We start from the raw sequence: 72,089 nt of genomic DNA, 5'->3' as shown, positions 1-72,089 counted from the left end.
TATGTCAACCTTATTCTAGTATTAGTGTTTTGTTCCTTAGTCACTTGTGTGTGTGTATGTGTGTTTATGTGTGTCTGATATAAAGAGCAATATGCTTCCCAGAGGACTAAAAGTCTATTCACATGCCAGCCTCCAATTTTCATCATAGATTTTTGAATATGGTTATATAAACTAAAAGAAATTTGGTCCCTTAAAAACACTATTTACTTCCTAGTACAATAAGACCAAAAAGAATGAAACAGCATTCACATGATTATTTCTATCACAATGAAAAGCCATAGCACCATAGCAAATTTTTCTGATCTAAAGAATGTGTTTAGCTATAAATAGATCCAAGTTCTACTGATGGTGCCAATGACTTTTATAAGAAAGGTTTCCCTGAATTTCTGCCAATAATATAAAAGCTAAGCATTTTTTAGCAAGTTTTTAATCAATCCAATTGAAATCTGAAATTTTCATAGTGATGAAAGAGTTAGGCACTAAAACTACCCCAATTTTCTCTTAAGTAAAAGAAACAATAATTTAGTTCTTAGTATGTACCAGACACAGAATATATTACATAATCCTTTCAAACCCCGGGCCTCCTTGACCCATGTGGAGTTGGCCCATGCGCAGTGCTGACACATTCAGGGAGTGCCCTGCCACGCAGGGGTGTCCCCTGAGTAAGGGAGCCCCACGCACAAGGAATGCACCCCAGAAGGAGAGCCACCCAGCATGAAAGAAAGTGCAGCCTGCCCAGGAATGGCGCTGCACACACAGAGAGCTGACACAGCAAGATGAAGCAACAAAAAGAAACACAGATTCCTGATACCGCTGATAAGGATAGAAGAACACACAGTGAATGGACAAAGAGCAGACAACGGGGGGGAGGGGAGGGGGTTGGGGAAGTTGGGGGAGACCGGGGAGAGAAATAAATAAATCTTTAAATAAATAAATAAATAAAAGGTAGGTACTATGATTGTCTCCATCTGAGGAATACTAAGCAGTACACAAGTGGAGGAAACAACTTATAATAGAGACAGTAGCATAAACAATGGTGGGCCTGGGGGAGCCATCTATCCTCAGTGTATACAGTAAGGGACAGCATTGTATGTAGCAAATTAAGAACAAAAATAAATGCAAATAATAGTCAATCTGCTTTATATAATAAACATGCACTGACTGTGATAAAATAAACTTCCCAGAAAAAATTTGTTCTTAAAAAGGTCTAAACAATTTCTACAATTACAGTTGAGATTTAAATTAGCTCATTTTTATTACTTACTCATTTTAAAATAGAAAACACTAATCATGTTTGGATGTGCAATAAACCCAAGAGTTTCATTATACCATTAAGACAGAACAAATACTACATATTAGTGATGGCCATATCACAGCAGGTGAGTTGGCCTTTATCTGAAAATATTCTTATTCTTCCCCTGGGAAACGAAGATTGTGGTTATCTTTTCCATATTCCTACAGTTTACATTACAAAAAGAAAAAAAGAAGTGGGGTTAGGAATTGGACGGTAGTTTTGAGAGAATTTGGTATTATTTATTAAGGATTTTAGGTTGCCCAGTAATGACTTGCAACACACTCTTTCTTCTGTATGTTCCTGAATTATGTGAAACATAAGAAAAACTGAGGAAAATGTACCACTTCATTATAAACTGAGCCACCGCACAGGTTCCCGCAAATGCAAGAGCTCATGAATCATGGTGGAGGTAGGTGGCTTAGAGTCCTGTCCAGGACAGGATCTCTATCACTCCAAGCTCAATTCCAAATACCTTGGAAAATTATTAGTTGTTGGATAGAGAAACCTACAAATCAGGAAGAGAAAGAGGGAAGGAGATCAAATCCAAGACAGAGAGTCCATAAGCATGCAGAACCTTAAGTGGGGCGCGTTTCCCAAATAGGTGAAGGAAAAGAGAGTGACAGAAGATGTTGCACAATAGTACGCAGCCTCTTAATGCATTAGTGAATGTATCCCCATCTACGTTCTGAAAGCTTTCTACCAGGTAAGTGTCCCTCTTTTTACTTAGAAGTCAAGAAATTTGGACAAAAGAACAGAAGCCTCCCTACTCCTTCTCATGTTATTTCCAAAAAATTATTAGGTAGATATGCTTTTTTCCAACTGTGTTGACTTTTCAAATATTCTGATAATCATCCCCTCTAAATCTTGGTCATGTCTAAGGATTATAGAAATGAGAGGCCTAGGAGGAAACAACTGGCCCCAAGAATAGTCATACAGGCCATGCAAAAGGTAGTACTAAGGCCTCATCTTCCAGGGCCTAACTGGTTGTACCTATTGGTGGTAAAGGCAAGCACCTGCTCGTTTGCTGACTGAAGGACTGAGGTGGGACCTGAGTAACAGCAAAGGACAGGCCTTCTGCTTCCTCCTCCCTCATCATCCCCCAGCACATGGGCCTCCCAATCAATCTCTGATATCCACAATTTGGTAATCACAAACCGTAAAACTGATCAGTCTGTCTGAATCTTGTATGCTCTCCAACATTATATAAAGGTGTCAGTGATTTTACCAGGGGCTTTTTACTTCCTTTTCATAGCTATCATTACTTAGACTTACTCCTGAATTGTCCCCAAATTATCTCTCCTTAATTTCTAAAATCTAAGTGCTAAAGAATTAAAGTGGAACAATTTTTGTGTCTGTCCATACTATTCTGTCTGTTGTCTTCAAAGTTTCTAGATGTCATTGGAGATGAGGAGTTATGTCACTGAGCAGCCCCACGTTGGTCCATCTACAGTCTAATCCCCTCTTATTTTCTTCAGTTTCTATACACACTGTTTGATTCTAAAACTCAGCAGTTCATTCCATGGTGGCTAAGTGTAATCTTTGAGGATGGTCTACACAGCCTTGCTTTTCTGGGCACCTTGCTCTGCTCATGGGAGTGAGCCCAATGATGAGCCCAGAAGTCATGTCATCCCCCGGGACACCATCCCCTAGTATACTGAGAGGGTTAGGGGGTGGCTGACCCAACTTGGTAATCAGCATCTTGTCCTTTAAATCTGCAATAAGAGATTATGGTCTCCATAGGGAATGGCTGCTAATACAGAAGATAAGTAAATTGTGTAGGCTATGTGGGGTCCTTATGTTCTGCACATAAACTGGAAGACACATAAAACTAATACAGAGAAAAGGCTGAGGCAGACATGAAGAGGAGAGTAGAGGGGAGAAAAAGAGACATAAGAACACCAAAATCTGTGAGTTACCAAGAGTGTTTTGACCACTGCTGTATACTCAGAGGTGGGCATAGTCCTGGCACAGAAGTGTTCAATCAAAACCTGTTGAATGAATGGATTAATAAATGTGAGAGAAACTCCAAACAGCTTTGCAGCCCCCGATTCCAGTATCTTCCTAAGACCCACGAGGAGCCCCTTACATTCTTAAAACAATAGACTTTCTATTTAAGCTAAGTTAGGGTTTTTTTTTCACCCAAAAGACTAAAAAAGAAATATAGTTTGTTCCTATATATCAACTAAGGTCAAACTCTGCTAAAGAAATCAATATGGTAACATTTACAAACTGCTTTCAATTTCAAGTCCATAGAACAGGCTATTTACTTCTATGTGACTACAGATTAGCACCAAACATTCCCAAACATGGCTTAAGAACCTTTACTTACAGAGGAATCATCCTGAGAAAATTACACACACACACACACACACACACTCTCTCACATTAAACACTTCTTCCTTTCTTTTTTATTTATCTATTTCTATCTCTTTCAAAAGTAGAATGATAATGTAGTGAGACAATGTGACACTGAGGTTCTCACCAAACTGAAAGTCTATAAAATGGCAGCAAACTTGTTCAATTTTATCTATGATTATGTCTTTGGTTCATTATACAAATTATATCTACCTTCCTGATATTTTTTTCATTATTATATCTAGATCTAGACCTCATTAGCATCACAAGGGAGTCTAAGGAAATTTTGCTCCCCAGCGGACATTGGCAATATCTGGAAATATTTTTGGTTGTCACGGCAGTGATGGGGAAGTGTTTCTGCCATCTAATGGGCAGACACCAGGGATACTGCTAAACATTCCACTGTGCACAGAAAATTTTTCCCACAGCAAAAGGTTATCTGTTCCAAAGTGTCAATTGTGCCTATTGACACACTATTGAGAGACTCTGGCCTAGGACCAACCATTCTGAAGTCTTAGAATAAATATAATTTAACACACAAGTGCCATCTGAGACATGAACTGAAGCTGGATGATTTGGCAGGACCCCATGGAGGGATTGAGGTGAGATCATCTTTAGCCAAGTGCATTAAAGAAACACTTTAAGAACTCAAGGACCATCATAGCTAATAATGTGGTATCCTTGTAGATGACTGGAAAGCCACATGGCAGACAAGACCCAAGTCATGGCAATCACTGGCCCTTTTGACAGAGATTTATTGGGCCATTTCCAGTTGAAGTGAAAAAGGTTCGTGAAGCTTTGACTCTACACATGAATAAAGGTAACTACCACCAGAGGGAAAGGTTGTCTGCCACATCTCTAACTTTTCTGTCACTCAAACACGAACCGACTACAGTCTCCAGCAGCAGCAGCAGCATATTCAACACCCAAGACAAATCTGAGTGTGTTTGGGAATATCCCTACTAATAATCAGGCAGGAAACAATGTCCACAGCAGGGGAAATTTGATTAAATGAGAATTTGTAGACAGAATGTATGCATTCCTAAAGTGTAAACTTTAGAAGAATTTGAATCTAACTACTAAAGTCCTTACCTGAAGAAATGGCCAAAGCCTATAGTATTTGTTCTGAATGTATTCCATAAGGTTTTCTAAAATTTGGGCACCTTATTTAAAATTTTAGCACAGCAACCCATGTTAATGATGACAGGTCCATAGTTCAAACTGACAAATATTTGGAAATAAAAGATAATTTAACAACATTCTAATCAACAAACGAATTATTTTTCCTTAGATACAAGTTGTTATTCAGGAAATTAATATAAACACACCCACAAATACATCCCACACAATGTCATAATATGATTAATGCATTTCTCTTAGGTCAACGAATGTTCATCACCACAATTTAAAAATGACCCTAAACTAAACTGGGCCTTTTTTCATAGATACACCAGCAACTCTTAAACCATAGGCTGCAGGCACACAGTAATGGGTCTTCTGGTCTATGTCTACACAAAGAATAGTCTTTGGAATAATATATCTCCCCTATGCTGTTTTTTCCTCTATATGCGGATGCTGGTGGAAATGATAAAAATTCTTTTACAATTATTAAATGAATGCTATCATCTTAAATCACTAGATTTTCTATCAATAGGTAACAGAATTATAATTATTATCCACTGAGGAAAACACTTTTTTTATTATTTTAAAAATGCATTCTTATTCTCAAATGCTAGGAGAAATGAATTTCTGCTTATGTTCCTTGCATTTATGTAGAAAAATGTCAGTTAACCATGGATGTTTCTTCTGATTCCACATTTGCTCACTGTGGCATTCATAGCACAGCTGTCCAAATCTACCTTGGAATTCATGTTTTCCTCCAAGATCAAAGTTTAGTGTACTTAGCTGTGGGTTTTGTTGAGCCATTCCTCTTGAACTTCGTTTGGGCCCATAATTACATGCCCAATATAGAGAAAAATGTCAAGAAAGAAACAGATTTCAATTTCAAGCTTCAGAGGAGTTCTGATAATAAAAATGTGGTGAAAATGATGAAAACTACCTTGACTGATGTACTCTTGTTTTTAGGGAGAGTGTACTATGTGGTAGCTGTGAGAAAGGATATGTGTCAATTGTGAGATTAGGCTTTTGCCTGGAAGAGTTGTCATTTTAAAAAAGGAAAAATTCCTTTTGAGGTAGGAAAAATGTCCAGCCACACTACTTGCTATGCATAAATAGAGGGATTGCTTTCCGCATGCCAGAAGCAGGGCAAAGGTACAACACACCCACTGCTGGGGCCCATTAGCATCTTTTGTCATAATACATGGCAAATGGACCAGTAACTACCCACTGCCAATTAGAGTGATGATGAGCCAACCGAAAATAGGCAGGTGAGCAGACTAAGTGCCCCTGCGGTTTGCCAATTACCTAAATTATCTGCGGTAGTTTTAGTGCACAGCTACCATGAATACAAATACAAAACACTCTAGTATTCGGGGGAGTTAGGATCTGCTTGGTGTCAAAAAGCAGAGAGAAAATAAGCAGGATTTTCAGAAGTTGAGTTCTGACAATTGTGATACCCTATGTCAACTAGATGAAATACTATCCTACATTTTGTTCGACAATTCTGTCACCTCTAGGAAGGGCTCCGAAACGATAAAGCATCAATTCTGTGCTGGATGTCACCACTCAATTGCACAAATCGTTCCCAGTGATTCTTACTAAATGGACATTGGGGCAAAACTACATCACTGAATCAAGAGTTAGGATCAGAAGACCCCAACTAAATAACACTATCTTTACCAGCAAAAAAAATCCTTTTTAGTAGACATAGGGAAATAAAAAGAAAGAAAAGGTATGAAAGCAAGTTGCAGTTCTTGCCATTCCCTCAAATTATAAAGAAAGGTCATAAAAGAATCGAGTGTACTTTCTTGCAAACACTTAGGAGTAATCATGACATCTGAACAATAGCCTTGTGAAAAGACCTCATCCTAGAACCTCTACTTTGGTAACAGCCCCGCTTACACTATCAGTGGAAGCCACTTTCAATTTTTCATTGCCCTCACATTTACAGTTACTAGGAACAATGATAGCGTTCAACACTGTTTCAAAGACAAGGCAACGTGTCCTAATGAACAACAAAGAACATTCTGTTAACTTACTTGTTTAACATTTCCCCACATTTCAGAAAATTGCACACATACCTGCCTTGGGTGTGAATATATGATCTGATACCATTATATTCATGTTCATATAAATTTCATAATAGGTTAGCATATAGTAAATTATTGCAAAGGAACAATGCCTGCTCAGTGGATAAGTGCAGTGACTATTACTTCATGTTAATAGCAGCAGTCAGGACTTAGAGGTACATTGCTCTAGTACAGATCTAACATGTGATCTTTGATAAGTCACTTAATCTTTCATCTTTCTTAACTGTAAAGATAGTTTATCTAAATTATAATAGCAGATAATAATACCTTGCTTGGAGTAGTGTTGTAAGACTTGATTAATTGTCATGTACAGAGCACTTTAAGGTCTTCCGATAAAACGTATTACTAAAGAGCACAACATTAATATTATTCATCCATTAACAATGTTTTCCCGTGTAATGGTCCAATATACGATCAGTTTAAGGCACATGTGGGGATACTGTTAAGGTGTTCTAATAGAATGATAAGCATTTTACTGCTTCTTCCGTACGCTGGTGTTGTACAAACTAGTTCACTTTATAGAATATTCAATATAGTTACTAAATTCCACACTGACTGTTTTATTATGCTAATTGATAATCTAGGGTGCTCCAAAGATTAGAGAAAAATGAAATTAAACTGAAAAATCAAAGGGTAACAACTTTATAATGCCTCTTTAATTTAGTGAAATACAATTAAAGTCACACAGTGACGGAATTGACTGAATACTAAGATGACTATAATTGACAAAGTAAATGTTACAGAGCCAAGCTGAATAAAAGCAAAGGAAAATGCCAATAAAATTCAGTGCCATGGGATATCTATGTAGGCTCACAAGAATAAACTAAAAGAAGTCCATAGATGTCACTGAAAGGAATGTCTGAGCAATGTTATGTCATTAGAAGTTTTCTTTTTTGGACTCTGATAACAATGCCCACATTTAAAGTAACAGGAAAATTCATTATCAAGTTTTCTAAGAGGAAAAACACGATAATCCAAAAGAATTAGACTTTACTAATTAAGCTTATTTGAATTGCTTGATACTTGTAAAAATACCAGACTCAATAGCAGTTGTTTTAAATAAACACACATACTCAAAACCTGGAGGCCCATGCACACACACACACGCACACACACACACACAAGCAGTCTTTGACTATATGGTTTAATCATCCATCGGATTAGAAACTTCAGTGAGCTTACCTCCTGAAGCCAACAAGACTGTGCCTCTTCTGATATATTTCCACAATTTATGTTCTTTACAAAATTATAGTTTGACTTAAAACATGAGGATACTTATGTACTGCTACAGGGATGGTAAACTGGTGCTAAGTCTAGGCCAGCAACTTTATATGGTCTTAAAATACTTACAGATTCCCCTTCAAGGAATTTGGCACTCCTACGACTGTAGTTTCATATTCTCAGACTTCTTTTTAAAGAAAAACATGGAAGAGTAGAGTAACCTTCATCAAGGGCAAACTACCTCTGAAAACTTTAATGTTTTAACTTTTAAATGTGTGCAAATGAATGTTTTGCTCTATAATAAATGTTTTGTTTTGGATAAAAGTAATCTTTTCCCAAAATCTTTGAGATAAAGTCAGTACTCAAGAACAGTGTGTCATATTGATTTTACATCTTTCTGTAATCCTCAGCTACCACAAGCAAATATTCAAATATATAAATTCAAATTGTGAAAAGCAGTATGAGGAAAATGAGCAGGGACAAAAGCAAATAATTGGGAAATTCTCATTTTAAGAGAATGACATTTCAGAGGAACAGGTTAGAGGTAATGAGGGGCAGAAGTTACTGGAAATAGATCTGAGAATTTTTTATATAAATGTACATATTTATTTTAATTAGCTTACTTATTTTAGTACTATGATGTTTAAGAATGCATATGTTTTGTTTTAGCCAAACTGACTGTATCAACTTTCTCTATGTGATGGGATTATGTAGGATTTTTAATGTAAACTGTCTCTTTTAAATTTTACAATGAGTATGATTAGAAAAAAGAAAAAAGCTAATGCCATTCTTGCCCAAATATAGAATGCTGTGGTTTCCTGAAACATTGAAATTGTTCCAAAAATGCCAATTTTTTCCCATCATTGATAAAATCTTAATATCTAGAATTTATATGATTAAAGTGAGAAAATAATATTCATATTTGTGAGCACTAGATTCCCAGATGCTCCTACCACATTTCATACTATTGAACAATGTATCTATAGCTTTCCTAAGAAATATTTTTAAAGCAACTCTTAGTGTCTCCTGAATGTATCCATTGAAAATTGTTTTACTTCAAAGGGAAATTTCAGGGACGCTGCTCCCCACTAAAGATAATAAAGCATTCTGGATCTAGGACAACATTTTTTAAGTAGCTATACATCTTCTGAGTCTGGGTGCCAGAAATAACATTGAAAGCATTGATAATGCAAAATTCCTCCTCCATAGCTAAACAAATGAATGTTCATCATGCCTGCCAAAGATATCAAAGGGGAAATGAATTCCCACTCTTCTCATAATATTTCTAGAAGGGAATTATCATTAGCGACAGAAATAATGCAAGGAGTAGGACAATGACAGTCAAGATTTATGTGCCAGTCTGTTTATACAGGTCTCTGCTCAGTTGGATTTCTTCAGAGCCTCGCCTCTGCGGTAAAAACTAGTCATATTAGCCACCATGTTTGGACCACCCAACCAAACCTGACCCCCAGCCCCAGTTCTAGAGATATATAAAGTTAGTGGACTACACATCCAATATTTTTTCTAAAAGCTCCAATCTCTTACAATGTATTTTAAATTTGTATTATAAATTTCTGCTAAAGCAAGAAATAATGATTCAGACTCCTTTACATGTATTTGGACATTAGGCATTGAATCAATATTGAGCCTTGGGCAATTTCTTAAAACTTGTTTCCTTATTACATTAGCCAGGATATAACCTGGTTAGTGTTGTTCTCTACTGCATTCAGATTAAATGAGAATGCACATAACTTTCCAGAGTGTATGATAGTTACAGCTGTGCAAAATACGTTAATAGTTGACGCAGCATTCTTTTAAGGTAGGTTATCTTGCCTTCAATCATATCGATGTCTTTATTTTCTTTAACAGAATCATTAAAGGATTTCATATAATTTCTGTTCTTTTGTTATCAGCTGCCAACATTATAAAGATCTTGTACTAGAAACTGATGAATGAACATTCTCACTTTAGTAGTCAGTGGAGTGCATCTTTAAGAGCAAAAGCATTAGAATTACCAACCTGCATTCTATTTCTGGTTTCATCCCTTAGACTATCTATGTCCACAGACAAATTACCTGGACTCTTAAGTTTGCTTGGTAAGATTCTTACAGGAATGCTGTAATAATTAATTGAGATAATTCAACAAATTAGCTAATAGAGTGACTAACCTATACTAAAACTTTACATTGTAGTTGTTATTAGAATTCATCCCAAAAATAGTGATTTTTCAAAAATAAACACTGCCATCTTGCAGACTTCAGGTAAACCACTACCAAAGAGACAAAACAGTTGAATTTTTGTAACTATAATAATATAATTCACATTATTTTAATTGCTATATTGCCATGTATTTAGGGTATCTTTAATTCTAAGCTCAACACAAAACAAGGTAATTTACCCAAATAGAAGTTGTAATGATGAGATTTATAGACTTTTAACAGCACTCTTAAAACAAAATTTTCCCAGTTTACTTAAATCATTCAAATTGCAAATCTGTATTTCAGAAATCAGGGTAAATGTTTATCAAAAGCATTACGTAAATTCAGATTTCTTTTTATCCCCTTATAACTCTGCAGTGGTTTTTATAACCATATATTTATATTGTTTTAAAATACTCATAGTTAATCATTTTAGAACTGATCCTAAATCTGAAAGCTTCTCTTTCCTTTCTAGTTCTTCCACATACTCCAATTTGATAATGCTTCTTCTGTAAGCTGGTTACCACAATGGAACACAAAATTTTGGAAGTTACTGTGCCCTGCAGACTTTTTCAGTCAAACTAGGCCCTCAGGAAAGTGTGTTCCCATTCTTTACTATAGCATCATGTTAAACATCAAGCAGCTGCACCATTTAGTTGGGGTCAATGAAAAACACAAGTCATTTTCATCTTAACTGATGTTTTGTCCAATTTCTCTCATCAGAGACACACAGAATTAATTTTTTTACCAAATGCACCCTTTACATTAATAGATAAGGTCTTACTTTGGTCTATTAGGATTATTTCATATCTTAATTTTATCATTCATTGTTTTTGACACACTTCCCACTTTCAGGTCATCTAAAAATATGAAAAACATACTGTATACTCACTCAATATTTTTATATTAGAGAAATTGTGGGCTTACAGATCAATCATGAGTATAATACTGGATTCCCAAACACCATCCCACCACCATCTTGCATTGGTATGGATCATATGTTACAACTGATGATAGCACTCTTTTGGAATTTTAGTATGTTTAACGGCAGTTACCTTAGTTAACAATTGACAGAAGTTTAAATAAATTAAATTGTTAAAATAGTACTATTAACCGTCATCCATACTTTGCACTAGGTGTATATTTTCCTATATACCACCCTATTATTACCACCTTGTATAAGTGTTATAAATTTATTATAATTCATGAAAGAACATTCTTATCCTTGTACTATTAAATGCAGTTCATCATCTGCAATAGGTTAGATTGTCTTTTATCTTTTAATTTTTAATCTAGTAACATATATGAGCTAAAGTTTCCCCTTTTAACTACATTCACCTATATAATTCAGACCTGTTAATTGCACTCACAACAATGTGCTACCATCACCACCATCCATTTCCAAACTTTATAACCAACCTAAATGGAAATTCTGTACAAATTAAGCATCAACTCTCCATTCTCTAGCACCAATCTATCCCCTGGCACCTATATCTAGATTCTAACTCTATGAGTTTGCTAACTATAGACCATTGTCTACAATAGGGTTCACTGTGTTATACAATCCTATATTTTATCTCTTAGGTTTTATTCAAATAGTGTATGTGACCTAAATTTCCCTTTTAATCAGATTCACCTATATAACTCAATGCTTTTAGTTATACTCAAAATAATGTGCTACTACCACCATCATCCACTTCCAAACCTTTGCAATAAACCTAAATAGAAATTCTATACAAACTAAAGGTCAACTTCCCATTCTCTAACCCCAATCTATCCCCTGGTATCCTATATTCTAGATTCTAACTCTGTATTTGCTTATTTTAACGAATTAATATCAGTAAAAGAGTGCAATATTTGTACTTTGGTGTCTGGCTTATTTCACTCAGGATAATGTCCTCAAGGTTCATCCATGTTGTCACATGCATCAAAACTTTATTCCTTCTTAGAGCTGAATAATATTCCATCATATGTATATATCACATTTTGTTTATCCAGTCTTTGGTTGATGAGCACTTGGGTTGTGTCCATCTTTTGTCAATTGTGTATAAGACTGCTATGAGCTCAGTGAACATATCTGTTCAAGGCCCTGCTTTCAATTATTCTAGGTATATACCTATTAGCAGAATTATAGGATCATAAGGTAATTCTATACTTAGCTCCCTGAGGAACTGCCAAACTGTCTTCCATGGTGGCTGCACCATTTTACATTTCCACAAATAATGAATAAGGGTTCCTATTTCTTCACATTCTCATCAACCTTGCAATTTTCTTTTTTTCAAGAGTTGTCAATGGTTGGTGTGAAATGATATTCCATTTAGGGTTTTGTTTTTTTTTAAAAGATTTATTTTATTTATTTCTCTACCCTTCCCCCCCCCCCCCAGTTGTCTGTTTTCTGTGTCCATTTGCTGCATGTTCTTCTTTTTGTCCGCTTCTGTTGTTGTCAGTGGCACAGGAATCTGTGTTTCTTTTTGTTATGTCATCTTGTTGTGTCAGCTCTCCATGTGTGCGGCACCATTCTTGGGCAGGCTGAACTTTCTTTCGTGCTGGGCAGCCCTCCTTACAGGGTGCACTCCTTGTGCATGGGGCTCCCCTATGTGGGGGACACCCTTGTGTGGCACGGCACTCCTTGCGCGCAACCACAATGCACATGGGCCAGCTCCACACAGGTCAAGGAGGCCTGGGGTATGAACTGCAGACCTCCCATGTGGTAGACAGATGTCCTATCCACTGAGCCAAGTCCACTGGGCCAAAACCTAACCCATTTAGGTTTTAATTTGCATTTCTGTTATAGCTAGTGATGAGCATCTTTTCATGTGCTTTTTAGACATTTATATATTTTCTTTGGAGAAATGTCTGTTCAAGTCTTTTGTCAATTTTTTAATTGGGATAGTTGCCTTTAATTATTGAGTTGTAGGATTTCTTTATTCATTCTGGATATTAAGCCCTTATTCAACATGCTGCTTCCAAATATTTTCTCCCATTGAATAGGTTGTCTTTTCATTTTCATAACTAAGTCTTCTGAGGACAAAAGTTTGTAATTTCAAAAAGGTCCTATCTATTTTTCTTCCATTCTTTGTTTTATGTGTAGTCTAAGAAATTATTGCCTAGCACAAGATCTTCAAGATACACCCCTATATTTTATTCTAGAAGTTCTTATATTTAAGACTTGGTTCTTATATTTAAGTGTTTCATCCATTTTGAGTTAATTTTTATATACTGTGTGAGATTGAATCTTCTTTCTCTTAATTTAAGAAAGCCTAAAAATAAATGAATCATTCATTCAATATAATTTTAATTGCCTTCTTTTTGTCATCTCTTGTTAGGATTTGATAAGCTTTATCTCTCAAACTGGAAATTGAGCTGGAAATAATCTCTGAAGTGTTGAGTGGAAAAGTAAGAGATAAATTAAAATTGGAGTTAAATACAAACTATTTACATCATGAATTAAAAATTTTCATGAAAAATTAGTCAAATTTTGGCTGTGTGGAATCCCTTCATATTTTCTAGCAGCTCTTGGACAAATTTGGAAAACATAGCTCTTTTTCAGTATAATAGAATCTGTAAGCACTCAGGGCTTGTTGTTATTAAAGTGGAATGCTCATAGAATACAGTTCAAAAGTGAATAGAAGAAATTATGAGAAACACACAGTTTTCTAAATATCATATTTCAAAATAGACTCCACAGTATATAGATTTTCCTAATAACATAAGAGAATTCTTGAGAATGATTGAAAATGTGTCAGACATTGCATTAGGCAACAGAGATAAACAGTGGATACTCAACATTGGGCCTTTAAATGATTCTACCTAGGAATGAAATATGAGCAAAATTAATGTGAATATGATATGAAAACTGTGATGGTTGGAAGTGATACAGATGCACAGAAAAGAGAAAAATTAATTCTGACAGGGAGTTTTGTAGGCAAATATGTGAGATAGAGAAAATACTGAGCTGGGTTTTAAGGGAAGAATGAAAGCTAGTCAATGAAAAAGAGATATGGAGGGAACATTCCAGATTGAAGAAACAGCAAGAAGAAATAACTGTCTCTGGTGAATATGAGGATTTAATGTAATTAGATCACTGGGAGAAACTGATTCAAAATGAAGCTGTAAAGTTAGACTGAGACCAGGTTATAAAGTCCGTGCATTCCACACATTTTTTTTTACCTTGTAAGGAGCAGGAATTTACAGAATATGTTTTCAGCAGTGGAGAGTCAATAACATGGAGCATGCTTTAAAATAAAAATAACCCAAAAGCTGATTTCACGTATTTCTTTTAGGAAAAGAACTAAATGAATGTCATAGTGAAAGAAAAGAAAGTATTACATGTTTTCTAAAAACAAAAAATAAAACAAAATTTTTTTAAAAATAGATCTTTCTAGTTTTATTTCTTGACTAGACAACTTGGTAGAAAAAAGTTACAATATTAACTGAAATTGGGATCAAGGAGGAGACTGAATTTGAAGATGAAATTAAGTTCAGTTTGATTCTAAATTTTAGGGACCCAGAGTTCTGGAAAATAACAAGTTCTTAAAAGTCGGATTCCAAGTAGCAGATTCCCAGTCTCTAATAGAGTAGGCCTCTGGAGGTGGGCTGGGGGAAGGAAAGTCTGTCTGGTAGGAAGAAAGTAGGCTTTGACCACTTCTTTTTTTTTGGAATTTTTAAAAACTTATTGAAGTATATCACTCATACATAAACATACATAAACAATAAGTGCGTAGTAATAGTTGTGAACTTACAAAACAAACATATATCACATCACACAGGAATCTCATACCTCACCCTATCACCAATACCTTGCATCGTTGTTAAACACTTTTAACTAATGATTAAAAAGCATTGTCAAAATATTACTATTAACCAAAATATTTTCCCCCACCCACCCTATTATTATTATTTTTATCATTTATATAAGAACATATACAAACAATAAGTATACAGTAAAAGTTGTGAACTTACAAAGCAAACATGAATAACATTATACAGCTGTCCCGTACATAAACTCTCCACAAACACCTTGCATTGTCATGAGATGTTTGTTATAAATTATGAAAAAATATTGTCAAAATCTTATTACTAATTTCAGTCCTTCGCTTACATTTGGTGTATTTTCCCCAAACCCACCATATTATTATATTTTAATTATATTTTTATGACAGAAGTTGTAAACTTAAGAAATAATCATGCACATGTGCAGAATTCCCAGACAACACCCCTCTATCAATACACCACACAGTGGTGAAACATTTGTTACAGATTATAAGATAATATCCAATTGCAGGCAAGGGAATAGTTTAGGAACTGAATAGCACAGTAAACCTAGAGGTGGATGAGAATTGTGGCTGATGGTACAGATGCAAGGGTGTCCTTTGTTAGCTAGAGTAAATGTATATCACTGTTGCAGGGTGGTGGGAATTGGAGAAGCATGGGAAAAATACAACTGGCGTGACCTATGGACAGTGGTTAACAGTAAAAATGCAATATTCTTACATCTATGCCAAGGGTATACTGTGTTGATAATGGAGCACTATGGAAAATTTTGTGCCAAATGTGCACTACGAATGTGACCACTTCTTGATAGGGGAGGGAAGTGATTTCTATTAGAACTGCCAGAGCAATTGACATTAATTTCAAGAGATGTGAAAGTGCAGTGAATATTCATACCACTGAAAATTGACTTGGGGTCTATAAGTTGTTTCACTGTCCTCTACACTTTAGGATTCAGGAACTAGTATGATTATTCTGTATCTCTCCCAAAGAATATAGTGTGTTTGTGTGTTCACACATGCTTGCACATGCATGCAGTAGAAGAATTGATCGAAATCAAGAATTGATGATTTACTACAACCAAGCTGCTACATAGAAATAAAAGATGAACCCTATCCATTTAATATATTAGATGTTTATTACAGACCAAGTTAAAACAAATGAAGAGTCCCTGCCCTTGGTTCCTGCCCTTTTGGGTCCAGTAAAGAAGACAGACAAGCAGGTACAATGGAGAATAAAAATTCTTAAAGTTAACGAAGTCCTACTATGTTGCATTTTTTTACATTTATTTGATAATGGATCAGCACTGAAATCTCAGATTTATTTTAGCAAAGATGGCCTGGTCATCACCATAGCCCAGGGCCTGGAAGATTCCCTGGTTCATGGTATGTCCTCAGTAAATATTAATCCTAAGTGAACTATTAAATAAGGATTATGAAAATAATTTCAAAGATTAGGAGACTGATGTTAAAAAGGCTAAGTAGCTTGCTAGGAGCATGTAGCTAGTAAGTGCCAGAGTTAGGAATCCAAGGCTAAAAATAGGGCTTCCTGCTTCAGGTACACATCTACCTTTTAAATCACATTCACATATAAACACTTTGAAACTGATATGTGGGAAAGAAAACAAGGTGTGGTCTTCACTTAGTATGTGTCAATTTGTACAGCTGATACATGGAAAAACATTACTTAAGAATCATTCAATCCACCTAAAATGCCAATTCCATTAAAAATTGGGCGATTAGTAATGCAAATATGAAGTTCCCAGGATTGTGAAATATCTGCTTAAGCAAACAGTGGGTCTCATGGGGCAGGTCTGCCTCCAGAATCCTCTGGCTGGGCTGCTCTCTATTTTCATATAAATGGCCAGGCCTGCCAACCTCTAAATAGCTAAACATCTACAGTTTGTGGCAAAGGTTCTGCAGTGAGGGAACTATGATTTTAAGCTTTTCCACTTTTAAAATACTCTCATCATTACATATTATGTGATACTTTAACATCTAAATGGTCTTTTAAATCTGGTCTGGACTAGGCCTAGAAGATAGACTCCTATCATTTCTTTTGATTGGAAATCACAGAGCAAGATACATTGATGTGGTAGAATCACCCATTCAACCTGAACAAGATGAAAAGTATACTTAATATGGAAGTTTTCCAGACCTCAAAGACATTTGGTCAACTTTTCAGAAATCTATAAGAAATTTGTTAAGTTTATGCTCTATGACAGTCTCACATTATAAAATGAGTTATATATTAAATGCAAAATACTGATCACATGCTGTCATCTCCCTTTCTCCTTTTTCCTCATTTATTTGTTTTATTTATACCGTCTTGCTTTTAATGGCATATGGAGTATTTGTATAATGCATCTTTCTATAATAAACATTGATTTCTAAAGAAAGAAAAATCAAGTTAAATAAATGATACACGCAATAACATTTTTCTTGTTTACAACATTAAGTTAGAGATACATTACTTCTAATATTGATTTAAATGGGAATGAAAAATGTCATAGCTTTCATATCAGTCCATGACTCTTGTTCTTATTGCTAGAATTAAGATTCCAAAGCTAATCCAAGATTAAATTTGCAACACTCAATGAAGAATACATATAAAACATAATAAGATGATAATTAATTCCACAGTAAGTCATTTAACTTTTTATAAAATACTTATTTTTGTTGACACTTATTTTACTTTGGTTCTTAAATGGAATCACCTAGCAAGGTGATGCCCTCTATAAACAAAGTAGTCCTTTAGCCCAGAGACCAGAAAGGTTTTCTGTAAAGGGCCAGGTAGTAAATATTTTAGGCTTTGTGGGCCACATATGGTTTCTATGATATAGTCTTCTTTTCCTTTTCTTTTAAATAATCCTTTAAAAATGTAAAAATGTTCTTAACTCACAGTCTGAATCTGGCCCTTGTACCATAGTCTGCAGATTCCTATTCTCCTGTTTTAGCTTTACCACCCAAGGCAAAGTTCTGAACCATGTGCACATGTATCTTTAGGTTATGGGGAAGAGTAGATGTTTTCTAAGAGGTAAGAAAAATAAAACTCTCCAGTTCAATTTTTTAAAAATCCATTACAGGTACATCACAAAAACAAAAACTTGCACAATCACAAGTGTTGACCTCGATTCAGATTCAGCTAACAATTTCAAGGCTAACTATGTACCAGCAAAGGGGCTCAGCACTTTCCCAACACAACCTCAGTGAGTAAAGTCTTAGTCCTAACAGGACTCATTCCCAAGATGACACATGCAAGTGAAGACAACATTTTATACTGACCTATCTGTATGGGAACACACAAAACCTGTTGGTATGAATCTGTCTGTTTGGTTGGCAAATGAAGTGTTTGCATGTCTGAGGCATCTGCAAAGTCTAAGAGATGTAATAGAAAGCAAACTTTGAAGGCCCTGGCCTTTGAGGCCCTTGAAGCAGAGAGGGGACATAGGAAATAAACATGTCTACAAGGAACAAATGAACAGGACCTTATGATGGCGAGTAACAAAAACTGGGGAATGGTGAGCTATTGCTTTTTATAAAGCAATGTTTATAGATTAATTATTGAACTCGAATATAGCAAGTCCCTAGGCATGCTCCACTCAATTCAATAATATTCACTCAAATTGAGACCCTATTAGATGTAAGACTTTTCTTTTTGTTTCAATACATTCAATGCTTTCATTCTGAAGAGTGCTGAATATTAAATAGGACAGTCAAGAAAGGTTGCTGATTTGCTTATAATGCTAAATATTACATGAAAGATACCAGCCTCTAAAGTGAAATTTATCTAGAAGAAATAATATCCATGGAGCCTCAATAACTCTTTCAAGAAATCTGGCAAGTCTCATGCTTTTCTCAGAAAGATCTTGGCAGGTTACCCCACTTGTCAGGAAAAATTTAATAGCAGATAATAAGCGCTATTGAGAACAATTAACAATTTTTTACCAGGTGTATTATATGTTTACTAATGCATATAATAATATGAAGCATTAGGAATAATTAAAGTTAAAACAGTCCTTAAAATAAGTGTAGTATATTTGATATCTCTAATTTCACATCCTGTGTTCTTCACATTCTTGCTAATCCACAAAAGGCAATATCCTGTACTAATCATCCTACTAATTATTGCAAATTAGCAAGCTCCCACGGCATTATATTTCATTTCCTTACCAATAAGTACATTCAGAACATGCTACTTATTAATCCTGGCACTCATTCTATACTGATTTATTCTGCTTCTCATGTCACTATTTTATTTTAAATATAATCTAAATCAAAATAATAAGGTAAAGTCCACAGTTTTTCTGCAATAAGTACTGCCTCAGGAACTTTATAGTGTTCTCAAAGTACCAAGTTAGGTTTCAAGAAAGCCTTGATAAACCTTACAAGAGAGTAACTTGGAGAAAAGCCACAAAGATGAGGTTTTAAAATATGGCCTTTGACTTCATTTTTGAAGACGTTTTGGATCACAGAGAGGTTCAACAATGGCAGGGGAGGAATACTGGTGTGGGATGTTATTGACAGGGGACAGATGGTTGACAGGGAGTTCTCCAGGGTATATAAAAATGTTTGGATATTTTCATAGCGGTTTCAGTTAAAAACGACAACCGAGGGAGTGCTAAGTTCCTAGCCAGGGGAGCTCTATCACATTCCCCAATGAAAGAGCAACAATCCCCCAAGTGCAATGGATAAGACCAATAAAGAAGGATGGTCCAACAATGAGCCCTTGATACTAATGACTATGCTTGTAAGCCTGTGTACCTGAAATAAAAACAAGGCCTAGAGCTGTAGGGTGCCTAAGAGTTACTCCTGCGAGCCTCCATGTTGTTCAAATGTGGCCAGTCTCAAAACCAAATTCAGCATGTAAATGCATTGCCTTACCCCCAGCGTGGGACATGACTCCCAGGGATGAGCCTCCCTGTGGTCGAGGGATTACTACCAAGTACCAGCTGATGATGTAACGAGAAAATGACCTTGAATAAAAGGGTCAACTCGGACCAGCAGAATATCTCAGTCTACATATAATACCAGGAGTTAAAAATGCTTTTTGACCTGAATAAAAGGGGGAAATGGAAAGGACAAATGAGTTTATATGGCTATGAGTCTCCAAAAAGAGCTGGGAGGTTATCAGAGGGGTTGCCCTTATGCACACCTCAGGAAAGTCCCAGAGACAAATAAAGTAGATACAATCCCAGATATTGGTTTTTATGAGGGCTACAGAGACCCACAGGTTTTATGGTCATGGAATGGAGTTCAGTGCCATGCCAGTTGGCCCTACTTTGGAGTTTGTGTTTCTGTGTGATGGAGCTGGACTCAGATGTGATCTTTGTCCACAAATCTCTCCTGTTACTTTTACCGGATCTGTAGTTGGTGCTGGGGTTTAGTGTATACCCAGGGGACCTGAATCTCTGGACTGACCATGTGATAGCCAGGCCCTGAGCCTCAACAGACTTGCAACTCTTACACTCTGGTTTATTGGACTTACCCCACTCAGCTAACATGGAGGTGAAGAAGGTCAACCACTACACCAGGGAGTTAAGAGTGCCTACAACTGAAAGCAGGAGGACTGCATACAGCATCCACGTGGAATCTAAGCCCCCTCTTGATATAGATGTGGAGTGGACACAACCATTCTAAGGTCCACAGGATGGAGGAATAGAGTATGGATTAGAGTGGACTTACTGATATTCTATTCATGAACTATTATGATTAGTAATTGAAAATGTGGCATCAGTGTGGAGAAAGAGGCCATGGTGACTGCTGGGGGTAGGGAGTGGGAGGAAGAGATGTGATGTGGGGGCATTTTCGGGGGTTGAAGTTGTCCTGGGTGGTGCTGCAGGGACAGTTACTGGACATTTTATGTCCTCCCATGGCCCACTGGGTGGACTGTGGGAGAGTGTGTGCCATGGTGTGGACCATTGACCATGAGGTGCAGCGGTGCTCAGAGATGTATTCACCAAGTGCAGTGAATGTCTCATGATGATGGAGGCTGTTGTTGTTATGGGGGGAGGAGTAGGGTGAGGGGGATGGAGGGTATATGGGGACCTCATATTTTTTTAATGTAACATTAAAAAAATAAAGACAAAAAAAAATATGACTTTTGAGAATAAAGTAAAAGAATTAAGGCAGTCTGGCAATAAGGTACAAAAGATACTGTATGTAATATATATACACACTTCTTTTTCTCTTTTCTTTATTTTCAACATTTTCTTTAATCAACATTTTCTTTAATCGACATTTTCTTTAAAACAAAGTGTCTTTCAGGGCTAGCTTAATTTATCGAAAAACATTGTGAAATAATTGCACTTTGTCAAATACAAAACAAATCTGGAATTATATAAGGAGAAACTATTTTAAAAGACTAGTGCAATAGAAATATGCTCCAATCTCAGAAATCTGCAAGTGTCTCAAAAATCAATAAGAAAAATAGGCTTTATTTTATAAGGAGGGTTAAGCAAAGCTTTGCAAAAATTTGTCAAGTTTGGTCAAGACAAAGCAGAGAATAAGAAATGGGCAACTGTGAAAACTTAGACAACATCATGATTTACTTAATTGTGGGTGTGTTAAAGAAATCACAATTTAGATTTAGGTCACAAAAAAATACACAGATATGGAGCAAAAGAAAACTACTATATTCCCTGAATATTAAACATCTTCAAGCTCATTTACTCATTAAAAAAAAAAGATCTGGAACATCCCAAATGACTATATCAAGTCAAATTGGACAGGTTATCAACTTTCAGTTTTTTGTAAATGATGATTATATTTCACTCACAAAATATTTAAGGTTTGCATAAGACACTAATTTTCTTATCCAATGTGAGTATTACCTTTAAGAATTTTCATGTTTCCTAAAATGGTCTAATATAGTGCAAGCTTCATGAAAAAAAAAAAAAGTTGATGCTTCTTCTCATTAAACTCACTTTGTATTTCAAAGGTAATGTGATCTTTAATTAAAATACCTGAAATTAGAAAACACACCATAAAAAACTGCTGGAGAGCATCAAGCTTCTAGTAACCATTATAAAATTAAAGCCAACTCATCTGAATTGTCCTGTACAAAGAGTCAACACTAAAATAGAAGGAAAAAACAAAATGATTTCAACACCACATAAAGCAAATTGGAAGTACAGGTTGACAAACTGGAATCCCTTCTCAGTTGTCATACTTTCTAATGTGCAGCCTCAGGCCAAATAGTGGACTATTGGTGTCCAGTTCCTCCCAGCCTACCCACTCCACAGGGTCATTGTGAAGTAATCAGTAGTCAAGTTAGAATGCCTGTGACATAGTTATAATAGCTGTTATGTTCATGAGAATGTAATGGTATGGTCATATATTTCCAAACATATGTTAATAAAATCTCTTTTTTTTTCCTCCAGTGAGTAAGGAGCAACGAGAGCTTTATTGTTCAGACCAAAAAACAACGTTTTCTATAAAAAGGCATTAACCTATTTATAATCTTCCAATTGTCCCAAGATTTTACATAGCTCTTCCCATTTTTTGTATTGTAATGAAGTGACTCTTTAAAAATAATAAAAAGTAATAACCATTGCTTAAATCAGGAGAACTAAACTTGGAAAGTATGATAAATGTGAAACACTATAATCTTAAAAGTTTACTATATTTCACTGAGACATTTAGAGTTCATTTGCTTAATACATATTTTCAGAGTGATGTTTTCTATGGTATGTTCTACAATATATTACACTGATCACTGTTTTAGGAATAATAGTTATGTTTTTCATAAACCTATATGAATACATCCATAAATAAGGTTGTTTTTATGGGCTAGCATGGAAGATTCTGGACTTTAGGTGGGGGGATTTTTTCATATATAAACGTCAATGGACTGATTATTAAAAAAAAAATGAAGTCGAAGGTACTGAAAAGAAATTTAAAGATCAACATTAGAAGGTAATTTTTATACCCCTTTTCCCAGAACATGGGTTGTCTGACTCTCCTCAGAGGGTGCTGCAGATGTGGGATTTTAAGTGTATTTCAAGCATGCTGAAGCCCACATCTACGAACCACTTTTATGGCTTTAACTAAATAAATAATCTGTTGATGGCCCCTATAATGATTCTGTTCCGAGAAAACCATAAAGTCCAGAACCCAGAGACATTCCAAAAGCATACACTATTTTATACAAATTCTATATGGAAAAAGAAAAAAAAACAGAAAAAAATGTAGATGTCTGTTGAAATAGAACAATTAGGGTATGATCTACAATGAATAGCATTAGACTTTGTCAGCTCAACTGTTTTACGTGTTGTGTTTTGTCCAGTTTCTTCCTTCTAACCCTATCTTCCAACTGTGTCTCCACAAAAGATACACCTAGCATATCTCTAAGGCATGACACTTTTTGACTGAACAGAGATGTTTGAAATTCTATTAATAAACACCGAAGTTACACACTTCTGGTATTTTATTTTTCCTTTTGGTGTTTACAACATAATATATATTTTTCTGTTATGTACACAAATTCAAGTCAATACAATTGTGGCCCATTTTTTTGTAGAAAAGTTCATTTAATTTATTGAGTAGCTTATTTGAGAGGTATCTTGTCTTGGAGAATATCTGACTTTCTCAAATATTAGATTAACATATGTTGCGATATTTGCTAAATCCTCCGCTTTATATAGGTCCTCAGAATGATAGCAAAATATGTTATAGGATCAGTTAAAAATCCAATGTACATGGAAGCAATCTATAATCTATAAAATGCTCTATCTGCCCCAGTGTCACCCACCAAGAGGGAATACTATAGGTAATTTAATGATTAGAGAGATAGTGATAATATTAAATCCAAGTTACCCAATCTTTAGCATTCAATTTATCTGTGTGTGGGCTTGCATGAAATGGATGTTGGAAAATAACCAAAGATTGATCATTTTGCAGAAAGTTCTTAAAGCCAGGGGAGCAAAGATATAATCTATGCAGTCAGATAAACAGGGATGCCATTACTAGCTCTGACAATGACTACTTAGACATATTACCGCACAAGGTCAGCTTGTGCTTTTGTTGCATCTATAAAATGAGAATAGTCATTTTTACTTCAAGCATTATTGGAAAGATTAAATTTTACACATGTAAAGCTCCGTACATAAAACTTTTGGTACAACATTGCCTCCTCATAAATGTTAGTGTCATTCTCCCTTCATCTTCTCTATTATCTAGGTTAAACAGAGGAATCACTGAATACCTGGTATGATGAGATAGTAAGCACTGAAGATGCTGCTTTCAAGAGACTCTTAAACTAGTACTGAAGTTATACAGACATCCTAACCACCCATATACTCAAAACACAAGGAAGGAAGTGGATGTGGCTTAAGTGATTGGACTGCCATGTACCATATGAAGGGTCCTGGTTTGATTCCTGGGCCTCCTGGTGAAAGTGAGCTGGTCCACACAGCACAAAAAGCTGTCCTACTCAGCATGGAGAACTGGCGCATGCAGCACAGAGAGCTGGCACAACAAAATAATGAAAAAAAAAAGAGAGAGAGAGGAGAGACAGTGAGAGCCACAACAAACCAGGGACCTAAGGTGGCTCAAGTGATTGAGTGACTTTCTCCCACATCGGAAGGTCCTGGGATCAGTTCCCGGTGCTTCCTGAAGAGAAGACAAGAAAAGAAGAGAAGCAGACACAGAAGAACGTGCAGCAAACGAACACAGAGAACAGAGAGCAAGAGCAAGCAGCACAGGGGAAGGGGAGAATAAATAAGTTAATAATAAATCTTAAAAACACACACACAAAGAGACCCCACCAACAGCTATTTTCTGTTAATGATGTCTATTTCACCCTTCCATTCCCACTTCTCCCACAAATTGAACCCTGACTGGCCATCAATCATCAGACCCCATCAGATCTACATCTTTAATATCTTTTGCTCTATTAATATTCTTTGCATTCCATCACTGGCTGCATTTCATTCTTTGCATTCTCCTTCTGGCCACTGCCATAGTTTAGACTTTTATTGATCAAATTATATCAATAGTTTCTTAACAGATTTTCCTGCTCCATACTTTGCAAGCCATACTTCATTTCACTATCTTGTCATCAATAAAAGATTTTTTCTTTTTTCTCCTAACATCTAAAACTTTGACTTCATACAAAACAAAGTCTATTTGCTCAGGACAGTAGTTAAAAACCTTGACCTCTTCCTACAGGTTCATCTTTTGCTTACCAGCCAAACCATTCCAGGTCGAAGATGTTAATAAATGTTCTTCAATCATGACCTGCATTCTTTTTCCTTTCCTCCCTTTCTCAAGTTGTAATCACCTCCAATGGCTTATCTTTCCCTCTTCACAAAATATCCTCTTGTCAAATCTCATCCAAACTTTGTGATACTGTATCTACCCTGTGGCATGTATTACTTTTCCATGTATTCTCAAACTTATCTTATGACCTCCATAAATATGGAATGTCTTAAATATATATATATGCATGTGTCTAAAAATCTTCTCTCCTAGAATGTGAGATTCTGAAGAGCAGGGACACTCATAGCAAGTTGTGAACGCCCACCCCCAGATATTAGAACAGGGCTTTATTCAGAGAGGCTTCTAAAGAGAGCCCCTCAAATGAAATGGTTCAGCTGTGCACTTGGGTAAACAATTTTCCTCAATTTATCTTGCATTTTTCTCTCCTTCATTTAGATATTTCATTTTCCAACTCTATAATATCCTTCTCTAATCATTGACTAGTTAGATCCACTCCCATATTTCCTTTAATTTTATACAGTTGAACAGTTTCCTTTCAGGGGTCGAGTATATAATCAGTCACCTTCCTATGTTGACTATGGAGAAGTCATGTAATCTGTCATTTACCCAACCCATTGGTGCAACATTGAAGAGGGAAAAGTTAGATTCAGGCACTCCAGCTTTGATCAAATCCAGACCTAGAGTGGAGAGTCTACCACCTTATTGAAAATAGCCCAGACCCACAAGAGGAAGATAATATTATCAGTTGGGACTCAGAAAAATAAAATCACCCATGATTTGTGCATTTCTATTATCTCTTGATGCATAACAAAATACTCTAAATTTTAGTGGCTTAAAACAATGACAATTATTTTGTTCACAAATCTGAAATTTATTTTCGCACAAATCTTTTCTTAGTTAGCTTGAAGGCTGGGGGCTGCAAATAAATGAAGGCTCATTCATTTATATGTTGGTCACCTGGAACTACACCTGCAGCCCTGGTCAGAGCACCTATGCATGACCTTTCCATGTGGATCATTTGCTGCCTTAGAGCTCTAGTTGAGATCTAAGGGCAGGCACCTCAAGAAGGACAGGTCAAAACAATAATCCCTTTTATGACAGTCTCAGAAATCACTGACAATCAGTTCTGCTTTTGTAACAGGCCCACTCAAATACAAGGGGTGGGAACACTGGCTTCATCATGATGAAGGAATGGCAACATCACATTGTAAGAAGATCATGTGGTATGGGATATATTCGTGTGCTATCTGTGGAAAATAAAAATTTTCACATTAGGCTTAGAGATGACATCTGAAACTTGCAGACATAATACTTCTGTCTTCAGGTAATGTTCATCACTTCTTATTATGAGCTGTGGGTTGTTATGGTAATGGCAGGGAGAGCATTGGCATTATTAAAGATGGCCCTAGAGAGTAAACCTTACTTGGAGTTTGGATTAAGACATTTCATAGCCCACTATAGGTATTCTCAAACTGTAGTGTACTTAGGAGTTACCTAGGACACTTGTTTAAAGATGCAGATTCCTGGTCCCCAAAGATTTTAAATAGGTATGACTTGGTGACAAGATAGCTGACAAACACTCTCCATGATTCTGATGTATTCTATCTAGGATCCATACTTTGAGAAACACTGGCCTTTTCTATGGTTTCATAAGATAAAAATAGCACATTTGTGTGAGTCTCTCCAATATATATTGTGATGGTTAGGCTAATATGTCAACTTGGCCAGGTAGTTGTGCCCAGTTATTTGATAGAGGAATCAATGGGCTAATTATAATACAAGGATATTTATGGACTTTAGTCATCAGCGAGTTTATTGTATAGATGGCTGATTGCACCTGCAATCAACAAAGGAGATTGCTGTCAGCATTGAGTGACATTTTATCCAATCGGTTGAATGCCTTAAAAGAGGAAGTGATTTCAGCATTGAAAGAGAATTTCCCAGCTCATCCTTGGAAAGCCAACATCTCTTGGGAGCTCAACAAGGACCATCACTGGATCTTCATTGGAGCTCCTGGTTTGCAGCCTGCCTGCAGAATCTAGACTTGTGCATCCCCGCCTTCACATGAGAGAACTTTTATAAAATCTTATACTATTTACACATATCTCCTGTTGATTGTTTCCATAGAGAACCCTAACTAATACAGCTTGGTATCAGAAGTGGGGTTGAGGAACAGTATCTTAAACATGGGATTTCAGAAGTGGTTCTGGAAGTTTTGTAATTGGCTGTCTACTCTAATTGGACTCAAGGGTAATAATGACTCCATTTCCAATAAAGAAGAAACCACTAAGAGTCCAAGACATGAGTTGGCAATGGAGATATGAAAAATAGCATTATGGGATTCCCTTACTTCCATGTTTATAAGAGGCAAGGATCTGGGTGAGAGTGTTTTCAACACCTTAACAGAGTTTTGTGGAGTCAAAAGGTAGGGTGATATTGACTGGCTCCTCCTAGATATGCTGAATACAGTTACAAAAGAAACAGATGAGCTAAAGTCTTCAAATTTGTAACTTAAACTCCATATGAGTGATGTGAAAGTGTCTACGTGTGCCCCAAAAGAAAATCTTGTTTCATGTAGTCACAGGCTTGAGGTCTCTGGAAACAGCTCAGACTCTCATGGTATGAGTAGCAGAGTTACAAAGGGAACTAAAATCTCTACCTCACAGGGTGACTGCTGCTAAAGAGAATGTATTACGTGGAAAAAATTAGAACCCTGAGGATTGGGAAGGACATATAAGGGATGAAGAAAATATTGGTGGGGACATTGGCATCCTAAATTCTGCTGAGACTTTGCCAGGTAAACCTGTGGTGGCCTGCCCTGTGGAGACAACACAATGTCAACCTTGTATCACTCCAGTCACTCCTGTAATTGCCTAATGGGCTCATGAACAAAGTGGCCATGGTTAGGGATTGAGGTTATGCATGGGCTAAGCAACATGGACTTCTCTTCACCAAGACTGACTTGGATACAGTGGATACGGCCACTGCTGAGTGCCCAATCTGCCAGCAGCAGAGACCCACCACACTTAGTCCCCAATATGGCACCTTTCCCCGAGGTAATCAGCCTGCTACCTGGTGACAGGTTGATTACATTGGACTGTTTCCATCATGGAAGGGGCAGTGATTTGTTTTAACCGGAATAGACACATGCTCCAGATATGGGTTTGCATTCCCTACACATGATGCTTCTTCCAAAACTACTATCTGTAGACTTACTAAAAGTCTTATCCACCACCATGGTATTCCACACAGCATTAATTCTGATCAAGGAAACCATTTCACAGCAAATGATGTGTGGGAATGGACACATACCCATGGAATTCACTGGTATTACCATGTTCCTGATCATCCTGAAGCAGCTGGATTGATAGAATGGTGGAATGGTCTTTTGAAGACTCATTTATGGTGCCAACCAGGTAGCAATACCTTGCAGGGCTAAGGCAAAGTTCTTCAGGAGGCTGTGTATGCTTTAAATCAGGGTCCACTCTATGGTAATGTTTTTCCCAGGATTCATGGGTCCAGGAATCAAGGGGTGGAATTGGGAGTAGCACCACTCACTATTACCCCTAGTGATCCCATAGGAAAATTTTTGTTTCCTGTCCCTGCAACTTTAAGCTCTACTGGTCTACATGTCTTAGTTACAAAAGGAAGAGAGTTTCTATAAGGGAACACAACAATGATTCCACTGAACTAAAAGTTAAGGCTGCCCCCTGGCCACTTTGGGCTCCTCCTACCTCTGAATCAATAGGCAAAGAAGGGAATTACTCTACTAGCTGGGGTGATTGATTCTGGCTATCAAGCGGAAATAGGACTGCATCTACATAGTGGGAGTAAAGAAGAGTTTGTCTAGAATATAAGAGATCCTCTAGGGTGTATCTTAGTACTGCCATGTCCTGTGATTACAGTCAATGGAAAATTGCAGCAATCCAGTCTAAGCAGGACTAACAATGACCCAGAATCTTCAGGAATGAAAGTTTGGGTCTCCCCACAGGCAAAGAACCATGGCCAGGTGAGGTGCTTGCTGAGGGTAATGGAAACATGGAATGGGTAGTGGAAGAAGGTAGTAACAAATATGAACTTCAACCATATGACAAGTTACAGAAATGAGGACAGTAATGGTAATGAATCTTTCTTCCTTGTTTTGTTACAAGTATGATTATATATGTATATAAAACAAATTTCTTTTTTTTCTTCCCTGAACTTTTCCCTTAACATATGACAAGTTTTATTAGTTTCATGACATAATATTTAAGGATGTCAAGTTTAAGAGTGAATATTACCCAAGGGCTTGCACTCTATTCTGTAAGGAATTGTAGCAGTTTGGCATTTTTTATGAATTCCAAAAATAGTCATTGGAGTATGTTTGTAAAATGGTCTGCCAGAGGTACCACCTTTAATTGATTAAATTATGATTAAGACTTTGATTGGGCCATGTCAGTAGGACATTGATAAAACTGCAGAAGAGAGCAGAGGAGTTAGTCAGAGTTTTGATGCTGGGATTTTGAGCTGGAGCCCAGGAAGTAAGAACACAGAGGAGCAGAGGAGCTGAGATCAGAGAGAATTGAGCCCCAGGGAGAGAGACAGAGCTGGTCACCTGATAGTCTGCAGCTGGCCTTGTAGAGAGAAACAAAGCCTAGAGAGCCTCATAGTCTACAGCTACATTGTGGAGAAACAGGAGATGCTGAGCACAGAAGTAATGAGTCCTGGGAAGAGAGGAACCGAGAAAGCGTGAACCCTGGCATATGTTGGCAGCCATCTTGCTCCAACACATGGCAATCGACTTTGGTAAGGAAAGTAACTTATGCTTTGTAACTTGGTAACTATAAGCTTCTACCCCAAATAAATACCCTTTATAAAAACCAACCAATTTCTGTTATTTTGAATCAGCACCCCTTTGGCTGACTAATACAGGAATTAATACATTTCCTGGTGTACAAGGACAGTTGAATATTGTTTGGTGGAAATGTATGTAGATGCATGTCTGTTATTGGTTTTATTTGGAGATTAAGTTTAAGAAGATGAGTATGGTTGTCAAGTTGACAAGAGATAGACTGTGATAGTTAAGCCAATGTGTCAACTCGGCCAGGTAATTGTGCCCAGTTGTTTGGTCAAGCAAACACTGGGCCAATTTTAATATTAGGCCTTTTAAGGACTGTAGTCATCAGTGATTTGAGTCCATAGATGGCTGATTACATCTACAATCAGCCAGGTGGATTGTTGTCAGCAGTAAGTTATGTTTTATCTAATCAAATGAATGCTTTAAAAGGGGAAGAGATTTCAGCATTGAAAGAGAATTTCCCAGCTCATCTTTAGACAGTTACTATCTCCTGGAAACTCATCAAGGACCTTCATTGGAGCCCCTGGTTTGCAGCCTGCCAGAAGAATCTGGACTTTTGCATCCTCACCATCAAGTAAGAGAATTTTATAAAATTTCATACTATTTATACATAGCTCCAGTTGATTCTGTTTCCCTAGAGAACCCTGACTAATACATACAACTAGCATTTTAGAAGGGTGGGTAGGGTAAGAAGATGAAAGAGCTTTGTTGAATGGAAAGCAGTATAGCCAAGTATGCTGATATTTTTTTTATTTTCTCATTCTGTCTTGAACTTGAACTTGAACAGCAAGTTAGCTTGAAATTCATTGGATCCTGTGAAATGAGATGTAGGGTATGGTAAGTAGTAATTGTTGACTATGGGTAGTCTCTATACATGTTTCTTTATTTCAAACTTGAAACCAATTAAATACGCAGTTTTCATAAAGAGAAGCTGAGGTTTAGGGAGAAATTAAATTGCATACAATCAGAAATCTAGGGAGAGGTAGTACTAGAATTCAAACAAAGTTTCTCTGACTCCAAAGACATTTTCTTTTTGTCCACTATCCTTCAATTATATAACATCTATATATAGATTTGGATTTGTATCCTCCATCACTCATGTAAATAATCTACTTAGAATCAGACCTCCTGTAAGGGCCATGCAAAAATTTTCCTCCCCAAGCGATTAGGGAGTCTTTGATAAGACTCTCCATGCTTGCCACAACCGTGTTTCATCCTGAGACGTCCTGTTTCATATCTGCAACACAGCACTGAACTCAGAGGTTTGGCCAAACATTCTCTGAAGCTCTTTAAAAAATAAAACACTCTTCTTTGTGAAAAAGATCGACACTGTTTTAGGTAACCTTATTTCCCACAACTGAAGATATATCCAGTTGACCTTCTCTCTGGGCAAGAATACAAGGTTCTCTCCCAAACTTTCTCAATTTAATAACCACTTTTCCTTCTTAACTGTTAAGTTTTTCATTTTAGCAAACAACATAGACTATCTGCACAGCAGGAAACTGAGAATTCAGTTATGAGTTAACTGCCACCCAATGCAGGCCAAAGACTCTCATAAGACATATGATATTGGAGGCAGTCTATTGGGCATGTTAACTATTCCTTTTCATCACTATCTAGTTTAATCATCAGAAAACAAAGTACCTAGGCCATTTCCTCTTATCCCCTGCAGAAAGGCCTTCACTGAGTACAATTTAACGTTATGTTCTCAGACTGTAAAGTGAATCAATACCAGAACTGCCCATTTGAACGTATTTTTTTCCTTGCAGACATTGTCTATTACGATATTCAGCACTTCTTACACAAGGAACCACATGATAAATTTCTCCTTCTATTTGTTGCCAGGAAAAAGTTTGTTTCTATAGATGATTGTGCTTATTTTCTTTTGTTAGACAAGAAAAAAGAAAATGTGTAAACCAACATGTTTATCTTTTGCCTTTCCTGCTAGAAATTACTATAGTTCTATTGAGTGACCACTACAGTCATTCACTTATACCAAGCCCTCTGATCTTCCCAGATTTTAAAAAATTATTTCTGAGGTTTAAAAACTATTTTTAGGATTAAAAGTGGATTATAGAGAATGCAGTGTAAAAAAATAATTTAAAACATCTCTCAAGAGTTGGTATTTCCTCACCTCAGTATTTTGTGGATTTTTTTTTTTCAATAAAAGCTGCTGCAACAGTATTTTCTGATTAGTTCTAGCATCTAACTATTAGTTCTAGCATCCAATTATCTAGAAACCCAGAAAGTCTTTTTTATTCAAAATTACCCCTTTCAGCTGTTATCAACACATTAGGGAAATCTGTCATTGTCAAGTGTTGCTGCCAGTCATTTGTCAGTTGCCAAAATGATGGTAAATAGTGTAGTCATGTCACTTCTGGACTACTTTTAATCTTTGTATTTCTGTGGCCCAGGCTGCTCTGGCTTTAAAATAAGGAGTATACTTGTCTCCAAATGTTTACAAGAGGATTCTAGGCAAAAATTAATCTAAATTTCCACAAAGTATCAATATAAAGCTATTACTGCAATACCAGTTATTAACTTAGAAAAATTATTGAATAAAAGAGCATAGAATTTAGTGGGTAAAGTGTAAACAGACATGTGAAAAATTATACTGTTATCTGTATAAGCTAAAACTACAGCTGAATGTGCTCACACACTTGACAAATTAATGATAGTATTGTAATTAAAAATTTGGATGCTCAGTCAGGAATATCATATATCTTTGTAGTCAAACCTTCATTTTAGTCAATCGAGTCTCTAAAATTCTACACGTATTTTGAAAAGTTGTGATCATCTCAAGCAGGTCATTTGAAAATACTTTACTGATCATTATATCCTATATCTATGAGCATTTTAACATAATTTGCCTGAATTAAACATAATAAAAGGTTGTTTTTCTTGTTTTCAGATCATAAAGTCAAAAAACAATAGAATGTTAAGGGTATGTGACTGACCCCCCCCCCACACACACACACATATTTCTACCCACCCCTCTCTCCTCCCCACCCCCCAAGATATGTTCAGAGAGGAATTCCTCCAGCTGAAGAGGCTGAAATGAAAACTTGGTCCAGTATCTCTCCCAAATATGGATATAAGCACTGTGGGGAATCCAGTCTATGACTTATAAACAAAGAAATTGCCTGGGCTTCTGAGATTCTTGACTGAAAAGCATCATTGCCTCAGGCTTCAAATAATTTAACAGAGAAACGAAGAAAAACATTTTATAAACAGCCCTGATAGGAAATACATGCAACATACGTAGTTATATACAGTGAGGTTTCAGGTTTACAATTTTTAAATAAAGTGTCCATGAGCAATATGTGTCCTAGAAGCATCTTTGATATTTTCTTCTTACCTCCCAAAATTTCAGGTACATTATCTCCAAAGGGATAAGGGTGTTGTCCCTTAATAACTGACAGCTACTAGCACACACAGATTGAAGAATGTGCTTTAGACCAAAATTCTCATTTCTGGAAATTTAATTTATATTTCTAAGATATTTAGCATAAATTATACTTTCCTTTATACTTTCTTATCACTTCTCTGCAAACATAAAGCACAAATGAAATAAACTGGTCACTCTTTCCTACAAAAAATGCTGACAAGTCCCTCATAGTTCTAAGGTATACATTAGACTCCACAAGGGTGTTTGAATAGCACAGGTAAATGAAATAATTTTATTTATGCTCCCACTCTGAAAAGGCTAAAATCACCCCCAAAATTGCTTTTTAGAGGTTAGATTGACCTAACTTTCTGCATCACTTTGATTACTAAAATGAAAATCTGTTTTAAGGCACAATCAAATTATGCACTTCAGGGATTTCATGTTGGTAATATGCTGGGTAACATGAGATTTATTATGAATATTAAAAGCAAAACAAAAAATGTAGTACCTGAGTCTGTAGGGATCTTACACTTTAAAAAATATATATGTGTACTCTTTTCAGTTTTATAGCATATCCTACATATACTAAAGGTACTAAGTAATGTGTCTCTGTCTCATTTCATTCTGAGAAGCAAAACGTAAAGCATATACATGTGCCTCCTAGATTCCTGAGAAGATCAAGTTTCCAGTATCTACCTTTTCATTGTTTTTCCTATCCACGCTATACTCATTTCTGTTTCACCATTCACTGACCAAATAGGGGTTTGGGTAGAGTAACTAACTCTTAAGTTTAATGAGGTGTATTTCTTTTCTACCTCCTGGTTTATGTAAACGTGAGTGCATACCTGCCCTGGTGCACATTTTCTAACTTTTCGAAATTTATGCCCCCACTCAGGTACATAGCACAGCATGACTGCCTCTCACGCGACCTCTGCAACATAGAGTAAACAAATGTGGGGACTCCATTTTGGCAAATGTAATAGACTCTATGATGAGGCGAGCTTTAGTGCACTAATGCCTAATGGTTTAGAATTAAAGTATAAATATACATGTTCTTTCTAGGAATATAAAGCCAGAAAATATCAGTGTCAAACAGATTTCTCAAAGAGAATTTCTCTTGGGCATTAAAACCTGACTAAGTGAAAAGGGGAAAACCTTACGAAAATCATAGACATTAAGAGCAGAAAGAGACTGTTGAGGTCTCTGACAGTAAGGGTAGACATTTACTAAGCAGTCACAGGCTAGGCGTGATGAAAGTGCTATTACATGGATATCTCCTTTAATACTTATAAGCACCATAGGAGAAAGGTATTATTATTATCCCCAATTTTACAGATAAGGAAAGTAAGGATTAGAGAGGTTAAGAAACTTGCCCAATGTCACGCAGCCACCCTGAGTAGTACTTGAAATGATACCAGACTGGCCCCAGATTTTAACCCTTTATTTTCATTGAAGCAGAGTGGGGAAGTAACATATACAGCGTCATTTAGCCATTTAGTGAAATCAAAGAGAGATTGGTACTAAAAAAAAAAAAAAGAAGGGACCAGAACAGATGGCATTCCCTAGATGGCACAAAAAGCAGGAGTTCCCCTGAAGCAGGAGTTTGTGGCTTTCCTATGCCACTTACGAAGGACTGACTACCCTTACGCTGGTTCTCTCCCCTCCAGTTTTCTGTGTATCAAGCCTCATAAAATACTCCTGGGTGGATTATGCTCGCCAAGTACACCACTGCAAGTCCGGCCTGGGGTGTGTAAATTGCCTCTCAGTGGGTGGCTATTATATTTATATTGGTTTAAACTGTTTCCATGGCCAATCCATTATGCTGGAATTCCCCCTTGCTGAGGGCAGCTGTGTTATTCTTTTCTTTGACTGAAGCCCAAGAACTATCTCTCCAACTCCTTGGGAACAAACCTATCACAGTAAACATCTTGAGCCATCCAGGTCCGCTCCTGATCCCACAGTAAGTTGCTAAATTGGGAGTGTTTTCATCTGGCCTCAACCAGTTCACATTGCTCATTTTCCAAGGAGATAAAAATTGGAGTGGAGTGAGAAGCTGATGTGATGCCTATTTATAAAGAAAGCCAAAGGAATGCACAGGGATTATACTTTTACAAGTAAGTCTGCTTCCCTAGAAGGCAAACAATTTTAACATAACCACAAATGAGGCTCAGGGTGGCTCCAAGATATGTCTAGATGAGCATCTTTCTAAGCAAATGAAAGTTTGTGAGCACCTCTTTCTGAACAGAATCTCTGAACCATTCTTAAAATGAAATTTCCCTGGTCCACCTAGGAGTTGAAAAACATGACCCTAAATCAAGAACTAACTAACTGAACATCACCAGTAGCTATCTCTATGGTGAGTTACCTCAACTGGTGACATGGTAGACTTCAGAGGAAGCCAAGTTTATTAGTTTCATTGTTGCCTTGAATGCCACATTTATGAGGCAAAATGGTGAGTGCTGATGACCCCATCTGGCTGTCCTAAAAACACAGACTGTTGTTCACAGGGGCAATAGGAAGAAAATATTTACGTATTAAACTTGCCAGTACATGTGAAAATACAAGCCAAAGCCTTTTATGATGAGTCAGTTTCATCATTCTTATTTAAGAATTCAGTCAGGATTGGCAAACTTTTGAAGGAAGGAAAAAGAATAAGGACTTTGGAGGCCTTGTGCAATGAAGCTGAGTTTTCTTAAGTCCAGTGACCCATCTAATACACCAGTTTGCACTGCGCAAAGCAAACTCTGTTTCAGTCAAGTCCACAGTTGGATATGAAGCATTGGTTCTACTTTTGCTTGTACGTGTAATGTACTTTGGATTACAAAAAAACCAACCAACTGAGGCAGGTTAGTACAGGGTAATGGAGGAGAAGACAACCCATGACATGGTTGACAGACTGCATGGCCAGTAGACAACATGGCTGCAAGACCTTATTACAGAGACCTTGAATTTAAACTTGAGGTCCCAGTTTCTCTTTCCAGGACCTCCCCTTGGCCCCAGATATCCCAAAAAGGCCTAACCATTGGTCCCTATCATAGGTGGGGTAACCAATAACCACTGGGGACCATCCTCTCATCATTAGCAAGGGGTTAAAATAATTAACAGCTTAAAAGGTAATCATATGAGGCAGAGCATGCGCTCTCTCTGCCTAGAGGGGCCGCTCCAAATCTTGGTGTGTATTTCAATCTTTCTCTCCCATTTCCCAGTAAGGTCTGTTCTTTGTTCCATTTCCCAAATAAATTCTTTCTACTGGCCTAACTAAACTGGCATGTTCATAAATTCTTTTGTGCATCATAGCCAAGAACCTAGAGGAATCCAATGTTTCTCCATCTTCACGACCAACAAACAAAAAACCCACAAAAAAATCAAAAACAAAAACAAAAAGCTTTTTCACATGTTCATGAGAAAAGCAGACACATATACAGTTGAAAATGGTTTCAAGGAAATATTAAGAAGGCAAAAATAATTTGTTATATACATAAAATTTACATGTAGAACAAATTGTGATATAAAGTGTTATCTGAGAAGAATGATTTAGTTGAATTCAATTTTAGTTCTTGTGTTTAAAGTATGTACCAGTATTTATTCAAAATTTAGTAAGATTAGAATAGAAGCTTATTTAAGAGCAGATTCATGTGACCACCCTGAGATTTTGGTTCAGTAGTTGTGGAGTCAGTCCCTGAAATCTCCCTTTTTTACAGAGCACCCCAAGGGATCCAGAAGCAGATGATCCAGGCACCCGTATTTGAAAAAATAGCAATATGTGCAGTTAATACATTCCAAATCCGAAGCTGGAACTAAAACATGCATAGTCCCACTTTTTTAAATGATGAAGAAGTTATATAGTGAATTCTTGCATTATAGTGAATTATTTCTAGTGAATTATTTTGTTTAAGGACTCTTGCTGTTACACTTCTTATTTTTATATGAATAGTTAGGAAAGGAAGATACTTATAATTATGGGGAAAACACATTGACGTGTTTCAGTATAACTAAAATAAAGAAAACAACCTAGAGTCATATTTACAAGCATTATGTTAATCAACAATATCCGGAAATACCAGGGAATTGAGAAGGCAAAATTATATTAAAATGAGAATGAAAATAAAATTTAGTCTTAAAATTCTATGCCAAAGTTTTATAGCACAATACAAACTTTATTTAGCCACCCTGGAAATCGGGGTCTGAAATGGCAGGTGACTAAGTCTTCCGTGAGTGGAGAGAGAGGTACAACCTTCCCTGGAGAGTCACATGTGGTAACTACATAGTCCCTGATGCAGGGATTTCTGGAAGGCAAGTTCAATGGGAATTGCTTTGGAAATTTTTCCTTAGGGGCACAAAATTTAAACTTACACCACTATGGAAAGATTAGCACTGTTGAAATTGAACTCCCTTGGTGAGAGTTGTAACAGAACAGTATCTCCTGTTAAACCTGCTGTCGGATTCCAGCTAACTCAATCTCAATTTCTTTGCTTTTTAAAGCCCCCCGAAGCTTTATAAAATGCCACTGATATTCTTTCTCTTATGACACAGATCAGTGCTGTTATATAGGAAAGTATTCCTGACTCTGTCCCCATGATATTTCCAATATTGTCATTGCCTTCTTATAATATTTCAAATCAGTAAAGTCTTTAGTCGTAGAAATCATGTGCTTCACAATTCAACCTTATAAAAAGATAGGTCACCTTCTAAAATAGAACAAAACAAAAATGAAACCCAGCATAAACCCTGTGTGTTGTTGATATCATTCTTTTTACCCTTTTTATTCTTTTCCCCATCTTTATCCATTTTTATGCCTTGTCCTTCAGTTGCCTCATTTTTCTGTGTTAATCATTCTTTTTTTTTTTAATATCTTTGCATAAATAGTCAACTTACTTTGTTTTCCTCAAGAAATTCATTGATTCATTTTGTTTTATTTCTCTCTTGGCTTCTTTTCACCTATGTTTCCTATATAATATATTCCAACTTATGCAATAATGTCTTTAATACTTTTTGCTGTTACACTCCAGCTTTCTCCCTTTGATTCCATTTATTTTTACTCCTTCTTACACATTTCCTGTTTACCTTCTTTCCATCTTTCCTTCTCTTAATTTTCTTTCTTACTAGAGCTCATCTGTTCTTGAATATTCAGAGCAGCAGGGCTTGCGCTGGCTCTCCCTTACTTTTCCTCATTCTCTTCACTCCTCTTCCTCTCTGTTGATCAACACATGAAATAGTCAGTCTTATTTTTCTGAAGACACTGTAGTGGGAAGGTTTCAACTTTCTTGTACCCTATTTCATCCACCATAAAATGGGGATAATAAAAGTATTAATTTCATGGCAAAGATTTAATTTGTTAACCCATTTAAATGCCTAGAACAGTTTCTGGCACTTAATAAGCAGACGTAAACATTGGCTGTTGTTGTTTTATTGCTGCCCTGTCATTCATTGTGTATCCACTGAGTGCATATCCTGTGCAGTAACTCTTCTCATGAAGCTCATGGTCAAGTGGGAAATATACCAACTAACCAATAAGCAAATGCTATTGTATTTCGATAAATTTAAGTGGTGATGTGCTAGGTAGTTGTGGGGACCCAGAGCCTCCCTCTAAGTCCTCAGCACGTAGCTACCTGCATGACCTTGACATCAGTTCAAGGTTAACAACCACCCGGGAAGAGAATTCATAGATAATCTTCCCAAAACAGTAAATGTCCTTGGAAAACATCCTTCCTACAGGTCTAGTGGAAACATCACCAGATCACCATGTGCACCATCACAGGACCCTAGCAGAAACTCTTGTTCTCATACCCTATGGAATATCCTTGTTCTTAAACTCCTTATATATCACCCTTATTCTCTCATCTCTTTGCAGAGCACTGTCTTCATTCTCTGAACCGCCATAATCAGAGAGCCTCTCCTGTCCATAAGTCCCAATAAAATTTATGCCTGACTAAATGCCTGGTGTGTTCTTTAGTCTTGCAGCCACATCAAGGAGTTGGGTTGCAATAACTGTGTGCGTGAACTGATAGCTATTCAAAATGGGGTGGTCAGATGTTCTCTGTGAAAGTTACCCTAGTTCTGAATGAAAAACAAAGAGAAGAAAAAAACAAAAACAGCAATCCCAATGCCCTGGGGTAGGGGAGAGGCAAGCAAACTAGCTGATGGTTGGTGCAAAGAGGAAGGCCTGAGTTTGTTGATGTTTCAGGGATTTAAGTGAGGCTAATGTGCTGCAGAATAGTAGATAAGATGAGTTGCACAAAATGAGGTCAACTGAGGATATAGGCATGGCCAGATCATGTTGGACTTTATAAGTAACTGAGGCTTTGAAAGGCTAAGCAACTTTCTGATGTCAGCACTGCATGCCATTTTGTAAAAAGATTTTAAGAGGACTCAAGAATGCCTGGAACCTGGGCTAATGCCATCAAGAGTCTAGTTCTCTGTCGCTTTCCTTTCCCCCTCCTAATCTCTCTCTCTCTCTCTCTCTTTCTCATACACACACACACATACACACTGCTTGTTTCAGTATTGTTCTGCAACTTGTCTTCATTTTCTCCTCTAACCCACCATGCCCTGAAAGAGACCTTTCAAGAATTCCACTTGACCCAGATTGGACCTCATGTCCATTAATAATCCAATCACCACATCTTCACTATGGGTCACAGGTCCACCCCTGGATCCAGGAGAACCACAGTTCCAATAAATTTACAAGACTTGAAGGAGTTTCCCAGGAGACAAGAGCTGGAATAAAGCTATAAATTTCTTCTAGTCTGTAAAGCAGCTCCTGCTGGGAAGCAAGTGTGTAGACTGTATGGACTTGATGTGTCCCTTGGGCTGCAATGGGAGCTTAGTGGAGGAAACTGAAAGTTAAAGGACAACCCTGCCCTGGAAGGGGGCTGCTCTGGCCAGCCCTATTCTTTCATCTCCGTCTGTGCAGGTAAGTTAATAATTTTTGTTTTTTATGCCCAGACTTCGCAAAGTTTTTCTGTTTTGTTTTTTGTTTTTCATAAATGGTATCAGTATTTTATCAGCAGATCCAAAATTTGAGACATTCCCAATAACCACCACTGTGCATTTTCTTGCTGGTCTTCTCACCCCCTCAGCCACAGATATGAGTGTGGGATAAGTGGTCAGGCAGCTTAAGTGCTGAGCTTCTCACAGTGCACTGTCAAGGAACTGGGGGTTCCCTGTGTACATGGCAGGTAGTATATATTCTGCTGATTTGTCATTCAATGCTCTCTAAATATCTATGCTAAGTTGATTGACTGCCTTATTGAAGACATGGATATACTTAACTGATATTCTGGGAATGTGTTCTATTATTAATTAGGAGAAGAATGTTAAAATCTCCAACAATACTTTTGAATTTATTTTTTTTAGGTCTTGTCAGTGTTTGCTTCATGTGTTTTAAAGGTCAATTACATGTATGTGTGTATATATATAGATTTAGATTCATTGTATCTTATTTATAAATTTATCCATTTATTATTATATAATATTCCTCTTTATTCCTGATAATATCCTTTGTCCTGAAAAGTACTTTATCTGATAAAAATATAGCCATGGCATCTTTCTTATGCATTATAGAAGCTGCTGTAAACATGAGGAGACCCCTCTGATTGAAACAGTTATTCAGATATAAACTATGCATTCCTTTTTACTCCTGAAAGCCCATTCCAAGGAATTTACCCTGAGGAGAGACTCTGTTACTAGGGCAAGGCATGTGTAGAAGGATGTTGTTTATAATAAGAAATAATCTGGGGAAAAAATAAGTCAAGGGAGTCTGTTTAATGTGTTGTCTGCAGAGACAGAAGGCAATCTATTCATGCTAACAGTAAGTATTCATGCCTGCCTCTGGAGCAGCTACCTACTGAAGTGTCTTCTCATACCACAATAGCTCCCCCCTTCCCCTTATGTAAGGTCTCCTGTAATCTACAGAGATAAGCTACAAAAAGCTCTTGAGTCATACATTCATTCAACAAATATGTCTTGTGCACCCTTGAACTATTATGGGTTAGAGATACCAAAAACGCACAGTACAAACTGTGGCCTGTTTTTAGTATTTAGCATGATGCCATTGTGAACATTCTAGTATATGTCTTTGGTGAGCATATGTGACCCTGATTGAGTATCTATCTTGGATATACCTAGGGAGTGGATGTCAAGCTTTTGTGTGTGTGTGTGTGTGTGTGTGTGTCTATATAGAGAAACATACATGCAAGTGCAGCACTGTAGGATAGAAATATAATGAAAGCCACAAACGTAATGTAAAATTTTAGTAACTACTCAACACAGATGAAGTTAATTTTAATAACAGATATTATTTAACTTGACATATCCAGAATATTTTAGCAAGTAATAAATAATTTAAAATTATTAATGAAACATTTTACATCCTTTTAAAAATATTAAGTCTTCCAAAATCTAATTTCGGAGCAGCTCATTTCAGTTCAGACCAGCCACATTTCAATTACCCATGTGGCTAGTGGCTACCATATTGGACAGCACAGTTCTAGAAGGCAGAGGTTTTTGTCTGGTTCTAACCAGTTGAACCTGATAAAATAGTAAGAACTTTGAGTGCCTAGAAATACTGTATCCTCACTGGACCTAATTGAAAACTCTTTCCTAAATCATGAACTATAAGCCTTATTTTAACCAAGTTTATATTTATGGACTCACCCTATTCAGAATGCAAGCATTCAATCTTTAATGAGCATAGACATCATAACAAACCCTCCTCCTGGCGTTCTTTGTTGTGTTCCTTGTCTCAGAAGCAAATAAACAGAAGGCTGGTTTGCTGATCACTGCAATGGTCATTATTTTCATTTTAATATCTTATTCCCAGTGCCTGTTCCATAGTAGGTTATCAAAAAATATTTAAAATGAATAAATTGTAGAAGTACAATAAGTAATGGTTGAATAAAACAATTAGTAACTAAGAACATACACTGATGCTAATGAAAATATTTCATCTTTCTTTATTTTATCCTTAAGATTTATTTATTTATTTATTTCTCTCCTCCCCCCCACCCTCCCCGTTGTCTGTTCTCTGTTCTATTTGCTGCGTCTTCTTCTTAGTCCACTTCTGTTGACCTGGGAATCTGTGTTTCTTTTCGTTGAGTCATCTTGTTGTGTCAGCTCTCCGTGTGTGCGGCACCATTCTTGGGCAGGCTGCACTTTCTTTCGCACTGGGCAGCTCTCCTTACGGGGTGCACTCCTTGCACGTGGAGCTCCCCTATGCAGGGGACACTCCTGCATGGCAGGGCACTCCTTGCGTGCATCAGCACTGCACATGGGCCAGCTCCACATGGGTCAAGGAGGCCTGGGGTTTGAACCGCAGACCTCCCATGTGGTAGACGGATGCCCTAACCACTGGGCAAAGTCTGTTTCCCTGCTTCATCTTTCTGGACTATTTTATAGTTTTGGTATAGTTTTTTTACTACTAGATGGCAATGACAATGTCAATAAGTGACATCGAATGGTGTAAGATAATGCTGCAGACACAAGCAGGGTCTTATATGATTGTATCCACATCAGGCACTGATGTGGATTGACTTGTGTACCCAAGTTTGGAAACTCCTTGGTTTGGGTTTGCATTCTTTTTGGGTGTGGAACTATTATAAATAAGATCTTTTGAAGATGTTACGTAGTTAAGGGATGGCCCAACTGAATTGGGATGGGCTTTAATATGATTACTGGAGTCCTTTATAAGCAGAGTGATATAAGCAGAGTGAAAGTCAAGTAGAAGAAGAAGCCACAGGCAACATCCAGAAAATCAAAGTCAAAAGAATCCAGAGAAGAAGAAAAAATCACCATGTGCATTGCAATGTGACAGAAAAAGCAAGGACCAAGGATCTTTGGCAGCCAACCCTGAAACACCCCAGTCTTTAGGGAGAAGGAATGGCCTTGCTGACACCTTGGTTTTAGAATTCTTCTAGCTTCAAAACCATGAGCCAATAAACTCTGTTGTTATGCCAACACACTGAATATTTGTTTTAGCAGTTGGGAAACTAAAAGAGGAACTTTATTATTTAGGTCAGTATTTTTTAATGCTTTTCGTGTATTTAAATCACCGAGGAAGCATGTTATAAATACAAATTCCAAATTTTAAAATGTGTTCTTTTAACAATAATTCTGACGTAGGAGTTTCACTAACACACTCAGAGAAATGTTGTATTTGGAGGAAGCTTAGAAAGTTTTAAAGCAAGTGAAGGATATACCATTTTTTGTTGTTGTTGTTTGTTTGTTTAGCACTTTCTTGAAGAAATATTTACCATGGATTTCAAGGTGAGTCTCAAAGTAAGGAGAAATAATAAGATGTTGCTGCAATAGTTCAGGCAGGAAATATTAAGGTCCAAGGTGAAGCACTTTTGGTTAAAGATAGGACATGGTGAATCCAAGAGATATTTTTTAGAACTTAGTGTAATGTGGAAAATGAGAACAGGAGAGAAGCATGAGTGTCTGGCTGGACTCACTAGATGGACCATTGTGCTGACATTCATCGAGATAAGAAATATTAAAAGAGAAGTGAAAAATTAATGTTTGCCTGTTCCAGTGCAGATCATGAGCAGACTATTTGAATAGGTGCTACCATCAGTTTCTCTCAACCCATCTGCCATTTCTGGCTAGCAATCTTTATACTATGAGCCATGTGATCATAGCAATAGAATGATTAAACAGAAATATCAAGAGCCACTATTACCTCAGAGATATATAATACTCTGACGCATGAAATAGCCTAGAGAATCCATTTTTTTTAATTCTTATTAAAGTTGGAAAAGATTCTTCTAATCAGAGTGATTTTAAATCTCTCCTTTCCTCAAAATTTCTAGAAAATCCAGGAAATAGATGTATCTTCTGATAGAACATGACCCTCAGAGAGGATTTAAAAAAAGAAAAGATCATTCAACTTAGAGAGACAAAGACTGCAGCTTCATACTTCTCTTGCGTTAATAAGAAAAGTCCAGGAAGAGGATGTGGCTCAATTGGTAGAGCATCTACCTACCATATAGGAGGTCCAGGGTTCGATACCCAGGGCATCCTGGGCCATGTGGTGAGCTGGCCCACACGCGGTGTTGCCTCACTCAAGGAGTGCTGTGCCATGCAGGGGTACCACACGTGCAAGGAATGTGGCCCTGCCAGGAGAGCCACCTTGAGCAAAAAAAGCACAGCCTCCCAGGAGTGGCACCGAACACACAGAGAGCTGACACAGCAAGATGATGCAACAAAAAGAGATACAGATTCCTAGTGCTACCTGACAAGAATGCAAGCAGACACAATGAAGAACACACAGCAAGTGGACACAGACAGCAGACAATGGGGGGGAGGGGTGTGAGAAGGGGTAGGGGAGAGAAATAAATAAAAATAAATCTTTTTTAAAAAGTCACAAGAAAAGTCCAAGACTTATCAGGGATTTGTAATCAGGACTCTGAAGCCATGAACAAACATTTTAGGGTCAATCAAAGTCCTTGGTGTAGGAACTGCAAGGGACACGTGTAATAGGACCTGGCCACACCAACATCTAAACCATCCCTCACCCATTACTTCGAAAGACTTGGAGTAGGAGATGAGAAGGTCTGTGTACATAACTTTGTTTATAAATATTTAAGGAAATAGAGTTTTCATCATAGAATGAGGACTCAGTCATTCCTTCATTCTCTTCAAAATATTCGCCATGAAAATGCCTTCCAGGTTTTGTTAGAGTTTCTGTGCCAGGGTCGACCCTACTGGAATATTAAAATAAAAATTCTGGTGTCCATTATGGGGGAAATCAAGGAAGCAGCCATGCTTAAACAAGTTTTATGACTTTGTCATTGTTGAATTTATTGCTTCCTTCCCCCCAAAACCTCAATAAGCACACCAATAACAGAGGATTCCCCTGCACTTAATGGAGAGTAAATGGAGAGGGTATGAAAACTGTACTATATCCTCTGTGACCTATCTATCTCTTGCTAGGATAGGATCTGAAACCATCTGAAACTTCCGTAGTGCTATGGCTCGGCATTTTTCCATGATTGCAAGTGGAACCTCCTAGAAGTAAAAGAAAAAAAAATTGCTTTAGAGTTTGATGTGTTTCCAGTATAGCTGGTATCTCTGCTCAAATCTAAGCTATGTTCATCCTAGGACTCAGATCTTATCAGGAGGTGAAGGAAACTTGAAATGCACACATTCAGGTCAAGGGCAGTGGTCTAGGTATGCGGTTTACTCTGGCTGGCTTCTGATACCTACCCAAGTGTTTTTTAAAGGCACCTTCAATAAATGTCATATTAAAACCAAAAAGAAATGATTTCTCTAATGCGTACATAATTTTGGCACCAGCAGTGCTTAAAAAAAAAAGAAAAACAGTGCAGAATTAGTCAGAATAGTGGTAGCAATGCCAGCCTTGGTGGTGGTCCCAGTCCTTTCTGCCTTAGGGGCAGTTTTGGCAACAATGGCACCCTTCCAGTTTTGGCAATGAGCTATTTTGAGGATCAGCAGTGACAGGACATATCCCAGTAGGGAAGAGCCAAGTGGAAGAAAATGGTGGACCATCCCAGGACTCTGCTTCTCTGTCTTCTTTACTGTCCTTTGTCTTCTTCCCAACATTTAAACATTGGCATGCAGCAGAATTTAGTTTTTCGACCTATAATGTTATTATGACCTTGTCCTACCTCCAGGCTACCCCAGCATGGGAATTCAGTTTGCCAAAGTAAGGAAGATACCAGTTTCACAGCTCACTAGATGAAACTTGTGTTATAAAATTCTTTGTAAGTCAAGACAAGTACATAGAAGAGAAAGAAGTACATATTTTACTTGTTTTGTGAAACTAAGCAAGATAGTTTCACAGTTCATTAGATGAAACTTGTGTTTTAACATGGGTTACAATGGAAAGTAAACAATTCAGACTTAGTATCTCATTTTGCTAAGAAACCTCAGGCTAGCCTCTTCTGTCTTTCTCAAGAAACCCAGTAACACCCATAGCCAAAGGGGAAATGTAGAAATGTTCCTGATTTATACTTGCACAGAGGCAGAGGGTGAAGGTGAGCCTTGGCCTACACATTTCCTAAAAGCAAAATCTGAGGGTTGAATTCCACACAAGAATGAGGTTCAGTAATTATTACTGGACATGTAAGTCAGGAGACCCAGACTCTGCTCCCAGGTCTGTCTCTAATTGGCTTTGTGACTTGGAATACATTACTGAATTGCTCTGGGTCTCAATTCTCTCTTCTGTAAACTGAGGTCCTTTCTGACTCCAAAGGCCTACTGAGTCCATTACATGATCCTTGCTATTTAGTAGCTTGAAAGAAGAACTCCTGATGTGTTCTTTCCAGAAAATGACAAGAAGGGGTGGAGTAGTTGAGGGGAAGAACAAAGGAACAGGGTTTACTTATCACTAATCAAGCCAACTGACTTGGAAAGTGATTCAGAATCTAGAAAAATAAATAAATGTTCACTCATTCATATTCATCCTCTTATTCTGGGATACAAATAGAGAGGAAAAGGGCTAGATAATGGAAATGCTTTGCTGTCACTTTGCTGTGAATTGATTAGGCCAATTGCATTAGAAGGGGACCTGTAGAGTCTGATGATGCCCTTATCTACAGCAGGAAGAGTAAAAATTATGTTCACTTTGAGGGTGTCTTAAGGACTGTAATTATAACACCAGTTTACTTTAATCCTGAAAATATCAGTTTTCTATCTGAACTCAGACTGCACAGAAAACTACTTGCTTTTCTTCTCCCACCCTAGCAACCCAAATGAACAGAAGTACATTTTCACAGCGTTTCTCTGGGGTGATGATGTGTACAAATGTATGCAGCAAGGTTCTTTTCAAGTAGATTAAGTGAGGAGAAAAAGTTTAACAGAAAGCCTCAGCAATTCTGCCATGAAAGAAATGATGGAGGAGGAAATGGGTTGATGCTTGCTCTCTGCTGCAGGGCACCTCCGGAGTAGCAAAAGAAATCAGGAACCTAGTCAAGGATTGCTGTGTCTTAACTAGTTTCCCCAGGGAACATTGCACCCGATATTACCTGGGAATTGGATGGGAAATGACGAGTGCATAACACTCTTTAACAGTTATGTAGTGTTTTTCATATTCAAAGCTCTTTAATGTTTCCCTTAGGAACCATGTGAGATAAGAGAAGAAGTGATTATATCCTCAGTTAGTGAAAGGGAGAATCAAAGCTGAAGGGTCAAGCAATTTGCACTGAAAATAATTGGAGTCAGTGTCCAACCAACATTAGGCCTCAGGGGTTCCTGATGTTGAAGCCAGAGCTCAGAAAAATGAGGCAGAGAGCCTGCGTCTGGAAAGCTTATATCAAAAGAAGCAAGTACCCAAGCACGGCCTCGCAATTAAAAGTGATTGTACAAAACTCAGCCGTGGTACAGAAAAACACAGGAAGATCCATAACTCAAATAGTATGTAAGTGGCACTTCACTCTGAAAGTTGAATTATTTTCCTACAGCAGGCATGTATTTGATGAACCTCAGTTATGGATTGATAAGAAAGTTGAGATTAGAATCAAGAAACCTTCTGTATGCCTGAATTTGTCTTTAAAGAATAGATGCAATATTTCAGGAGGAGCTGAAGTTAACTTGGATTAATGAAAGCTTAAATATAAATCTCCCTTCTTCCCTATCTTGACTTTTTGTGGCTTTTTTTTTTTTTTTTCATTAAACTCCCATTGCAAATTTTGGCATTTTGCATTTTGCATTTTGGCAAAAAAGGAAATATGGGAAAAACAAGCCAATTGTCTTTTAACTTGAAAACTACAAGAAATTTATGGAATATATCCTGAGAACTCCTTCTTTTTGCTATGGTTTAACCTCATCCATCAACAGGGATATCTTCAATTCAGGTTCGACCCTTGGTTGAGAAGAGAGGTTTCAGAAGGTGTGCTCTCCTAAACTATACTTGATTAGATGCCTCTGGTTGTAGATGGTGGTGTTTCCTGTGTAGTGGTGAAGAATCAGGGGTGTCAGATTGCATGTGTTCAAGGTCCTCTCTACTATTACATCGCTGTAGGTCTTTAGGCAAATGTGTCTTAGTACACGCAGCTATTAAGCTGAGATAATACTTCAAAAGTCTTGTTTTATTTTTCCCCTGAAAATTAATGAACTGATCTGTGTAAGGTACTTAGAACAGTGGTAAAAAAACATATTCAATGAAGATGAGCTTTAAAATAAAGCATTGTGACTTCCTCCTTCTAACAAATTACATAAACCTAGAGGCTTAAAACAATGCAAATTTATTAACCTACAATACTGTAGGTTAGAAGCCCTATGTGGATCTCACTGGGCTAAAAGCAAGCTATTGGCAGGGCTACATTCCTTTCTGGCGGCTCCAGAGTTATGTCAGATATCTTGCCTTGTCCAACTTAAAAGTCAACATATTTCATGGTCATATCTCTCTTCCACTGTCCTTAAAGCCAGCACATTGCACCCTCTTCTGTATCATCCTTTTACTTTTAAGGACCACTATCATTACATTGGACCCACCTGGATAATCCAGGACCATCTCCCTATCTCAGGGTCAACCTATTGGCAACTGTGGTAAACTGACTAATGGCTCCCCCAAAATACCCCACACTCTAAACCTTGGAACCTGTGCATGTTACCTTACATGGCAAAAAAGGACATTGTTGCTGTGATTAAATTAAGGATCTTGAAATAGGGGGATTACCCAGATTATCTGAGTGAACCCTAAATGCCATCATAAGTGTCTTTATAAAGAGCAAGGCAGAGAAAGATTCTAGAAACTGAAAGAAGCAGAGAACAGATTCTTCCCTAGAGCCTCTAGTGAGAGTATAACCTTGCCAACAAGTTGGTTTCAGCCAAGTGAAATTGATTCAGACTCGTTGTTTTAAGTTTGTGGTAATTTGTTGCAGTAGCCATAGGAAACTAATACAGCCAAATTAATTCCATTTGCAATCATAATTCTTTGCCCTAACATAGGCACTGGTTTTGTGGATTAGGACATACAACTGGGGGTAGGGGGATGATTCTGCCTCCCATGCTTCCTTAACCCATCACTTCCTTAACTATAACTCCCTTACACATAACATGATGTATATTAGGCCATTTTAAACTCTGTAGCTTAGTGAAGAAAGTGTTCATTCTGGAGAATGTCCACTTCATCTTTTAGTAGCTGTGTAACACTGGGAAATTACATAATTTAGTTTAACTTCTGTTTCCTTACCAATAATATGGGGATGACCCTGTACTACCTGATAGAGTGATTAAAGTAATTAAATGATATGGTGCATGTAAAGGCTCAGAATGTTGTTTTATACATAATAATCTCTCAACAATATCACCTGATACTAACATCCTCTTCATCAGCATCATCTTCATCAGCAAGAGGGAAGTAGCATCAGTTTTCTATTACACAGTAACAGCAATCACTTAATACTGAATGATTGTGTGGGTCAGTTTTGAAGAATGTTGACTCAGCCAAAATTCTGCTGATCTGGCCTGAGCTCCCTCAAGAGGCAGCACTCAGCTCAGTGGTGCTGGACAGTCCAGGATGGCCTCATTCACATGTCTGGTTGTTGACTGGCTGCCACAAGGGATCTCATCCTCAAGGGGACTACCCCAAGCTTCCTGACATGGCAGTCTCAAGACAAGACCTAGGCTAGAAACTCCCACATTGACACTACCACCATGTTCTACTAGTTAAAGCAAATCACAGCCAGAATTCAAAGCGAAGGTGGCAGGAGTAGAAAAGTCACTTTGCAAAGAGGTGTGCCTGGAATGATAAGAGGAATTTGTGGCCATTTTTATAATAATGAGCTTCAGGGGGAAAGTCCTGGATCCAAAATTTAGCAAATACATGCCTTGGGCAAATCTTACATCCTTTAGCACAATAACAAGTTTTACTGAAGGTCTTCATGTGCCACAGACTGTGCTAAAATCTGGAAATACAGATGTCTGAGATGTGCTCTCTCCCCTAAAGAACTAATATGTAAAACTGAGGCAATGTTTATCTTGGAGGATTAGTATGAGGATAAAATAGGCATTGTAGATGAAGTGCTTAGCTCGGTGCATGGCAGTGTCTGGCATAGAGTAGTAAATGAGAGCTAACAATATTATACATAATTTTCACTGGAATGGCAGATTTACTTATAAATGGTTATAGAAGACGTACAATCCAAGGTTTTCATCTTTCAGGCCCGTAGGGTAGAAAGCTGGGATGTGTACTCTCTTCTGGCCTGGAATAGATTTCACAGCATTGAATCAGAGCCATCGTTTAAATAAACATTCATAATCAAAACTAAAAGTGTATGTTCAACCTCAGATTTGTTCTATAAATACAATAGTATGCATAGGGTGCAATTACCAGAGCTATAAACACATAATGCACTAATTCACTCTTAAACAAGGACAGGTGTTTAAAAGCCTTTCACTGTCCAGGGAGTGGCAAAGCCTGGATAATAATTTCAGTTTCAGGCACAGCTTATTTTTTTTTTGTTTAAAGGCTTATTGCAAATCCTGGGTGTCAGAACTAGGCAGTATGAAACAAGAACGAAACTGGGATCAGACCACCTGGCTTAGAGACCCAGCATTAGCACTAACAAGCTCTGTGGCCTAAAGTAAGCTATTTAACCTCTCCCAGCCTCACTCTCTTCCGTGCACAATGAGATGGAGGGATTGGTCTAGTGTTCCTTCACTGTGTTCCATGGGGCCTTGGGTGACATAGACTTGCAGGAGGAATGAGAGGCCTGGACAGTTTGAAAGCTTTCAACCTCTGCATCAGCCCAGGACCCCTCCCTTGTCTAAACCTTGCACAAGTCATTTGGAAACAGATTCTATTGTAGGGGGAAAAAATAAATAAAATAGTTGGAGGTCAGTGAACCAAATCAGAGAGTCCCAAACTTAAATGAGCATATAAGTCAACTGGAAAACTTGTTAAAATTCAGATTCTGATTGAGTCAGTGCAGGGGAGGGCATTTCTACCAGGCTCCCAGGCAGGGTAGATGCTGCCAGTCCCCTGGCCACACTCTATAGAGTAAAGTGCTAGCTTATAATATGAACCACTAATTCCCAATTTTTCATTTACTGAACAAAAATTATTTCTAGTTCAGTGGCATGGGTAGCCAATGAAAGAGGCAAATGAACCTTTGTGATTTTATGAGTATTACAACAGATCTCATATCAAAAACTTTTTCTCAGGAAAGAATAAGTTTGAAATTACATTTAGAGAGACGGGTACACCTGGATTGACTTAGGTGAAGTTTGTAGGTGCCTCAACCTTCACATGGAATTCAAAGCAAATCTCTTCGAGGGTTCAGTGCAATTCTATTACCTTTTCCATTGTTTTTTTCATTTTCTCACTCCTCTGCACTGCCTGTTTCCAGGTGAGATGGGAAATAGAAGGACCAAAATACCAATAATAAGAAAGGATTTTCTTGCAGTATTTGCAGCCCAGCTGGAATTGGGAAGTAACAAAAAATCTCACAAGCAAAGCAAATCTTGAGGCCATCCAATTTGACCGAGCCCCGAGTGACTGACTATGAATCTAATGGGGGAGGATATCTAAAGTTTCAGGCCTCTAAAGGCTCCCCATCACTCATTTCAATACCAGAAATTGCCAATCCCTACAGCTCTGCTTTCCCAACAAGGTGGGTAATTAGCTTGCTATCTACCCGGTCCGGGAACTAGTCTTAGCTCTATTATGTTCAGAGGCCCCAACCTCCCTGATGAACCATATTATTAGAGGTTGCAAAGATAATCCAGAGACGAATAGTCTGAAAATCCACGTGAAAATTGCAAAGATGAATTAAATTACATTCCAGAGACTAAAGAATAACTTGGAAATGAGGCAATTTCTTATTCAAGAAGACTTCCTCCCAGTTTGCTGGGAATGTAAACACGCAGCTCTCAGCAGAGGATGGGGTCATCCACTGCCTGGGGAAAGCAGCTTGAATTTTATTACCTTGGTGATCCCTGGCAGCATACACACTTCAGGAGGCAGAAACCCTGCTCCCCTTTACTTTGTCTCATGTGCTGGTTTCTAGCTCTCATAACATTTTAATTAAATTTGGGCTTGTCTTTCTCTCTCACCTTACTCTCGGCATCAAAGGAGAGGCTTTCCACGCACCGCCTGGCTGGGGTCCCTGCAATTCTTCCATTCCAAAGCATGCTTCTTTGCCATACAAGAAGAGCAGCAATTAAATCAAAGCTGAGGTAACCCGCAGCCTCTCTGAGAAATCGCTGCACATAACTTCAATGTGACTTATATATAAAGGTAATGAATTCTATAATGCAAATTTACATACAGGTCAAATAAGAAATGTCTTTGCATTTGATGGTACACTGGGTATTAGGTAGTTGTCACACAATAAATAATTCATCTCGCATAGCCACTTGCTATGTAAATGATAGTCTATGTATATTAACGCATTTAGCACTTAGAATAAAATGGACAGCTGGGGCCAAATGAATCTCTCTCAGGACATATTACCATTACGGTTCCCCTGTGAGTTTAACTCTTTACTTCTCAGAATGGTAATGAGGATGTTAATTGAATAAGGCATGGGATTTATTTTGATGAAGCCAGGGGTTCACAAAAGCAAGTGAATCATTTTAAAATAATTAGATGGCATCATCTTTGGCACAGTTTGGGTTAATAGCAATGGCTCACTCACAGGTCAGTCTGGTTGGGATCCAGTGGAAGTCAAGGAAATGACAACAGGTTAGCGAAACTCTAATTGCATTCACTTTTACAAAACGCAGTTTAGCCATGTGAAAAACACATCTGATTTTCTAACCTTCCAACGAGATTTCTTGGTTTCTTCCAAAGCCAGCATTTATAGAACTTCCATGCTAAGATCTACTGTCCATTTGGATACTAAATCTAGCAGAAGGATAAGTTGCTACCTTGTGTTCTTTAACTTAAATCATGAAAACAGAATTTCACAGTGTTGCTGAAATTTTCAAATTTATGTGAAATTCCAACCAAGAAAGAAAAGAAAAATTTTCTTACCATGGCCATAGGTAAACATTACTAAATTGAGATTACTTGATATATATAATTTGTTGCAGAAAATTCACTTCTGCAGTTGTGGGAGCTGGCTATGACAAGGGCATAGTCTGCAGGGCAGGCAATCCTGAAGGAAAGATCACCAGCCGGCTGGAGCCCCACAGGCAGGAACTGAAGTTTGCTACCACAGGCATTAGTCAGGAAGAAAGATTCAGGGGAACGGAAAGCAATTGTAGGTCCATCTGCCATTTGGAATCTTTGTGCTCAAGGAGAGCCTAAGCCCTTTTTAAAAGTTCTTTCAGTTAACTAATCCAGGCTCACCCAGGATAATCTCCTTTTTGATCAACTTAAAATCAACTGGTTCAGGCGTATACTCACATCCACAGGACCCATTCACAGCAGAGCCTGGGTTTGTGCTTGAATGAATAATAGGGAGAAGGTGTGAGCATGTTACAAAATGGCTGCAGCATCCCTTCATCAATTCTCACCAGAGTATTCCTTATAGCCCACCCTATCTGCAAACATACCTGAAATGAAGTTCTGGGACCGTAGTTCAGCCTAGTCAAGTTGACACATCAAAAGGTCGTCACAGAGGTCATACCAAAATTGGTCTAGATCCATCAACCCTTAAAACCTTTGTCTTTTCCTGTGGAGAACCTAGTCATTTTATAAATAGAAGAGTAGTGTTGTAGCAGAGAAAAGTTGGGCGTTCACGATATTGAAGGCCAGGATGTGAGAATCTGAGAAGGAAGATTTATTAACAGCTGGCCAGGTTCAGCAGACTTCTGTCCTAATAAAAACTGAGCCTGAATAGGATTTTTGGGTCCCTTTTATACAGAGGATATAGGAATGGGGACTCAAATGATGCTTTTATGCAAAAGGACTTTCTTTGTCAGTTTCTTAGGGTTTTAAGTGTTTTATCTGAGTAACAGATAGGTCTTGAATTAACACATATCCCCCACATTCCAGGTAAACTTGAATTTACATATTTAGTCTGCATTCTCTCTGAATATCCAAAGCCTATAGAGCCTATATCACTTAATTGACTTTCCGGGAACTAGGCATACTTGAATATAGAATAAGTTTGAATTTATGCACAGCCTATATTACTTCCCCCTTTGATGCCTGCTTAAGGTTGTTAAGCTTCGGCATCATTATTGTCAGAGTCTCTCTGGACTGACTGGTATGTATAGAGAGCCATGAGATGGGCAGCTGTTTGTTTCTTTACTATACCATTTATTAGTGTGCATATCCTGCTTATGATGAAAAGGAGGAGGCAAGGAAGTATGGTGCATCCTCCTATGGGGAAGGCAATTATTCCTACCAGAAGTTGAAATTGTTTGCTGTTGACTGCCAGTTTCCAAAGAGATTATTTAAATTCCAACCATTCCAGGTCTACACTGGGACATGAGCAATTTTTACCATTTTGCTTGTCATTTCATTGATAACCTTTCCAGTGCTGTCTAGTTCAAGGCAGCAATTAGAGAGATTGAAATTTCCACAAACTTCCCCTTCAGCTCCCAGGAGATAGTCTAGGGTGAGACGGTTTTGATAGATAGTGTTTCTGAATTTAGTTTGCTGTTGGACTAGTAAGTTTAGAGCATGGGTGATTTCATTAGTTATTATTTCCACCATGACTTGTAAATGGATGATTCGGTTTAGCATACAGGTAGGGTTTCAATAACCCCATATGCCACCCCTGGCCCAAGTTGCCGGCCCATGGTACTGGATTATACACTCAGGAGGCCATTCTTCACCTCCCCAGGTAATGACAACCCTTTTTTTTTCTTATGTTTTGATATACTGGTTTGCTTAGGTCTTTCCCATCTGCTAAGGGAATGAGGAAGAAGGAGCGTTTTCTTGTACCAAGTACCAAACCAGTTTCGGGGAAGTTCTCAGAATGCAACTTTTTCACAAATCCAGTACAGACCATTTGGGGCAACAAAGGGGCCCTTTGTGGTAGAGTTCCATACGGTGATTAATTTGGGGAAAGTTATGAGAATGAGGTCAGATTCATTCCATGTTCCCCAAGGCTCTGTTCTATTGGTGGTGTAATTTTGGAACTTTCCCCCCCGTACATATTAAGTTTCCAACAGATATAGAGGAGTTTAGGCAGACCCTTGGAACATATTTTCCTATGACAGAAGTTTGCAAGGGCCACATATTATCTCGGGGGATGGCCGGGAGGCCGGTTTCGTTGTATGGTTGGCTGTAATTGTATTCTCTAGTTCTCAAGACCATTGGTCTCCCATATTAGTACCTCCACATACATAGCACAAGGAGACATTTAAGGCTGCCCCTACTACTTCAGTAGTAGGGGAAGTATACTAAATGCTATAGAACTTTGGAACACAAATGGTTTTACTCTTTAAACTCCCCTGCATTTGCCTTCATGAGAATCAGACAAAAGGGACATTTTCCTTCTAATGTTGCAAGAGTAATACCAAGGACAGGGCCAAGTAGGTGCACCTCTGCTGTTCTGAACTCATTCCAGCTCAGAACAGGTAACAGTAGCAGCAACAGCAACAAGAAATGCTTTCCTTCTTAGAGTGGCTTCTCTTAGAACCGAGGAAATTCGAGGATTTAGCCTTAGTAGGAAGTAAAAATGATGGACTCATGAACATATGGAAGCATCTCTTGGACTTCAAAGAAACTATTGATAGAGTGGATGCCATAAAAGACTGGACATGCTATAATCAATTACTTGGGTGAATGGAAACATGGGATTTGAGTGTTATGTAAGTGAAGCTACATTTCTAGATGTGTATTCGTAAGCACATATCACTGTCCCTGGATGGCCTAGGACCTGTCCTGATGGGTCACTATGAAAGGATGAAACCAAGCCAGGACCCACTCTATGATCTAGAAAACTAGAGATGATAGACAAGCAATCAGAATCAAGTTGAAAATAGAATGAGAATGTCAAGAGTGTTTGACAAAGGAAACAGAAAGTTGTGTCAGCAATACAGAAGTGAATAGGTTGGAATTAGAGAAGCAGTTCAGCAGCCAACCAACTATTCCCCTAAATTCACAGAAAGCTTGCTATGCCAGATGACCTCTCTCTTTTGCCTATAAAGTAAACTTTTGCTTGCCTAGTCCACCTGGTTCCCTTATAGAATTCTAACCATAGCTCCCTATTAAGCCCAGGTGTTCCTTATATAAGGCAAAATAAGAATCTTCCTAGAAATTCAAGAGACAAGCAAGGGATAAAAAAAATAAAATAATACCATTGGGGATGTAACTCTAACTTTTAATTTGTCATCAATTAAAAAAAAAATATTTGACTAATTTATGCAAGTTTGCAAAACTTTCCTCTAAACCTTAAGATCAGCATAATGCTGCCCTCCATCCTTCCCCTGTGAAATGTTATGTGATTAATTGCAAATGTAAAACACAAACAATGTAAACATTCAAATGAAAAACAATTGATTGATACATTATTATAAATGGGAACAAGAAGTCCAAAATCTTTTAATTTCTTTAGAGGAACATGGGCAAGAGAGATGAGAAAGCCTAAATACAAAGTTTCTATTAAAATAGGGGTCAAAAAAATTCCATCTAGAACAAACTTGTGTATGTGACCTAGGTAGCTGGCATTTTACATATGCATAAAATATATAATATATATATATCCCAATCTGTAACATGTATTTGTTTTTTTTCTCCCATTTCTTTTTCTTCATAACTCGAGCTCTTGGCAGAATGAGAAAAGAAGACCCAACATGTAGGATCAGAAGATGGAGAAAGCAACAAAGAAAAAAGGGGATAGAGAAGCAGAGGGATTAGAACAGAGCTGAGGACAAAGAAAGAGAATAAAAAGGCAAAACATAAAGAGTAGGTAAAGTAGAGTAGGCCAGCAAAAGGGGAGAATAAAAAAAGTCATAACATGACCAAATATATTTGCAGACAGCTTCCACTCTATGAATGGCTTGTTCTGTATGCTGGAAGCAGGAACCTAACAAAGGAAAAAAAAAAAAAAGAAGAAGAAAAAAAAAAGGAGGAGAGAAATAAAATGTATCATCACCACGGGTGACACGTCTATGATAACTTAATATTAATAGGACAAATTGGCTACTTACTGACCTCCTTAGACCTTTAATCTAATTAGAAAGAAGCTGAAGAAAGTTTCTTAAATAGCATTTAATAGAGGCAGAGTGATAAGTTCTAGAGCTAAAAAGGTGTGCATTTATGGTCATTCTCCCCCTCTTCCTTTTTGTGGCAAAGAGGACCCACCCCAAGTCCTGTCTCCAGGGAGTTTTTTCCTCTCTTTCACAGAAACCTCGTTCTACAAGGTAGTGCCTTATTTGTACAGCTTCAGCCACCTTGTTTCTACTACTCAACATTCAAACTTGCTCTATCACCTTTCATTGCCCCCAGAATTCTTGTCATATATGTCTCTCTACTCTTTAGTAGTAGACAAGAGACAACAAGGTCATTATAAAGCTCATCTAGTCGTGCTATTCTTTCTCTCTCTACCCTTCCAAGGCTTCCCAGTGTACTCCCAACACCTTTAGCATTTGATCCACAAAGGGTTGCCAGATACCCCTCCTACCTACTTCAGTCCTTCCCTGTACTTCAGCCACATGGGCCTTCCTCAAGCTTCTTGAACACATACGGTACCCTGTTCAGTCCTTCCCCCGTTATTCCCTCTGCCTCAAAATTTTGCCTAGATTCTCCATTTGCCATTCTTTAATTTAAATGTTACTTCCTCACACAGGGCTTCCATGGTACTAGAAAAGACACTGTGATAAATCACAGTATGCTCAACTTCCCTTATGTCCTTTTAAAACATATTTTGTTGAGCATAGATAGATATTTGTTGAATGTCTGCCTCTCTCACCCGTGTAAGAACAGACACTGTACATGTGGCTAACCTCAGTATCTGCATTGATAAACACCTCATTCAGCCTAGAAGCAGACTTTATAATAGGTACTTCCTACCAACTTTATCCATGAGTTCTTATGTTGTGAAGCTTAACAATACAACAAAATTTCATCTGTGTCAACCTTTTTCTGTCCAGGCCAGATAGTAAATATGTGAGGTTTTGCAGAGAATCCTATCTCTGTTGCAATCACACTGTTCTGCCTGTAGTTGTGGATGACGTGGAAATGAATGAACATGGCCACATTTTCCAGCAGAACTTTCTATTGGGGCACTGAAATTGGAATATCACACAATTTTCATACAGCCCAAACTATTCTACTTCTTTTGGTTGTTTTTCAAATTTAAAAATGTAAAAACCATTTTTATCTCGGGGGCCATACAAAACAAACAGAGGAAGCATTTGGTGTTGGAGGCTGTAGTTTGTGATCCTGAGGTATGTTTTTTTTTTTTAATTTTTTATTGATTTTGTAAAAATATTACATTAAAAAAAAATTATATGAGGTCCCATTCAACTCCACCACCCCCCACCACCCCCAGCAACACTCACTCCCTTCATCATGACACATCCATTGCATTTGGTAAGTACATCTCTGGGCATCTCTGCACCTCATGGTCAATGGTCCACATCATGGCCCATACTCTCCCACATTCCATCCAGTGGTCCCTGGGAGGATTTACAATGTCCAGTGATTGCCCCTGAAGCACCATCTAGGGCAACTCCAAGTCCCAAAGGCGCCTCTGGGGTTTAAGATACATTTAGGGGATTTGAATCTCTGGACTGACAATAGGATAGCCAGGCCCTGAGCGTCAACAGACTCCAGCTCCTACAATCTGATTTATTGGACTCACCTCACTCAGCTAAGATGGAGTTGAAGAAGGACAACCACCACACCATGGAGCCTAGAGTGCCTACAACTGAAAGCAGGAGGATTGCATCCAGTATCTATGTGGAATCTGAGCCTCCTCCTGACATAGAGGTGCAACAGACACAACCAATCCAAGGCCCACAGAGAAAAGGTGGCATTGGAATGGGAAAAGTGGACATGGTGGCTGAGGTATGTTATAAGCACTTGTTATCTGGTACTTTTATTTTCCTTCCCCACCCTGGTCCTCTCCTCCTCTCTGGATTGTTAAAACAAACCAAAACAGCAACAAGATCATAGCAAACTCTGCTTCCTGGAAAGATAAAAATAATCTGATCATGCTACTACTCCTGCTTGAATCCCTTCAATGGCTTTCCATTTATCTTAGAGTAGCAGGTTTTTTGGAAGGCCCTTGGAGATATGGGCTGAGCCTGCACTTCCCAGTCTGAGCATGGAACAAAGCTTGCTCAGCCTCCAGGCTTCCATGCATGCTATTTCCTCTTCTCCCACACTTTTCACCTTGCCCTTCCCTCACTAGTGATCACTAGCTCCTTAGAGGAAGGTTCTTGCAAGAGTGATGCTAGGTTAGAAGTACCTATTTTATGCTTCCAGGCACCAGCTCTTACCCCAAGTAGCAGACACTCTCTGTTGCCTACCAAAGGGCTAGAAGTTCACTTCCCAGCCTCCCTAATTGCTAGACTATGGCTATGTGATACAGCTGTGGCCCATGAGCTGTGTTAAATTCCCTACATTGCAGTTATGTTGCTAGTTGCTCATAATCTTAGCCTAAATAATTAGGTAACATACGCATGTATACAGTGATTTTTAATTTTTAGAGTACCATATATTACATTATTTGAGCTTCAGAATCACCCTGATAGACAAAGTAGGCGAGGTCATCTTTTCCTTTCTATAAAATGAGGAAAACATGCCCTTAAATGTTGTGTTTTCCTCCAAATGCTTAAACCAGTCAGTGTTGCTTCCCCACCCACCCACTCATCCACAATACCGACAGACAAATGGTGACATAAATTAGCCATTCACTTTTAGTTGCAAAATGGGTAAGATACATATATTATAGTCTATATGAAGAAGCTAGCTGATACTCATATGTATTGAAAAAGAACATTTATAAGTAAAAAATGTAAAAGTAATATTCTTAATAATGGGAATGTATTCCGTGTGGTTACAAGGCTCTATATATTTTAAAAATTGGGGGAAAAAGTATTTGTAAAACATTCAGATATTGAGAACTGAATTTTAAGTTAGAAAGTTCACAGAAATCCTTTACATATAGGAAGGAGTTAACTAACACGGTAACAATTGATAAATCATTTTGAAGACCAAATTTAGTTATTGTTTTAATGCAGGTGTTATTTTCTGTGTGTATGAACTTAACTCTGTAGGTGACTGACTTGGAGTTTGAAGTGAATATGGTAGTGCTCTGCCCAGGTCCCCTCTTAGGGTCTTTGTAGCTAAGGTACAAGGGCCTGGAAACTTTGCCTCAATTCAGGACAATTTTTAAGGTCATCCAAGGCCCAGAGCTTCCTACATATTGTCTGAGTCTTAGTTTTTAATCAAATTGCAGACAGAAGCAGTTCTGCCTTCTTCACTTGCTTATAACGGTGTCTTTGGAGAGCACTCCCCAGTAAGCGTTCAGTATGCAATTTTTCTGAGTGTGTTTCCAGGAAACCCAATCTAAAACAAAGATTAATTTAGTAAAAGTAAAGTATGTGGGTATGCGTATGTAGATACATCTCTTTCTCTAGTTCTATCTATCTCTATCTCTGTGCCTACACCTATACTTATACCTATATCTATCTATATTTACTTGGTTGAAATTTTTTTTCCTAAGAAGATGAATAAAACAATAAGGGGAAATTGCTAAACTTGACTTATTTCTGAGTAAACCTGAAAAGGAAAACTGGTTGCTGATGTAGAAGGTATGAAAATGGGTAAAAATATAGTCTTCCATCAGGGGTTTTAAATAGCAACTTTTGAAATAGTAATACAGAAAAATAGACAAATATATTCTTTCTACTGAAGGTCGAGTATAATAATAAATATTCTTATTTAAGAATAAAATATATTGAATGAAAACAAAGCAGCATCACAAAGAACTTGATGGTCTCATTTTAATAAAATAAGCGATAACATTAGGACAAGAGGATTACTCAATAAGGGGAATTAGACTAAACCAGAAAGAGTTAACTCTAAAGTTAGCTGACACAGACAAAAGAATGATAAAGGAAATAAAGTAGTGTTGTGGTTTTTATTTTTCCTATTACGTTTGAGAAATTAAAGAAGAACTCGAATTTTCCGTTACCAGCTTTTTCTCCTCCTAAATTTATGTAGTTCCCGAAATCTAATAGGTGCTTGATAAAAGAGAGCAAATAGAATGAATGAATGAATGAATGAATGAATGAATGAATGAATGAATGAAATGGAGTAAATGCTATAATTTGAAAGAACAACAAAGGGAGAGCAATATTGCTTGATCCTATTTTCACATATTTTCTGTTTAGGACAATGAAATGATACATGATGTGAAAAAACAAACTGTGCTAAAGAAAAATTGAAGTCTAATTGAGATAGCATAGTGGCGAAAAAAATCAAGGTTTATTTTTTCAGTCTTTCAGAACTGGTTTCAAATAATAACTATGACTTTGAGCAAATTGTCCAAGAATTTTTTATTTTATAAATCTTTTTATGAATAACTTAGTGTTTAAAAAAGATAAACTATAAAATTATTTACATTAATCAGAATATCTCTAAATCTAGCTAGCTTGTTATCACCTATTCATCCATCTACCTAACCTGTTCATTGTTTAAGTTATACTTTCTGTCAAGTATGTGCCCCTTCCCAAACTTGCTTTAGAATCTGTCAAAATGATGTTTAACAATTAAGACAAATCTTTGCCTTTGTTGGTGTCTTCTATTAAATATGTCTTCCTCCTTTACTGAAATTTTTGTTTTTGCTTATTTTATAATACTATTGGTAATTTTCCTTTTACATTAAGTCCCAAGGTCTTCATCTTCTTCTTTTTGCATCCTCAAGGCATCTAGAAAAGTACCATTTACATATTAATACCTCAAAAAGAATTTATTCATCAGATGAACATGAAAAAGATTCTTAAGATTTTGCTTAAGGTTTTTATAAAGGTCACTAGTAAGAAAGAAATGCATTCTCCTTTTCAGAAACACATCTATCTTACCTGAAGTTCGAATGCAGACTAAAGTTACTGAATACCTCTCATCCAGGATGAAGAATTGGTTATTTTTGTTTGTATGTACACTGATAGTAGGAAAGTCTATTGCTTTCATTAAAACTTTACACTGTAATTAGTACTTGAAAGTATAGGAAGAGGTATTTGCTTCTATTTTATAAATTACAAGACTTAGGCATCCAAACTACTTACAAAATGCAGACAAAAGTAGGCAGGCCTATGGGCTCTTTATTTAATGAACAGCTTTGGAAGTAAAAGAAAAAATATACTCATTAGATAACTGTTCATTGCTGAGACATCATTAGCCAGTTGAGTCCCTAGCAGAGACTTAGACTTAAAGGTCAAGAGCACAGCATTTAGTCCATTAGAAAGAATGATATTCTAAATGATATCTTGATATCCTAGAGGAGTTAATGCATTTTCTAAGTAAGTACTTTAGACTACTGTTAGTGGTAGAAACAACCCTGATAACATATAGCTAGCAGAGCATAAAAATTTTAAAGATGTGTGTCTTACTGAAGCACTAAAGGTTAATTTTACTCCTATTAAACTAGGAGAAGCATACTTTCCTTTAAAAACAATATCAAACACTGAATTGTTAGCATCAGATTTCTAAGCAATGCCAACAAATAACTGAGATCCCAAACAACTTCCTGCTGAAATATCCAGCCAGAAGAGTGATTTCTTGGGCAGTTAAAATTCCTCAGATAGGGATTTATGAGCTAGGGTCAGCACTTTGAATTCTACTAACTAGCAACTGGGGCTTACTTCAGGATAATCTAACGGCAAAGACCTCGGTGTAATAATTACTCTGAACTTTTCATATGTACATAATCCAAACCAAGGACATAAAGTATGCGGAATGTAAAGATGACTGATGCTAACAAAACAATACAGCACGGAGTCAGCCAAACCAAAGTGTGAGAAACTTGACACAATGAAAATTTATACAGTTCTAAACCTCACAAAACCAAGGACCAAGTCCATTATGTTACTGAGTCAATATTTCAGTCCACGGGTTATGGAGTTTTATTTTGCTCTGGGTTATTAATGCAATTCTACCATTCATTTCTTGCTTTGCTTGCAAGGTATGGTTTTCATTTATGCATTTCCTTTATCTTTTTAAGTCCAAGGTTTTATATATGTTTATGTTGTTGCTGTTGTTGTGTGTGTTTTCATTTACTGTGTTTTTCATTAGTTTGGGTAAAAATATATTTGTACTTTCATGAATCTTGTTTTCGTTTCATTATTTCTGGAGTTTACATTCAGTTTCTCAATAGCTAACTCTTCCCATGTCTTCTAAAGGTAGTTCTTATCAATATAGTCTCACTGAAGTCTAGAGATAATGTTTTATTAAATGTTACATTAAGGCTAAAATCCCCCACAGCAGGTAGCCCAGAATCATTACCAGTCTGAATATTTTCTGTATCAAGATGATAATGATAAACACAAAGCCTGGTAGGAGACTTACCACTTATTACTTAATCCCTAAACCCCCTGTGGGTATATTTTGGTGTCTTCAAATGCCCACCCAAGGGGGTACAAAAGTCTAAAGCTAAAAAACATAAATTGTTTTTAAAAGGTCTTATTATACAACATAAGCTTTTTGCTTTAGAGAGATTGTTATCTTTCTAACAAGGAGCCCAAAGTAAACCAAGTGATTTTTTAAAATGTGCACACTATAAAGCACCCCTTCTCAAGTATTTTGAAAACTCTTCCTAAAATATTTGTCCTCTTTCAACTAAGAACCAACTGAAATTCTTCAAATTGGCACTTTGCAAAATGTTTAGATAGGGGCAATGAAAGTTTTTAAAAGAAGCACTGTCTCCAGACATCATAAATTCTGCAAGTCAAGTGAGCTGAGCATTATTCAAGTCATCAGGAGGACTGCATGCAGGGCACAAAAGGCCAAAGGCTTGAACATCACCCTAAGCAAAATGATGGGGAGAACACAAATGGATATGAGAGAGAGGCATTTATATTCTTAGCAGCGCTCGTATCGCTAAGCTGCAAAGTAACATAAAATTCATTTCCCATAATATTATGTGGACTGGCCAGGATTTCTGTCTGTTAAAAAAAAAACAAAAACATATCTGATAGGCAGATAGGTTTTAAGATCAAAACAAATAGATGCAGGAGTCTAACACAGATGTCTAAAACAAGCCACACCATCACAGTTTTCCTTCTCACTGATCCCAAAGTGAAAATTTTAATCCATTGAGAAGTGAAAAATGAAATGCTTCCCCAATTGAAATTTCATTTTCAGATTCCAGGTTTCAAAAATTACCTTTTTAAAAGACAAAACTTTAATTTCCATGTAAAATGTTTATGCTGTGTTAGATATGGCTTGCTTTGTGATAGACAAGCCATTGCCCAGCTTATCCACAGGGAATGACAGTGAGTCAGGGGACATGCCCCAGAACTGATGCATATTGCAGTTGTCCTGGGCTAGCACCTGATTGTACTCCTTTATTCTTGTGGAAAGTTCATTCAAATGCACAACCATGAGGCTGGTACTGTGCTAGAGATTGTGCATGTCATAAGGAAGAATGAAATGCTGCTCCTGTCCCCAAGGAACTGATGACCTTGAAGGGAAGATATTTTTTTTGAAAAAGGGGGAGAGCGGAGTTAGAAGTAATTAAAAGAAATATGAGTTTGAAGAAGAATGAAGTCTCTTGACTGATGTGACTTAGAAAGACCTAATGAAAGGGAAAAATGGCATTTGTTCTGGACACAAAAGCACGAGTGAAAGTATTTAATTTATTTACTTATTTATTATTTCTTGGTTTCTGATAACAAATGAAATATACCTTTGTAGTAGGAACTTTAGAGACTATAAATAGGCAAAAAGGAAAAACACAGAAAATCTGACTCAAATAAAATCACTGTTATTATTTTGATGTATATGTGCAAAAAATGAAAATTTAAATAAATCAGAAAACACTCATTTAATTAAAATATCCTAACATTAAAACTGATAGATAGTATGGATGTTATTGATATGAAATATGTTCAGGATATAGTGTTAAGTGAAAATAGCAAATTATTGAATTGACTATATATTTATGCATGTAAGTATATACATAGCCTTCATTTGATTTGTATAAAGACACACACATATGCAGATGGTATACATATATATAAATATACACAAATATATAAATGGAATCATATATGCTGTGGAAAATAAGATTTCATTGTGTTATATTTTTAATTAATTTCTTTTATAAAATTTCTTTTGGTTTGATTTTTTTTTTCAAGAAGGAGGACTTTAAAATGTATTTCTAACTTAATAAATGCTCCACTGTCTTTTTGTTCTGGCTGGTTAAATATAATAAGAGCATGAAGGTATTACCTGCTTAATTATTATAAAGTTGGTAAGCAACTTCAATCACTTAGGACAACCATAGTTTACAACTTCAAGTGAACAAGAGTCCTTTACATCATACATTCCTACAAATGTGGTCTCATATAATAATCTTATGTAGTCTTAAAGTTGTAAGTCAGTAATTCTTGGGGGGAAAAATCCTATTAAACCAGAACTATGAAATTTACTGGAAAGCCCTTTGTCCCTTTTGTATACAGAAAGAAAATTAACTTTATGATGACAAGACACAGAAAAAGTATAGATTTAACGTAATATTTATGGTAATGGATGCAAATATTCTTTAACCTTCTTCCTTATGTTTTTAAACAAAGGGTAATAGCAAGTAACCGATTTGCATTTTCAGAGACTCACAATGTGAACAGATTCTTAGTTTTCAACTAAGCACCATTTGAAAATTGTGGCATATGGTCTCAACTATAGTTTTAATCAAGACTGAATCAAAGTATTGAGACTTTACAATTTTATATTTCCATAATTCATATTATTCATTAATCAGGTGTTTCAATTAACAATATATTAATAGTAAAAATATTTATTCCTACCAATGGTTAATATATTCTTTTAATAGATCCATACTAGTCCATTCTTGTGCTAAATGATACCTTGTGAATATTTCTTACTTTTTCATTAATATGGATAATGCTTTTTGATTATCCTATTACAAATATTTTCTAAACGCAAACATATATATTTGTGCATTTTCTCATAATTAGGTCTTCACTAATTAGGTCTTAGGTCATCATTAAAAAGGGAATTTGGGGAACAAAGAGCAGTGGCCATATTAAAGATTAGCCTTGAGTATTTCCCAAATACCTTCCTGAAACATTGTATAAATTTATATATTGCAAATCCCCCCAACAGGATAGTACAGTGTTTAATTTTCCACAATCTTTTTTTTTCTACAATCTTTTAAGAATTATTGTTTTTCAAAATTATTTCCCAACTTTTGAGTGAAAAGTGGCATTAAATTTTGTTTTGTGTTTAATTTCTAGTGAGGCTTTGTATTTTTCACATAACTTTGGTCATTTATGTGTACCTATATAGATATAGATATGGCTAGAGATGGAGATAGAGGTAAAAAGAGATAGAGTTAAATATAGAGTTATATTAATATATATGATCTTCACATATGGGTAAATATGAGTATAGTTCCCCCATTTTCAGTGCCTCTCTTTGAGGAGTTTCTCCCTTTTGGAGGAGTATACACCCCAGCTATTGAACCCAGGTGTGGCCATGTGATGCTCTTCCAAAAATATTGGAGTGGTAGTGACATGCTTCTAAGCTGAAGTTTTAAGAATTAGTTCTTCATTTGATGTTCTCTTTTCTTCTGCCATGAAATTGATATTACTGGGGAGAAGCTGTTCCAAGGGAGCTCCACAACTGACCTACAAGAAACATATAACATGAGAACTAAAATGTTATTATTGCTGTGAGCCACTGATATTTTGTTGTCTTTTGTTTTCTTAGAATAATGTAGGTCATTGTGAATAACTCAGAAACTTGGACCAAAACTAAGAAACAATAACAAAAAAATAAAACATGTGGCACTTGTCTGAGGACCAAGAAAAGGTCCATAAGTAAACTATTATCAAAGATGGTTTGGTGCTGATCCATGCCATGCACCAGAAAATATTTAGTAACATTGTTAACTGTCATAACTTGAAAGGCAGACCTTGAACTAAATGATTGTTTTACTGGGTAAGAACATGAGAAACAATAGCATGCCTTGGGTGCTGTTCAGTTCATTTAGCAAGATACCATAAGAAGAAGGAGAATTTTAAAGAATTCACTTGTTTGCAACAGAGAAAAGAGAGACTAAAAATACTGAGATTACAGTGCAACTAGTTGTTATTTCTTCCTAGGGTCACATAAAAGTGAAAAAGCCATTGACTGACAAAGGATGATTAAAAGTTCAGATAAGGTGGCGGACTTGGCAAAGTGGTTAGGGCATCTGTCTATCACATGGGAGGTCCACGGTTCAAACCCCGGGCCTCCTTGACCCGTGTGGAGCTGGCCCATGTGCAGTGCTGATGCGCACAGGTAGTGCTGTGCCACACAGGGGTGTCCTCCGCGTAGGGGAGCCCCATGAGCAAGGAGTGTGCCCCTTAAGGAGAGCCGCCCAGCGCGAAAGAAAGTGCAGCCTGCCCAGGAATGGCGCTGCACACACAGAGAGCGGACACAACAAGATGCCGCAACAAAAAGAAACACCGATTCCCGTGCCACTGACAACAACAGAAGTGGACAAAGAAGACGCAGCAAACAGACACAGAGAACAGAAAACCGGGGTGGGGGGGAAGGGGAGAGAAATAAATAAATAAATAAATAAATCTTAAAAAAAATAAAATGTTCAGATAAAAGAAACTAAGGTGTGTATCTCACTCAAATCCCAGTTGATAATCTCAAGGTACCAAAAATAAAATCCAGAAGCCTTGGAAACATTGTGGATATGGCTCCTGGTACATGGAGCTGATTAAAAGAAAAAACAAGAAGCTGACTATATCTTTTAATTGAATCTCTAAAACTACTACCACAGAGACTGTGGCTGTTTAAGGCATCCCCCATCCACAAAGGTGGGATTTCAGGATTGCTATAGAACAGAGACTGTTGTGTCCCTTCCATTCTTCCCATTTCTAAATGGAAATTTTACTGCTGGAATAATCCTATCCCTGCTCCATCAGTGTGTGTATGCAGGAGGTGGGAAGATTGATTGTTTTTTCAGTTTACATGTTTCCAGTTCAAAACAACCTCATCCAACTTGATACAGGGACTATCAATCATCTCCTCAGATCTAATAAGTAAGCTCAATCTGTAATTAAATGAGTAATAGGTTGTCTCTCAGTGGCAGTGGCAGCAGATATTACTGTTCACTCATATTTGGTACTTCTCCTGTGGTACCTTCCCAATGGACAGCTTGCAAACTCCCACCTTCTGGAATTCAGCTATGGCCATGTGACTTGCTTTGACCAATGAAATATGAGAGAAAGCAGTCTGTGTTACTCCCAAACAGAAGTCTTAATAGTCAGATCATGGTTCAGAATCTCTCTTTTTCTTCTGCATGACAACAGCAAAATTCCAGAAAGGGGTTGTTCAATTAGCTTGGATCCTGCAAGGAAGAATATGTAAAGAAGTGCTGCTTCAGCCTCATAACAGACATGAAGTGTGAGAAATAAGCCTTTGTGGTTATAAACCAACCAGATTGTGTGGTATTTGTTACCACAGTGTAACCTAGCCTATCTAACTAATACATATTTTTTAATCTTTTGCCTGATTTATTGTGTTTCTATCAGTAGACTTATGTATACATAAAGGTACATGTCTATGAACAAATAATGCATTTAATAATTTTCCAGGACAAATACTGACTCTATTTTGCCAGTTAAAAATTTTTTTAAGTATTGTAGCCTAGAAAAGTGTTTTATTTTCATGTTTTTCAATCAAATTTTTTTTGTCCCATTTCATGGGGTATGAAAGAAAGAGAGAGAGAGAGAGAGAGAAAGAAAGAAAGAAAGAAAGAAAGAAAGAAAGAAAGAAAGAAAGAAAGAAAGAAAGAAAGAAAGAAAGAAAGAAAGAAAGAAAGAAAGAAAGAAAGAAAGAAAGAAAGAGAGAGAGAGAGAGAAAGAGAGAGGGGAAGGAAGGAAGGAAGAGGAAGGGAGGGAGGAAGAAAGAAGGAGGGGCGGAGGGAGGGAGGAAGGGAAGAAGGAAGGAAGAGGGAAGGAGGGAGGAAGGAAGTGAGGGAGGGAGGGAGGAAGGAAGGGAAAGAGAGAGAAAGAAAGAGAGAATTGGTAAATTTTACCTTATCACTTATGGTAGTTTGAAGTTTTTATGGCCTCCAGAAAATCATGTCCTTAGAGCTAGTTCATTGCCATGGGTGTGAGTCCAGTATAGGTTGGACCTTTTAGTTAGGTTTCTTCAGTAGGGCATGACTCAGGGTGGGTCTTAATCCTCTAACTGTTGTCCTTTATAAAGGGGATGAACATGGAGAGGGAGACACAAAAAGAAAGCCACAGGAGCTGAGAGAAAAAGTCATGGAACCAAGAAGCTGGAAGCAGAAAACTCAGGAAAGGAGACAACAGAACATGCTGCCATGTGCCTTACCATATGACAAAGGAGTCTAGGATCACCAGCAGCTGGTCTTCAGGGAGAGAGCATGGCCTGATGAGGCTCTGATTTGGACATTTTTCTCAGCCTCAGAACCGTAAGCTTGCAAACCTATAAATCCCCAATGTAAAAGCCAACCCATTTCTAGTGTACTACACTTTAGCAGCCTAGCAAACTCAAGTATATATAAAAGTTACACATATTTCTCCAAAAATTTCATTTTAAAAAAGCTATTTAGTATTTAATCCTTCCAGGAAATAGTTGGATGAAAAGGTAGAATGCTAACTTATTTAGCTATTCAGTCATCAAATACATGATATTAAATAATCTCTTCTCCTAATGATTTGAAATACTACTATTAACATATGCTACATTTCTCTTTAACTTAGGTCCATTTCTAGATTTACATTCTGTTCCATTTATCTATCTTCTACATACACAGTGTTTTAATGACTATAAATTTATATGCATTTTTGCCCCTTCTATGTGAAGACAAATTCACCATGCCTCTCATTACTCGATTTCAAAATTGTATTGCTTATTCACCTCTATTTATTCTTATAAATTAACTTGGTAATTATTTCTATCATATTCCCTCTAAAATTCATAGAAAAAATTATTTTCTGCACAATTTATACATTAATTGAGAGAATTGACATCTTTAAATAAGGTGACTTCTTATCAAGGAAGGAAGTCACTGTACTAACTCATCTTATTTTATTTTCTTCCTTTATAGAGTTATCTATTTTTACGCATATGAAAAGCTTTAGAATTTTATTGCAAGTGGAATAATTTTGTACACTATTTTTTAAAAATTTATACTTATATATCTAGCTCATGTAAATTTTCTGAGTTTTTTTTTCTTTTTAATAATTTTTCAACTAAATCTTTGGAACTTCCAATTAGACAATTACACCAATTACAAATAATGAGAGAAATTGTACAAATTGTACAAATAATGAGAGAAATTTATGAGAGAAATTGTGAGCTTACAAAACAGTTGTACATAATGTGTAGAATTCACATACTTCACACTTTCACCAACACGTTACATTCCTGTGGAACATTTGCTACAGATTATGAAAGAATTTGTGATCAGACAATTACCACTAATTACGGCCCATAGCACACACTTGGTATATTTTTCCATACACCCCATATCATTAACACTATGTATTAGTACTGTACATTTGTTATAGAGAGATACAGAGTACACTTTCATATTTGTACTGTTGACCATAGTCCATCTTCCACCACATGGTTGGTTCACTGTGATATATAGTCCCATACCTTGTACAGTCTATCCAAATTGTACACTCAGTGGCTCTCATTTTCATCACAGAGTTGTCATTGCCCCAGTAAATCTTTTTTTTTTTATTGACTTTGTAATAATATTACATTAAAAATATATATGTGAAGTCCCATTCAACCCCACCCCCCCACCCCACCTCTCCCCCCCCCCTCCCAGCAACACTCATTCCCATCATCATGACACATCCATTGGATTTGGTAAGTACATCTTTGGGCACCTCTGCACCTCATAGTCAATGGTCCACATCATGGCCCATAGTCTCCTCCATTCCATCCAGTGGGCCCTGTGAGGATTTACAATGTCCGGTGATTGCCTCTGAAGCACCATCCAGGGCAACTCCATATCCCAAAGACGCCTCCACCTCTCATCTCTTCCTGCCTTTCCCCATACCCATCAGCCACCATGTCCACTTCCCAGTAAATCTTTGAACATTTTTCTTAGTCCAAAGAAAAACCCCATACTCCCAATTATTGACCTCTAGCATTGATATAATGCCTTCTTTGACATGGATGCAAGAATATTACAATATTGCTATTAGCTATAGTCCATAAGGTCTACTAATTGTATTTTTCCCATGCATCACCATATTGTAATAGTGACATACATTTTTCTAGTTCATAGAACATTCTTGTATTTGTACTATTAACCACAATCTTCATCCACCAAGTTAACTATGTTATATAATCTCTAGTTTATTCTTTAGCTTTCTTTCAATTAATATTTGCATCCTTGGACTATCCACTTTCAGCCACATTCATATTTATAAATCATCAGTGTTAGTTATACTTATTATAAAGTATTACCATCAATTCTATGCATTTCCACACTTTTACAATTAGGCTAATTAAAATTTTAAATGCATTAAGCATCAGTAACCCTTATCAGTCC

The sequence above is a fragment of the Dasypus novemcinctus genome, chromosome 11, assembly GCF_030445035.2.
Source record: "Dasypus novemcinctus isolate mDasNov1 chromosome 11, mDasNov1.1.hap2, whole genome shotgun sequence".
NCBI classification, from domain to species: Eukaryota; Metazoa; Chordata; class Mammalia; order Cingulata; family Dasypodidae; genus Dasypus; species Dasypus novemcinctus.
Note: the sequence above shows the minus strand (reverse complement) of the source record.